This window comes from the organism of the source record quoted next, unplaced genomic scaffold, assembly GCF_019419815.1.
Source record: "Pyrus x bretschneideri cultivar Hongxiangsu unplaced genomic scaffold, Pyrus_bretschneideri_v1 Contig9, whole genome shotgun sequence".
NCBI classification, from domain to species: Eukaryota; Viridiplantae; Streptophyta; class Magnoliopsida; order Rosales; family Rosaceae; genus Pyrus; species Pyrus x bretschneideri.
Window position 1 is genome coordinate 2,529,241 of NW_025999831.1, and position 60,948 is coordinate 2,590,188.

Consider the following 60,948-nt stretch of genomic DNA (forward strand, 5'->3'; position numbering starts at 1 on the left):
GAAGAATCTGACTAGAAAATGATTTTTTTTTATGTTTTGATATTGATGCTTATTGCTTGCATTGAGCAGCCTCTTTGAGCTATATCATTATCATATTTTTGGATGACTTGACTTGGTGAACGAATGTAGGTAAATACTAAATAGATGGCGATCGAATTATGGTAAGTTTTATCCATTGACTATAGATAGTGATCGAATTATCAGAAATATCAGGTAGTATTCCACATGCTTTGACTAAGAAGTAGTGATCCACATTTTCTGATGAACAGTTTTAAGCATGCATTGGTTGAGTCAAATTGTTGAATAGTGCTTAAAGAAAGTTCATATATATGTTTTATATTTTTCTTTGGTCTTGTTTCTTTTGCCATTTTTTTTTAATTTGATCATTTTCCTTGTGCTCTGAAGCTTCTTTCTTGTGTGTCTGAGTTTAGAGGAAGACCAAAGAGAAAAACAAAACAAAATAAGATAACTAGGTCTTTCTTTCGTTCTTTATCACTAAATTGCAACCATAATTACAAACAATTTAAGTTCAACTTGAATGAACCACTTAATTCTTTAATTTCAACTAGTTGTGTGGAAATTCTAATGTTTCAATATATCGAAGGATGTTTGTATTCCTGTTTACCAGCGTAGCTTTAGATTATTTTAAGGGAGTTTGAACGAAAAGTTCACAGTACTGTCCACATTTTTACACTAAAAAGTCAATCTAGTACTATTCACTTTATCTTTTATTTTGTCCTTATCATTAAAATTCAAAGTTTTCAAACCCTTTTCATTAGTTTTCCTTTATTTTAAATCTGTTTTTACTTCCCCAACCAAAATTACAAAACTTGTATGTTTAACTTGAATAAACCACTTAGTCATTATTAATTTCAATTATTGGAAATCCTAATATCTGAGTATGGAAGTTGCATGCTTGTATTCTTTTTTTTTGGTTGTAGATTCGTTTAGCTTCAAAACGCCTTACATCCCATTGGAATATAATGATATGATGTTAGAAGTAGACATCGTAATTTTATTTATTTCAAAGAACCGTGAGTTGCACTGCTAATTCAAATTTTAAATTGGAAGGTAACAGAAAGGTATATAATTATTCAATGGTTTTTTTTTCGGCTTGGCTTTTGAGATCAAGGATAAATACTTTTTACATTCTAATGAGGATTCTTCTGCCTTGAATACAAACAATGGCAAATGACTCGATGCAAGGACGAAGCTTATTTTCTTTATTTCTTTTTCATTTTTTTTTAAAGTGCATTGTTAGGATGATCATAAATTTATGCCACATTGATGTACTATTACATTTAGCAATGATGCATACAATCAAAATTAAATGAGATAAATTGATTAATTAGCATAACATGTACACATCATTTATCATATTTGATGGTACAAAAAATGTGGTCTTCCAACTATTTAAAAAAAACAATTTGAAAATAAAAAAATTAAAGTGGGAGGTGGGGGTTACAATGTGGCAAGAATGTGATATGCGTGTGGCCTCAACCAGTACCAGACTACTGGTATTCGTTTGCTAACTAGATGATCATTGAATACAGGGACCTACCTCACGCTGACTCGATCTTTTTGACTGGATAATTGAGCTACTGGCTTTAGGAAATTTCGTGTGTTCTGCATGTAAGTCACTACATGCCATAATATTATCCATCACGAGAGATTCTTGTATTGGAATTTGGATCTTCTTGGATTCTTAGTGTCCGGAGTTTAAAAATCAGGAAATTCAAGCTTTTGGTTTGGATGAAAGAGAAATCTTAGCTCTTGGTTTGTGTGAGATAGGCTAGCTGAATGAGTTAAAGGGGATTCTGTGGTCTGAATTATCTAGTTCTTGGGTTCCAAACAGTGAGATTATGTGTCCCTCGTAGTATAGACACAAAAATTCGGTGTTATATATCTTCATATTATGTTATAAAATATAATATTAGTAACAAGCTTATATACACATAATGATCGGCTAACATGGTGTATATGATCATAATCTGTATGATTAGGGTTATATACATATCGGTATGTGAAGTTTAATAACTTTATTATGTATACGTTGATCATGAGGTGTACAAACCGATTGGAATGCGATCCTACACTACGGGAATTTTTATACAAGCCTTTTGTGATCAAGATTAACCTTTTAATCTATTTATTGGGGAATTTGCATAAATACTATCTAGACTTTTGTTGGTGTGCCAATCTACCACCTAAACTTTTAATTTTATTCTTTACCACCTAAACTTTATATTATATTGCAATGGACCACCTACCGTTAGAAATTTTGTTAGTTAACATGTACAACATAGGCTCAAAATTTTAGGTTGGGGAGATTTGATTCATTCTGAATTCTTTAATTATGAAAGGGTTCGCTTTGACCGTTAAGAGTAGATAATCCGTTCCTTGTGTTTTTGTTTCTATTGGATTCTATCTCATCGTATCACATTTTATTCTGCGATATTTGATGTGGATGCTATGTTGTAAACAAATATTTATTACTTAAAAATGTTATAAATGAATATAAAAATAAAAAAACCTATGATATTTTTCCTCATCAACCAGCAACACGTACGCTAGCCAACGTCTCCCCCCGCTACCACCCTGTTCTCCTACTATCTTTATATGAGACCAACAATTCTTAGTGGAATCACCTACAAACTTGATCCACGACTTCTAAATCTTCAACCTATACTCCACAAATTTGATGCAATGAGAGAGTGAGGGGGCAAATGATGTGGTTGAGTTAAAGGCGTATGCAGTGGGAAGCTAGTGGGGGAGATTAGGAGGGGGTGTAGACACAGGAGCTGCTACCGTTATTTGATTCCTTTTTTTTTTTTTCTTTTTTTTTTTTCCAAAATTAAGAAAATAAACTAATTTGTGTCCTAGTGGTGGAATGAGGATCCTCTTCGGATCTTTTTTGTGAGGATCCAGGAGATCTTTTAATCGTGTCTGTTTGTTGTAAATTGTGTGGCCAATTTTCATCAAGTATTATTTTTGTTCAATTTTAAATACAAAATTTAAAATGATTTCTGACCTCACGGTATACAATGAATGTACATGATTAGAAGAATTCCAGAATCCTCACAAAAAGAATTCGGAGAAGATCGTCATTCCTAGTGGTGCGCCAATGGGACCCATGTCAGCCAAGATGTAGTCTATGTGATCCACATCATCAATTAATAGGAATTTTAACGGTCATACATTGCAAGCAAATTCTAGGTGGTAAATAAAAATAAATAAAAGATCAGGTGATAAATATGCACACCAGCAAAAGTTTACATGGTATTTGTGTAAAAGTCTACCGATAATATTAGCGATACTAAATTTGTTGACCAAATTTACAAATTAAATGATATGCCACCAATAGTTATGAGTACGTTTATTAATACTTAAGTAGTAATTCAATCATCAATTTTTATGTCATTTGGTTTACAAAATTTTATCGATAAATTTAGTGTCTCCAGCATTACATTATTCTACAAGTTACTCTCTCTCTTCTGTTTTTACTGGGTCCCACCAAATTCAAATAAACCCAACATGCATAATTGTACCGATTCATGATTCCAGCCACAACCATCCTTCAATGCAACCCAGCCACCAGAACAAAAATATAAACGAATTTTGAATTCTCTGCTCTTTGCTTTGTTATTAAATTATTGGAACTTAAATTTAAAGATTATTCTTTGTGCAAACTTTGGCATTTGAGTTTAATCTAATAGAATCAGTCCCATTTCATTTCGATATAGGCGGCTAATACTAATTTAATAAGTGAAGTAGTCATCTAACCAATTGATTCGGACACTAGACCGTTCGTGCCCGCTCTTTCTGTCTTGTCTTAAATGGAATGGCTCTCTTAGTTATGCTGCGTCCCGACCCGGGTTCCCTTGTCCGCTCTTCACCGCTCGTGGCCCAAGAAGTTGGCTTTGCCAACACAACACTAGGAGACTCTCAAAAGTAGGATTCTGTTTGGATTCTTTGCTACCTCATAGTGTAATATTAATTCTCTTCTCAATATTATGAAACATTGTTCTAAAAACATGAAATGTCAACGAGTCTATAGGGAGTTCCATTTTTTTAAGTCTCTTTAACATTTCTCAAACAATAATCCAACCCAATTTGCTCTTCCTCATTTACCGGAACCTTGAATAGATTGATCTCCAATTTTAACTGGTCGTTCATGACCTTTCGGTCATAATCCCCCTCCTCCATAAAAATAAATAAATAAATAAATAAAATAAAAATAAAAATTACCGCCAATTGGGGTACACGGCCAATTAGGGTACAAGAGATCATAAGAGCATCCCCAATGAGGGCTCTATCCTCCATGAGACTATTACATTTCAAGCCTTAGCAAGAAATTTCATACCTAGTGAGCCGGAAAATGGGGCTAGATCCACCACTAGGGCTAACAACTTCCTTTCTTGAGTAGCATAAAATCAGGCTACATCTAGCCCTGAAAAACAGTGGGTCCCACAAAAAGTAGTAACCTATGTGAGCAAAATTCTATCACTCACACCCCACTTGCGAATACATTTATACTCTTATTTTATTTTATTTTTAAATGTTTTTTCTTATTTTTCTTGCAATTTGGCTAATTAAATGATTATTTTAAATTTCATAAGAATAAAATTTCAAATTGATTTAACGTTCATGTGCATTGGTGGGTGAAATTTTCAAATAAATTTTTTTTTTCAAAATTATATGATACTAATTTACCAATTGGTGCTAGGTAAATTGTTGTGTTATACATGAAAATCAAATAATTTCAGAGGGCAAAGTGAGAGTTTGTTTTTTTTCAACGGATGAGATTGAGATAAGAGAATATAATCAACGAACAATTAATAAGTGATGAAATCTAACTTTGTACAATTGAACTTTTAGGTTGAAAGGTTCATTAAAAAAAATTTAAGATAGTACGTCCAAAATTAACTTAAGAAAAGTCAAAAAATAAAAATAAAATAATCATCACTTAATCAAATTACTACATATATATAGCCCCATATACAGCCCGAAAGATATAGCCCCTCATTTGTTAGATCCCACATCGCCCAAGGGAGAGGATCCTCTATGCCTTATATGTACATGCCCACCTCTATAGAGCACGAGGCCTTTTGGGAGCTCACTTACTTCGGAGTTCATCGAAACTCCAAAGCTAAGCGAGATAGTGCGCGAGCAATCCCAGGATGGGTGACCCACTGGGAAGTTTTCGTGTGAGTTCCTAGAAACAAAATCGTGAGGGCATGGTTGGGGCCCAAAGCGGACAATATCGTGCTACGGCGAAATTGAGCTCGGGATGCGGTGGAGGCCGGGTCAGCATGTGACAATTTGGTATCAGAGCCAATCCCTGGCTGGAAGTGTGTCGACGAGGACATCGAGCCCCTAAGGGGGGTGGATTGTTAGATCCACATCGCCCATGGGAGAGATTCCTCTATGCCTTATATGTATGTGCCCACCTCCATATAGCACGAGGCATTTTGGGAGCTCACTGGTTTCGGAGTTCATCGGAACTCCAAAGTTAAGCGAGATCGCGTGAGAGCAATCCTAGGATAGGTGATCTACTGGGAAGTTCTCGTGTGAGTTCCCAGAAACAAATGTGAGGGCGTGGTCAGGGCCCAAAGCGGACAATATTGTGCTACGGCGGAGTCGAGCCCGGGTCAGGATGTGACATCATTAGAAAATATTATTTTATAAAGCCCTAAAGATTCTTCGAAGCTTTAAGGGCTGGTTTGGTATTGTTGTGTTTTGAAAAAAAAAAAAAACTGCTTCTAGTGTGCTGTGAGAATAAGCTTATTTTTGCTGCTTCACGTTTTCAGTTTTTTTTTTCGCCCAAAACTGTGAAAATAAGTTGTTTTAAGTGTTTACCAAACACCTTTTTGAACTCAGCTTTTTTTTATACCCACTTTTTATAAAAGCACCTCAGTACTAAAATGAGTCATATCTACTACTTTTCTAACTATATACCAACAAGCTAGATTAAGCAAAATGCGGAAAACATAAATGTAGAGACTCGGATCATTTCCGACTTCCCCATATGTATATTTGACATGGAATAAAAAAGGGTAAATTACATAATACCCCCTTAGGTTTGAGGTCTATTACAACCCCATACAACATCTTTAAAACATTTCACTTTTATACCTCACCTACTATTTTATTTTAATTTCATACATCCGTTAGAAAATCTGTTAAGTAAACCGTTAAGTGATGACATGGCAAATAAGGGGTCCCCATTTGTTCTAACGTGGCTGCCATATTTGTGCCACGTGACTAAACACTTAATAAAAAATTTAAAATATTAAAATAATTAACTAAAGAAAAGTTATTAAAAAAAAAAAAACAAACAAACAAACACAGAATTCATATTCCCCGACCCACCCCCTTCTCCTATCCATCATCACCCACCCCAAAATCCCACCCGACCCACCCCTTTCTCCCATCCCCCATCACCCCTCCCAAAAATCTCCCACAATCCACCCCCAAAAATCCCACCCAAGCCCACCCCCTCCGTCGGTGGGACCTAAACCTGACCGGTCGAAGTTCGAACTCGACTCCTCTGCCATCGTCTTCTGCGAAAAAACCATCGATGATGTTGATTTTCCCCAATACCTAAAGTTGGTGTAGAGGGACCCGTGAAACAGCCTCTTCCTCTTCAATTGCCGGAAAAACTGGGAAATTTTCCCAAGATGAATCTACCATAAAACCAGTCCAAAAATCATATACCATACCAAAAATTGATACTAAACGACGAGAGAAATTCACCCAAAGTATTTTTGAAACTCACCCACACTGAAAATCAAGAGATCCTGACCGAAAAATATGGAGGTCGTGGTCTGGGTTCGCGTTCGTAGTTCGAGGTCTAGGTTTTTGGGCTTGAAGGTTGGTAAACCTCGTCGAGGTGGCGAGATTAGGTGTTGGTGGTGTGATTCGAGGTCTTTGTGCAAAACCAAGAGAGTGAGAGTGAGGTGAGAGAGTTTGAGATGAGGAGGAGAGGAAGAGCAGGACAAGGTATGGTGGTTGAGTGGTTCTCCGCCATGAAAATGGCGATGGTGGTGATCTCGGTGTTTCTGGGTTTGCAGAGGAAGGAGATAATCTCGGGTGGGATTTTTGGGGGTGGGTGATGGGGGATTTTTGGGAGGGGTGATGGGAGATGGGAGAAAGGGGTGGCTCGGGTGGGATTTTGGGGTGGGTGATGATGGATGGGAGAAGGGGGTGGGTTGGGGAAGATGATTTCTGGGTTTTTTTTTTTCAGTTAATTATTTTAATATTTTAAATATTTTATTAAGTTTTTAGCCACGTGGCACAAATGTGGCAGTCACGTAAGCACAAATGGTTTACTTAGGGTTTCTAACGATTTACTTAACAGATTTTCTAACTGGTGTATGAAATTGAAATAAAATAGTAGGTGAGGTATGAAAGTGAAATGTTTTAAAGATGTTGTATAATAGACCTCAAACCTGAGGGGGGTATTATGTAATTTACCCTTTTTTTTTTCCATGTCAAATATACATATGCCACGTCATTACTTAACGGTTTACTTAACAAATTTCTAACGGATGTATCAAATTGAAATAAAATAGTAGGTGAGGTATGAAAGTGAAATGTTTTAAAGATGTTATATGAGGTTATAATACACCTCAAATCTGAAGGGCTGTTATGTAATTTAACCAATAAAAAAGGATCATGGCATTAAAGGGTCCCAATCCACTGTTCCCACCATTCCGTGTTCCTTTTAATGAGCCTCTGACCACAAATTTCTTCCTTTTGACCACTCAACACTGGCCTTGGAATGGACTTGTATTTACCTTCTAGCTAGAAGCCTAGAACAATTGTCCCAGTCACACTCCGTACATACACGCGCGCGCATATATATATATATATATATATATGTATGTATGTATATGTATATGTATGTCGACTTCATGAATAAAGAAACTACTCTCTCTCTCTCTTCAGCTTGGTCAAATATGTAGCCGCATACTCTTACGACCTCGCACAAGGACATATCTTCATCATTTAATCCAACTTCCAGCTTCTTAATTCTCATCCCCTCCATCAAATTTTATCATTTGTTAAACATACATCCACTTTTTTTCTCATGGATGACGTAGAAGTTCCCCAGTATTTCATCTGCCCAATATCTCTTCAGATCATGAAGGACCCTGTGACAGCCATTACAGGCATCACGTACGACCGGGAGAGCATCGAGCACTGGCTATTCCAGAGCAAGAACATCACATGTCCCGTCACCAAACAGCCACTCCAGAAAGACTCCGAACTAACGCCTAACCACACGTTGCACCGCTTAATTCGGGCATGGTGCACTGAGAATGCCTCCTACGGCATTGATCAAATACCAACTCCGAAAACACCTCTCAACAAAGCTCAAGTCCTCAAGCTCCTCAAGGACTTCTGGCACCCTCAGCTCCAGCTGAAGATTATCAGAAAGTTGGAGCTCCTCGCGGTGGAAAAAGAAGGGAATAGGAAGTACATGGTGGAAGCCGGCGTGGCTAATGCCATGTTATTATTCATTACAAACAGATGTTACAAGAACGACCAGGTGGATGGCCTAGAAGAAGCCCTTAGCATACTTCACTTTGTTCGGATTTCGTCTGAAGAATTAAACCGTCACTTTATGGAAAACAATCAGATCATCGATTCGTTGACATGGGTTTTTGGTTGCGAAATTGAGAATCAAATCACGGTGAGTACGTATGCGGTGTTGGTCCTAAAATATATCATCCAAAAGGCAAACTCAAGCGTGCTAGAAACCCTAAACCCTGATTTTTTTAAGAAACTTGTTGGGGTTTTGAGAAATGGGGTCACAGAACAAGGGATGAATGCAGCTCTACATGTCATGTTAGACGCTTGTCCTTGGGGAAGAAATCGAATCAAGATGGTCGAAGTTGGGGCTGTTCACGAGCTCATCGAGCTTGAATTTGGTGCACCGGAAAAGAGAACAACGGAGCTCATTTTTGGTATATTGTTTCATTTGTGTTCTTGTGCTGATGGGAGAGCTCAGTTTGTTAGTCATAAAGGAGGCATCTCTGTTGTGTCAAAGAGACTCCTTAGGGTTTCTCCAGCAGCTGATGACCGAGCAGTTTTGATCCTTTCTATGATATGCAAGTACTCAGGAACCAACTTGGTGCTTCAGGAGATGTTGGAAGTTGGAGCTGTTGCTAGGCTTTGCACTTTGATCCAAGTTGACCGTCCTCCATACTTGAAAGGCAAAGCAAGGGAAATCCTTAGATCACATTATGAGGAGTGGAAGAACTGTCGTTGTCTTGGTAATTCTCTGTATCCCAAATGACCAAATACAAAATGTGTTCATACGAATTAAATCTACCTACTGTTTATGATATGTTCAAAACTTGAGGGGGTTTTGTGAAAACACAAAAAACCTCAAGGGATGTATGTGTAATTAATTCCTGTTTTCACAACAATAATGTCAACCACCTTCATTCTCTGAAATCTACATTGCAGTTTTACAAATTCACTCTGCATTGCAATTTCTTTTTTATTACAGTCAAATTTGTCTCACCTTTTCTCATTTTCAACTAGAACATATTTCGAATCAAGTTAATCGCTTATGGCTTACGGTTTACATATCTAGTTTGGTAATCCACAATCCACAAATCACTAGAAAATCCTGAACCCAAACCAAATTTAAACGTATAAGGACTTGTTTGGAAGTGCTTTTAAAATGACTAAAATCGCTTTTAGTGGAACTGATTTTAAGTTCCAAAAGCATTTCAAGTGGTTTTTGGAAGAAGCACTAGATATGTAATTCTTGCAGCAATCGTTTCAATTGCTTTTCCAGAATCCACTTTACCAAGAATTGGTTTAAATTTTTTTCACCAAAAGCGCTTTCTGGTATTCTAAAAGCACTTCAAAACAAAGTCTAGTACTCATTCTAAAACTCCAACACCAGAAGCTAATATTAAATGTAACTAATTTGACTATAATAAAACGAAAACTATAATGTAAAGTCTGAATCTGCAAGCGAAACCCGCAATTGAGGAATTCTGTGTGTCATATTCCTTATGTCTAGTGTATTTATTTTTACTAACAAGGGAGAGAGAATCCTTTTTGCTCTCCAAGTATACAATTAGATATTTGTAGAATCCTATGTATAACCTACTAGGACTTCCACAATCACACTCCTAATGAAATTAGACTACAATTGAGATAGGATTTTTACTATCTGCAAAAGTAGAAATAAAACACTCAAAATACTTACAAGAGTACTGGATAGTTATAGTATGAATGCTCATGTAAGGTCATTCTTTGCAGAAATTATATAAAATAAGTTATGTTGAAACCAAATCTTAATTAATTATTTAAAACAAAGTTTAGAAAAATTGATTTTATAATTTAAAATAATAGAAAAAGAATTTCAGTAAAAACAATTAAACGAATCGGCAAGAAAGCAAATTTAAGAAACAAATTGTAAAAAACACGATTTTGAGCCAATGAAAAAAAGACACTAGGGTTCCGCAACCCCCTTAATAATACTATGTCGTTTTATCATTCACTTATGAATTACACATGGAACTCTAAAGGTTAGGTGTTCCTGATACATATTCTACTTGTGGCATTCAAGATAGAACGCATATTAAACATGCAATTCATTTGTGGCATTCAGATCAAATGTAAATATGCATGACTCATTATGCTTTGTGAAAACCTTTTGAAAAATCATGCGACCCTTAAGAGCATGACATTCGTCTTAAGTGAAATAACAATTATCAATCACAAGAAGCCCTACTCAATCTTCCGGTGATATTCTGATCGAATTGCATCTAATTACTCGTCTAAACATCCTAATGGTGGTCAATCATCAAGACATATAGATAATTTAAAAGTAGTAATTAATAATTCAAAGTATACATGCATAACATCATAAGCAATTTAATAAAGACTACATATTTATGTTAAGGCTCGTGGCGTCGTCCTAGCAAAAGGAATTAGTTACACATAATTATAATTAAAAACCAAAATATTATTATGAAAATGATAGAGAACACCTTGTAAAATGAAGTTGAATCGTAAAAGTTCTCTATGCATAGTTCTCCAAAGTAGTGCACATAGAACCCTAATGGCTAGTTGTGCCTTATTTAAACTAATACAAATCCTTCCTAGAAAATGTCTTTAAAAAACTAGGAAACAAAATAAATTAAGATAAACTAGAAAACAATCTCCTACACTAATGCAGACCATCAGCCCAACCACAAATATGCCATGTTTATGGGCCAAATTAGCTCCATAGTTGGCCCAAGAGGTCTCTTTAAAGTTTGAGCTGTCCTAAACATCTTTGTAGAAGGGCCCATCACCAGAAAATGTCATCTTAGACACCAAAAAGCCCAAATAAACCTGAAACATCACTTTGCCAGCTTTGCGCGTTGGTCCTTTATTAATTCGTCATAAATTAACAGCTCAACATAAAAATATGAAACTTTGACATGAACAAGTTGAAAGACTCACGGACACCCTCCGATTGGAATTGCTCCAAAATTCATCTATTTGATCACTTTTTACTCAAGAGAGATTCGTATGTCCTACATTAAAAATATAATTCAAAGTATCAAAATATCACCAAAATAAATACCAAAATATACTAAGAATAGGATGGAATATCACTACAAGAAAACAGGCTTTAGGTGACGGAATTATATGTGGCGCTAAAACTTTCATCACATTTAAATAAAATAAGTGAGGCTTTTGAAAAAGTGTCACATAAAGATTTTTTTTTTTTAACTTTTGTCTGTCACATAAGAATCTTAAATTCGTCACAAAATCAAGTGCGGGAAATTTTACCGCCCAATGAATTGTGAATAAGTGACAAAAATACATAATTCATCACATAATGTAAAAGAATTCAACATAAATATATGTCAAGATAAGCAATGAGCCACCCATTATATTAAAATTAGAAATAAAAAAAATGGGTACATTACATTTATCCTCTTAGGTTTCGATACAATTGCAACCTTATACAGCATCTTTAAAACATTTCAAAATTAATACATTTACTATTATTTTATTTTAGTTTCATACAATCATTACAAAGTCTGTTAAATTAACCGTTAAGTGATGACATGACAAATATGGGATCCTTATTTGTGCTGATGTAGCTGCAACATTTGTGCGACGTGGCTAAACACTTCATAAAAAATTTAGAATACTAAAATAATTAATTAAAGAAAAGTAAAATAATAAAATAAAAAATAAAACCAAAAATCACCTTCGTCGTCCCCACCTAAGCCCACCCCCCCTTCTCCCATCCCCATCACCCACCCCTTCCTTTATTAATTCTGCACCTCCATTTAACCCAAAATCCCAAATTCCCCTTCTTCTTCCCCACCCGAGCCCACCCCCTTCTCCCATCCCCCATCACCCACCCCATCCCCCATTAATTCTGAACTTCTCAAACCCAAAATTTGTAGAAAATTACTCACATAATGAAGACTTTCTTCAATTCGTGCATAGGTTAGCAGCGGGTTCGGATCTAGGTGGAACTGGACTTAGATTTGAGTTCTTCAAGTTGCGGGTCGGGCTGGAAGGTCCAAATCAAGCAACGGCGACATCGAGGTTCTACCGTGATGTCAATGCGAGACTTCTGTGCTCCACTTCCGTCAAATTCTTGAAGGTAGCTGAGAGTTCTGTGCACAGTGGAGCTCTCGTCAGTGTTCTGGTTCGTTCGACCATTGCACATTTATTCATCTAGGTCTCGTCAGGGTCCTAGTTTTTGTCGACAAAGGCGTCCACAAGAACCCTAGCGAGGAATTTGGAATTTTGGGTTAGATGGAGGTGTAGAATTAATGGGGGAAGGGGTGGGTGATGGGGATGGGAGAAGGGGGGGCTCGGGTGAGGTAGACGAAGGGGATTTTTGGTTTCTTTTCATTTTTTTTTTATTTTTTTATACTTTTCTTTAATTAATTATTTTAATTATTTTAATTTTTTTTAATCAAGTGTTTAGCCACGTGGTACAAATATGACAGTCACGTCAGCATAAATGAGGACCTCATATTTGTCATATCATCACTTAATTGTTAATTTAACAGACTTTGTAACAGTTGTATAAAATAGAAATAAAATAATAGTAAATGTATGAAATTGAAATGTTTTAAAGACGTTGTATGAGGTTGCAATTGCGCCGAAACCTAAGGAGTGGTATGTAATATACCCAAAAATAAAATAAAAAAACTGACCCCCAAATCTGAAATGAAAAAATCCCCATTGTTCTCCTCTCTCATGGTCTCCCCCCTTTCGTCTGTAGACTGTTCGGCTATCATATCGACTCCGACAACCAGCCAACTAATGGTTGGCCACTGGCGGCGACCACCACAACTTTCTAACCCTCTGCACCTTGCTTTTATTATCTGCTCTCTCTGACCTAACAAAAAGGAAAGAGGAATCTTCGATTATTCTGCTCTCTGTAACTTTCAAAGCTCCTTTTTAATTTCTAATTTGATCTTTGCTTCAGTATTGTTAAATGATTTGTGCTGAGGTGAGATTAACAAGTATTCTTGGACAAGGAGCTTTGAAAGTGAATGAGATCACGGTCTCAGGGAAGCAGAGCTCTTGGCATCTGTCAAACCTTGTTGATGCATCACAAGAGCTCTCCATTGTTCCTTAGAATGTCTCGCCTTTTGGCCTATACTTGCCTTTAGTTTCCCGATTTGGAGGTTCGTGACTAGTAATAGTTCAGATATATAGTTAATAAACTTTGCAAAATATATACTCGGCTAAAATACTACTCTAGTAATAGTTAATAAGATGGACCATCCACAAATAAAGAAACTCATATGGTAAAGAATCCCAAATGTTTAAGGGATGTGTTATCCACACATCATTTTTTACTTCTTACACATCCCTTGTTAATTTCTGTTTGTTGATCTTCTTCAATTCATCCGATCCGACGGCCGAAAACCAAAAAGGTGTAAGAGAAGTAAAAAGGGATGTGTGGATATCACACTCCATGTTTAAAATCTGCCGATCTGGATACAGTAATGAGCTATTTTGTACCCATCATCTTATGTGCTTTCTAGTTGATGGGTGTATGTAGCAAACATCAGACAAGACGAGGGTGGTCAATTTTGTGATCCTTCAGACTTTGAATCATCATCATCTCCAATTAGCCATTTCATACTTTAGTATTATCGTCAGATAAAATCACATTGGTTACCACCTTAATTATGAGTTTAATTAGGTCATTTGGGTAGTTAACTATACATCTCAACTATTACTAGAGTAATATTTTAGCCCAGTATCTATTTTGCAAGGTATGATTAATAAACTTTCTTTTTCTTTTCTCGACTTTTTCCTTGAGAATCATACCCTTTCCTTTTGTATGGGAACTATGTACAAGTTTAGTAAGCCTGGTAATAGCCACGATTAGCTGATGTTTGTCTATGTTGCACGGATACCCGGTCAACGTTCCGGACACGGTTAAGACACTGCGGGGGCTGTTTTGTAAATATTGATATTGAATTTGTGTTTCTGAGCTAATACGGAATTGAATTTCTGCTTCTGTGGGAAGATATGAAATTCCATAAATTGGAAACTGCAATTCAATTGCAAATCAGAAATTGAAAACTGGAAACTGCAATCGAATTTAGAGGTAGGTAGATGGAAGGATAGGTAAATTGATAGCAAAGCTCAATCGTTGAATATAATTTGGTTGAATGAATGGTAGATACCCCAGATTCTTCGTCAAGCAGGGAGAGTTAGAAAGAGAGAGAACAGAGGAGAGAGTAGTTTTCATTGGCTTCCTAGTTTACTTTGTTGATGTTCAGTATTTTCTTTTGGTAGGTTTTGTACTTGCACAGATTTAATCTCTCTCTCTCCGTTGGAGTATTGTTTTTAATATATGTATTTTGTAAAATAATGGCGATCTCTCTGTTATGTTGTTTGTTCTGTTTGAATTTTGTAGAAGCTGAAAGCTGGTTTGATTGTATGCTTATTAAAGATGTGCTTCCCATCTCTTCCCATGGAACTCTAGCCTTTGATAAGACCCAGGTAACTCTCTTTCACTGACATGAGATTAGGTCCTATTAACTTTTTAAGTATTGTAGTTTTCCCATATATAATAGTTGTCCTTAACTTGTTCCTATGAATAATTTGTGCTTTTGCTTTCAACGCAGCATGATTGTTGGGCTTTTGCTTGTTGAAGGTGATTTTGCTTGAACTTGGTTTCCTAGAAAACTTTTGAAAATTTACAAGGATTTGAGCAAAGGCTGAGCCATAAGTAATGTTTATATGAATTTGAGCTTGAGATTATTTAATAACAGTCTAAATAGTTGGGGTTGCAACTCCAACCCCACAATTAGCTTGAATGAATTTCTTCTTCTTCTTCTTCTTCTTTAATTTTTAGGTAATAGTTTACGGTTACAAGTTGATAGCTAGTTGGCTGACTTCTCTCCTTGTTATTTCAGTTACAGGTTTATTATTTACCATACTTACCTTGGCATCAAATTGAACTATAGCGAACTAGAATTTGTGCACTATGAGTATAGATTAATTGAGTTTGTTTGCTTTTTGTCGGTCAAGTTACTTGCGCTCTCCAACCAATGGTAGCAGCAGCGTAAGGGTCTTCATGGTCCAGTTGGGTTTCATGTAGTCTTATGATATTGGGAGTCATAGGTTGCTTAAGGTTTTTTTTTTTTTTCTTTGTGTAGGTTATTATTTCTAGGGAGTTTCTAAGCGACTTTTGCTCTCTTTGTACATGTTTAGTTTATCAAACATGTTAGTAATGTAAAAATTACTTCCATTGAATTATAAATTGTCATTATGATGTAGTTCATATTATTCATTTGCTTCTTCATTGAAATTAAAGTTTTAATTACTGATTATCACCCAAAATTATGAAAATAATTAATCGAGAAAAACAATATAAAATTATATTGAATTTAACACAGTATGTGACGAAACCATAAATCATCACACATTTCAAGACTAAGTGATGCCCAAAGCATCACATATTGGTTCAACTATGGAATTTGAGCTGAGAATGTGTGAGGAAAGTTGGGTCACATATAGAGATAATAAGTGACGAATGAAAAATTCGTCACATATAGTTTCAGTGACGCATCATAGGTGACACCCGTTGTGACATATGATATTTGTCATATATAGGTATATGTGATGAATTTCAGTGTATATGTGACGAAACCCGTTTCTCACAGAATCCATGTTTTCTTGTAGTATATATAATATCAAATCGACTCATCAAAATACATACGACATTACATGACACGATGGCGCAAAGTCAACACACACCTCAAGCGCCTAGTTTACGGTGCGTATTTATTTGAGGGGAACATGTTTTTTTGATCTCGGTAGTATGATTGTCGGGCCCTTTCCTCGTTCTCTCTGCTAGCCTATTGGGATGGTATAGCAATGAACATGAGGATGCTACTAGAAAATATGGTCCAAATGAATCACATATTAGTGTGATTTGGCTAGCGGAATCACCTGTATATATTTTATATTTTTTTTATTTGACGTTATCTTTTCGTAGTTTTACGTACATAAGGTAGTTTGCTTACTTAGCTCTTTCGTTGAGGACATTTGGATTTGAAGAAAATGTTAGGTAGATCAAAATTTTAAACCAAATGATCCAATCATCAATAACCACATCATTTGGTTTACCAAAATTTGATTTAAAAAAAAGCCTTCTCTTATGAGTGCTGATACTACCACCCCAGTGTCTTATTTCCCCACCCACCATTTAATAAAAATGTTAGTAACATATTTATCCTTTTATAAGAAGACTTTTAAACCCCTATTTATTAATTACTAAAATTTTGAAAAAACAAAAAATAATTTAAAATAATAAATAAATAATGGTGCGTGGGGTGTGATATCTGCGTCAAAAAGAGGATGTGAAAGATTCGGGCTACAATCAATAGAAAGGTTGGAGGAAGGTATGGGTGTGTGCTAGATGGAGGCGAGAAACTTCAACATAGGAGAAGGAGACTTGGTGGTGAGATCTGCAACTTTGTCAAAAAAGAAGAAAGAAGAGTGATTTGCGATCCGGAGTTTCTGCGGGGCTGCAATTGGTGTGACTAATGGGGTTTCTGGCGTGCAGCGGTGTTAGGTGGGTAGGGAATATTGGGCCGTAGAATATGGAATTTGGTGAAAATAGAGGGTGGGGATCTGGAAAAATCGGGGTGGCAAATTTGGGGTTAGTGGGAAGAGATTTTTAATGACATGCGTGGTTTGAAGGAGATGGTGAATGTCCAAATCTTGTATTTTCTTTCATTTTTATGTTTTAGATTATTTAAAGATATATTAGAGTTAATTAAAACAAATATTAGGGGTAATTTGGGAATAATGGTGGGTGGAGAAATAACATTTTACTATTTTAACTTTTTATATTGGGTGTGATTATCATGTGGGTAGGAAAATAAGACACTGGGGTGGGTCTAGTAGCACTCTCTCTTATTAGCCACGTAACGCAATCCATAAAATTGGCTTTTTTTTTTTTGAACAAATAATATTATCTATACTAAAGGAAAGGGATGGGCTTAGCCTCATAATGGCTTAACAACAATATGATTCAAATTTTTTCTTTGGCTAGAATTAAACCTAAGACCTCTCACTTGCAAATGAATAGGAATACAACTAAACTATAGTACTAAATGACTTGTTAAAAAAAATAAAAAATTAATAATAAAAAAAAGAGAAAAAAACAAAGCAGACTTTTCGTAGTCGGCGATGATTGTATTGAAATTCAAAGTCACATTTCTTGTGATATATGTATATATACTTACCGTCTAGTCGGAGAGAGTCAAGACTCAAAAAAACCATTTGGATCGAATACCTTACATGACTATCGGTGATAATAACGTATAGGCCGTTGACATTCAGGGAGATTCAAACACCTACCTTAGTTGACAAATCACCTCCACATTTAGAGAAAAAAAAAAAAAAAAAACCAAAGAATGAAAAATAAATAAGGGTGTGACCATAACCATCAACTAAAGAAATTTATTTATTTATTTTTGTTGCTCGCCTTGTAATTTGAATAATACGGGTATATCTTTCATTAAAAAGAGAGAGGGGAGGCGAACCACAGTTCTCCACTCTTTTTAGATTTGAAGGAGGTTAGTTGGGAATTATATATACTCTATTCGTGGCCACAATCTGTAAAACTTTGTTTGAATGACAATGAGATTACAAGTGGACTACTTGGGTGGCACTTAACTAGTTGTACTAGTTATGTGAAACACAAGGAGTCTGAGGGCCTTAGTATGATAAGAGTTGTGGAGTTTTATATATTGCAGCTGATCTATTTAAATCCTTATCGAATATATAATAGTATCATAAGAGTCGTGTGTCAATTGTACCATATAAAAATATATTATCTCCTTTTTCAAATTTTCTGAGTTTAATTTAATATATATATATATATAATTATATAGTCATATATATATATAATTATTAGAGTATTTTTAAGGGTATAAAATTGTTAAATTAATATTTTGCTTATCGTGTATCTGGTTACCCATGTGTATATCAGGACCAACCCGTTATCTTAACAGGTGCTTATCGGGTTACTCGATAACGACCCAATTCATTATCGTGTTGACCCGATAACCTGTTAATTTCGTGTCGTTTCATATCGAGTTAACAAGTTGTGTCAGAAATTGTCAAGTCTAACGTAACCCAACCACTCAACAATAAATGGTCTATGGCGACTAAATAAGAGTAGATATACACACATATGGGTTAGCAATGGTTGACAATTCAATTTTTTAACACACATTTTACAAGGTTTACTTTGTAACGCATCTCAACGATCTAATCATTTATTTTTTAGGTCTTACCTCAAAGATTATGTCTATAAAAATCACTCAAATCCGAAATCATATGACTCTTGGCTTAAATGAATGTAACTTTAATGTTTCTTTACATAATCGTATTCGTATATTTTTTTCATTACAAATGAATGTCTTAATGATTTTGGAATTGTCTCATCTTTTGTAAGGATCGATAAATAATAAATTGAGATATAGACGGTTCAAATCGCTAAAAAAATTACAGAATGAGTCCTACAAATTGTGTATTTAAAAATGAGATTCGTAGATGCTAACCCTATATATATATATAGAGAGAGAGAGAGAGTAATGCTAGGGACACTAAATTTCTAAACCAAATTTTGTAAATCAAATTATGTGAATGTTGGTTATTAATTATTATTTAAATGTTGATTAACGAATTTGCCTCTCTAACATTATCCAATATATATACACACGCGCGCGTATATATTTGGCAACGTGAGAGAAACATGAGATCATAGCTGACATCTTTTGGGAAAAGTCATTACTTGCACACGATAGCTTGTGGCTAGAATCATTGCCTGCCAATTATAAGATTGCATGGGTTCAAATTCAATTTGGACTCTTGTTGTAGTGGTTTCTTAGGTTTAGGTTTAGGTTGTAAGAGAGTGTCGTGTGAAGGAGGTTGGAAAGTGATTGAGCCATTATTGGGGCATGCATGCATAAAGATGGATAGCTAATTAGAAATGCTCACAAATTTATAAAATAAAAAAAAATAAAAAAAAATAAAAAAAAAAACTAATGATAACAGCTTGAAAACTTCAAGTTTTAATGATAAGGACAAAATAAAGGGTAAAATGAATAGTATCATGTTTGACTTTCTAGTGTTAAAATACGATTTTTCGTTAAAATGAATAGTACCGCAAGTTTTTTTGTTAAAACTTCCAATGTCATCACAAAAGGTTTTGAATAACGAGAAAGAATAATAATGTACGTACATATTAGGCGGATGATTATTGAGTTACCAAGTCTAAGTGGAAGATGATACATACTGAGATAGATGAAAACTGCAACTAAAATTAAAAAAAGAATAGGAAGTATGGTGGATGAGAAAGCTAGTAGATTTTAGGGAACTTCAATGAAAAACTTCTAGTACTGTTCACTTTAACGAATAATCACATTGTTACACTAAAAAGTCAATCATGGTATTATTCACTTTACCCTTTATTTTGTCCTTATTGTTAAAACTCAAAGTTTTCAAGCCTTTTTCATTAGTTTTCTTTAGATTTTAAGCTGCAGGGAAAATAAGCTACGTGGATTAAATTGCATCGTACTAATTAAACTAATTGTGTAAAAATGTAGATGACAATAGAGCAAAAGTCCAAGAATAGATGGCGAAAGATAAAATGCATGACAAGAGGAAGTTAAAGTATGTTCATTACCATTATGCTTAAGATAACTGTGAAAAGATAAATTGCTAGAAAATATAAGTACTAAGAACTACGGTATACTACTAGTTTATGAAGCGTAAATTATATTTTACAACAATTTAACATTTCCGTCAATTTTACCGTCTAACTAGACATTAAAAGGTAATGTGACGTATACTTGGCCCACTTTTAAGCACTTGTTAACCGTCAATTTCAATGTTTAGACTTTACTCCTTATTTTTTTAATCCTTTTATGAAATTGATAGTCAACTTATGCTTAAAATATGGTCCAAGTCTATGCCACATCATCACTTAACATCTAATTAGATGATGAAATTGACGAAGATGTTAAATTGGTACAATTTAAAAACCATGTGATGTAAAGTATATAAAAATTAAAACTCATGGTTCATTTTGCAAATGACACACAAACTTTGTGGTGTGAAATATGGTCAAGCCTTTATGAAATGACAAAAATTAGTAAAGCGACGTTTCGTCTGACTTTGTGTTTCTCCTTCTGCAATTCTAAAGTAATTTACTCAATTAAGCAAAAGTAATTTTCTTAATTAACCTCGGAAAGTGAAAGTAGCCTATAGTGGAAATACGGTAAATTTTCAAATCAGTATCTTAATTTTGAGGCATTAAGTTGATAAAAATTATGTGTTATGATTTCTTGATTAGATAATTGAATGACGTATATCATTTGATCGTGTTCAAAATGGACTGAGATGCCTTTCGGCTTTTCAAGCCTCATTGAGAATTAATCCCAACAATTCGAGGTGTGGAATACTCAGGTTTTGACCCAAGAAAAAAGGGAAAAAAGTAATATTCTTAATTAAGTAAGGCATGCATGCAACAAAATTACTTGCGTGTGAGTGCTGTTTGTTTACGTAGGACATGACACGATATTGTATTTTCTGACCTGATCATGTAGGATATTGTTCGAAATTTAAATCCAGTGTGTCGGTGGAGATTGAAAGAGACAAAATATGGATATCTGGCCAGCAAACACTTGTATAAGAAGACTATAATATATGATTTGTGTTGGTTGAGAAATAAAAAATACATTAGTACCTTGTTGATAAGTAGATTATTGATCAGAAAGAAAAGATGTTGGCTGCTGAAACAAATCCGCCCATGACCTAAGCAATTTATATAAATAAAATAGATAAAAATAAAAATAAAATAAAAACCCTTCTTAAGAAAACTTTGTAGCCATTGATATCACGCAATTGAACATAAAATCATGGGAGTTTTAACGAAAAGTCCGCGGTACTGTTCACTTTAACGAAAAGTCCACGGTACTGTTCACTTATCATGGTACTGTTTACTTTATCCTTTATTTTATCCTTATCGTTAAAACTCAAAGTTTTCAAGTCATTTTCATTAGTTTTCCTTAAAATCATTGCATCATACACTGGCTATTATCATATACACAATATTAATTTATAATTAATAGCATTGCTTGTCAAATGATGTGTTATAAATATTGTTGTTACAATTTTATTATGATGTTTTTATAATTTAGAGTATTATCATTAAGACTAGGACTCTCATACATGTGACATATTTTTGTTATTGAGAAGATATCAATATCAAATTCAAATAATAATAATAATAATCACATATTATACTTTTTTTCGGAGCTAGGACATATTACACTCAAAACGACAAAACCTAATCAAGTAAATTTATCTACACCCAGCACCAACCATTGTACACTATTAAAGCAATTAGTTGTGTGAACTTTCTATGATGTGAAGAGCATGTGTGAAACACAGATTTAAAATAAATAAATAAATATTGAATCGGGTAAATAAATCACCAGGAAAAACACCCGAGCAAAGAAAAAGAGCCTCACATGCTTAAAAATTGACACATCTCGACCCGGAATGTCCATTAGACATCTGGAAGGTAACGAAGCCATAAAATATAGTGATGCGGAAAATGTGAATAAATTTAAACATAAAAGTGCCTAAATATAAGAATGCGCTGTGAGCGGGAATGAACCTATTTCACACGTAATGTCAGAGCATAAGTACAGTACAGTAAGATAGGGTGAGAATTATACCATCGAAGGTAATCATCTACACCAAGATTTGCCAAGAATCCTCATCGATAAGAAAGCTCAGCTACTAAAACCTGAAGAGGCGAAAAATAAGGGTGAGTGAGCCTGAAAATAAAGTTTTAATAAAAAACTTTGAAAACATTATAACCCTTCGCCATAAAACATGTATAGTTTCCAAGATATACATACTACATATAGTATGGAAATACTCACCGTAGCCTGCAAAATATCAAGATATCAATACGGCACAATAGTTCATATATAAGTGCATGACGTCAATAATCGTATACTTTCGCATAAGCAAACATATCAAACCAAGTGCCCATCGACATATGCTGACACACGAGTTGATGCTAAGTTATTCTGACATGAACAGGACTGGGTATAATAATGATATACACTCTAGTGCTACAATCACATGAAGACTGGCGCTATTCGTGATCACATACGAGTCGGAGTTACTATTGCAACCTGTACGACAGGACTAGCACCTACTTGGATCCCAGGCGAGCATGCGGTGCGGATGTAAACATACACATGAAAGACTGGCCCTGGCCTTAGGCGAGCACTAACACCGGTGCAACAAACAATGAGCATAAAACATAAATATAGTCATGCCATAGTGGTTCGATAGTTCTAATCAACATAATATCATTCATAGCCATAGGTATAATCATGGCATCAATAAACATACGCATATATGTGCATCCCGTAGGATTTATGATCACTTCGTAATTTTCATTTATTTCACTAATTCTTATAAGCATTAGTCTAAGCTAGGCATACGTAGTAAATTTTCTTTCAATGTATAAATGGAAACTAACAAATATGTATATACTATATAAAAGAAAAGACTCACTCACCTAAAGTTCGCGCTATAACTCCCTAGCACAAATATCAAGGCATCACGAACAATCGTCGCCTAGAACACATATCAAATCACGTCTCAGAATTCTTATTGATAGAACATGTAACTTACATAAAACACATCCCCAAGGACATTCTAGAATGATTTGTAACCCATTAACCAAAAGTCAACCGTCGATCAAAGGTCGACTGTAGGGTCCACAACCCTACGTAACTTAATCCGGAAGATCCACACCTCAAATTTCGGATCCGTAACTTCCCAAGAGTTTCGATAAGCTTCTAGAACAACATCCTAAAGTTTTGGAACGATCCAATGGTCAGATCTCCGCCAATCGCTAAAACTAAATGGCGGCCGACATTTAGATTTACAAACTTAGAAAACCCATCCGGGAAGATCCGTACGTCAAATTCTCAATCCGTCATTCCTAATATCCTTAAATATTATGTACTATTACGTATTAAAGTTTGGTGACGATCCAATGGTCGGATCATCGAATCATATAATAACCAAGTGGCGGCCCTTAATGGAAATATAACCAAACAACGGAATTTTGTCAATCGGATGTCTAATATGAAATCGGGGCACCCATTTTAGCCTAGGGAGGTCAAGTGGTGTCTATGCCCACACGCTGCCTGGCCATTCCGACTCGTCGAAAAATTCAACTATTGTAAAAAATTCTCAAATTTTACAAGAATGAAGATCTCAATGAGAGGAACAACTTTAATACATGGGTTGAAGTCCAATTCGGGCGGGAAGTGGCCTAAAAATACCTTGATACGACATGAACCCTAGAAATGGGTGGGCTTCGATTCACCCTCTCCGATGCTCCGCCGTGCCAACCAAAGCTTGGGACTTGTTCCTGGGTTTAAGAGAAGTTGACCCATGGTGGTGGTCAACGGAGTTTGCTTCAGGAATGGTGGATCACCACCGTGGGTACCCTCGAAGCCAGTTAATCCAAACTCACGAACCCTAGGCCTAAAATCCACCAATTAATGGATGAAAATGGAAGAGGGGAGGTCGTGGGATGGTTTCCAGGTGGTGGCCATGATCAATTCGTTGGGAAAACTGACGGAAAACGCAGCAGGAAGTCACAATACGGGTTGGGTCGCACGAGAAGGAATCGGGTCAAGGTGATTCGGTACTCCCTTTCTCTCTCTCTCTCATTTCCCCTCCTTTCTCTCCTCTCCCATTGGTCATCTCCTCACCTCCTTCTTCTAGTTGGTCCATCCCCTTCCCTGTTCTCCTTTCCTGATTGGGCAACAACCCCCTCTTTCCTCTATTTTCTCTCTTCTTTCCCCTGTCCCTTCTTCTCCTTTCCCTCAACTAAAATTAAAATAATAATATAATAACAAAATAATCCTAAAATAATAATATAATAATTATGAGAAATATATAAAATAATAAAAAGTAATATTTACAGAAGTACTTTTCGGATTTGTAGTTCCGTAAAATTTTAACCGTAACTCCAAATTCGCTTCCGCTTACACCTACGCATCCATATTGTCGAGTACTTCAAGAATACGATAAAAAAATAGCCCATACGCTTCACGAATTGACGGTTAATGAAAGTCAACGATCTCGCCTCTAAGGGCATTTTTGTCAATTCGCTCATTTAAAATTTATAAAATCATAAAATTAGGGATGGGTTATCACAAAAATGGCAATCATCTATGACAAGGCCATAAGACCTCCCAAATCGAGAGACTCGATCCTACAAAATGTTATCATGCAATCCAATGTTGGACATTGTTGGCTTGATGGCAAAAGTATTGATATACTTTTCTCCTCTAAACTAGAAGTAGGGAATTTGAACTTAGGTGCGCAGAAGATGGAGCATACTACTCTAATCAACTTAATTATCCTCATGTCTGTAGTTGTCAATGTGTTTTATATTTAAACTAGTTTATGGAGTTGTATTCCACAATTTATCATAATCAATAAATTTTTATAGAACTTCCCTCTTTTCTGATGAATTTTTGTTTTCTTCCTGTTGTTTTAGTTTTAAAATTTAAAACAGAATCTAGCCGTTATTAGTTACTTAGTTCCGACCAAAAAAAAAAGTTACTTAGCTAACTTTAGCTTTTACCATTTGTAGGGATGTGGGCAAAATCATTGTGAATGCATGAATGAAACCCTCCTTTATTTACTTTCATCATGCAATGTAACGATAGATTGACTTTGACAACTCACGTACTTCACATACTTATCAAGCGGCCCAAGTTTCTTCCATGTGCCAAAATTTAAACAAAAAGAAAAAGACTATTTTGTTAGTCAAAACTGAAAAGATTTAGAGAAAAAAATAAAAAAAATAAAAAAAATAAAAAAATAAAAGTGTGGCAAGTCACAACAACCCAAAATTTGTCAAAGTAACCAAATGGAGTGCGGGCATTGGCTGCAGCAACCAAGAATAGGCGCCAACGCCATACGTCCCCACAACCATTACCTTCTGTCGGCAAGAAGACAACGCAGACTTTAAACACGCACGAGATATAAACCTCAAGATGGAGAAAATGATTATTCCAAAGTCAAAAGGGATATGCAATTTTCCCCAAATTTTGTATGTATTTGCATGTTCATTTCACCTTGTGCAACTTTAATGACCTGGTAAAGTTCGTCAATCTTGAGCCTTTCAATAACTTGGAAAAGTCTTCACCTTCTTCGGTTCTTCCTCTCTCTCTCTCTCTCTCTCTCTCTACTCTCTCTCAACGCTCATATTTCCCGTGTTTTGACTTTTTTTTATTTGAAAATCTCACTTTCCTCCCCAACTGTGTGTGTATATATATATATATAAAAACTCAACTCCTTTCTCATATATCCTCATAGCGTTTCAAAGTTCAAACCAATTCACAACTACATCAAAAACCTTCGTATCAATCATCAGCTCTCACTTTAATCAAAACTTTGTTGATCAACCAAAAGTATCCTTTGTTACTTCTCAATCTTCCCCAGGTTTTCTCATTTGGGTTTTGAATTTTTCGATTAGATGGACCAAGAAATCGACGTTCCCTCGTTTTTTCTCTGCCCCATTTCTCTAGAAATCATGAAGGATCCCGTCACAATCTCTACCGGGATCACATACGATCGGGAGAGCATAGAGAAATGGTTGTTCTCGAGCAAGAACAAGACTTGTCCCGTTACCAAACAAGTGGTTTCGGAGGATTCCGACATAACTCCAAACCACACTCTTCGCCGGTTGCTCCAAGCTTGGTGCACAATGAACGCTTCTCATGGCATCGAAAGGATCCCAACTCCAAAGCCGCCAGTCAACAAATCCCAGATCGCTAGGCTCCTCCGAGACGCCAAAAAGTCTCCAAACGGTCTGGCAAAATGCCTCCGCGAGCTTCGATCCATTTCGTCCGACAGCGAAGCCAACAAGAAAAGCATCGAAGCCGCCGGTGCAGTCGAGTTCCTTGCTTCAACGATAATCAACAACATCAAGAACGACAGAGAAAATGTTGAAAACGAAGACGCTTTGAGCATCCTCCATAACCTAAATCTCAGCGAAGATGTTCTCAAAACCCTAATAGGCAAAGAGGGTGAGTTTGTCGAGGCCTTGATCAAACTCATGCAACGCGGGAGCTACGAGTCTCGAGCGTACGCTGTGATGTTGTTGAGATCAATTTTTGAGGTTGCTGAGTCAACGAGGATGGCAAACGTAAAACCCGAATTTTTCGCCGAAGTTGTTCAGGTCTTAAATGATCAGATCTCACAACAGGCCTCAAAAGCCACATTGCAACTGTTGATCCAGCTCTGTCCGTGGGGACGTAACAGAATCAAAGCCGTTGAAGCAGGGGCGGTTATGGTCCTGATTGAACTTCTTTTGGATACTTCTTCCGATAGGAGAACCTTGGAAATGACACTCATGGTGCTTGACATGATATGTGGCTGCGCGGAAGGCCGCGCAGAACTGCTGACTCATGGCGCAGGGCTCGCTGTGGTGTCTAAGAAGATAATGAGGGTCTCAAAGGTGGCCAGCGAGAGGGCAGTAAGGATTTTGTTCTCCATTTGCAAGTTTTCAGCGACGTCGAGTGTTTTGCAGGAGATGATGCAATTGGGTGTTGTGGCGAAGCTGTGCTTAGTTCTTCAAGTGGATAGTGGCAGCAAGACCAAGGATAAGGCTAGAGAGGTCTTAAAATTGCATGGAAGGACATGGAAGAATTCTACTTGTATACCAAGCAATTTGGTTTCTTCTTATCCATCTTGAAAGAGAGAGTTGTGACTTTCTCTATTTTTAGTAATTTTCCATTTTTGTGTACATAATTGATTTGTGGTTGGTTTTACGACAAAGAGATACAGACTAATGGACTGGATTACAGTTCCATATATAAATGTTTGATTGCGTTCATATGAATTTCTTTTCTGGTTCTGCCTTTTTGGGAAATCAGAATATCATTAATTTTCTCAATACCTTTGGAACTTTAAGGATGACTATATCTAGATCAATTTCTTGTTTTCGAAATTTTATTTAAGTCGTTTTGGTAAAGAGACATCCAAAGATAATAATTAATCCCCCATACTTTTAGCTGTTCTGGGTCATCTTGTTCATGCAACTTGAAATTGATTGAGAACTGTTCCAGCGCCGGAACCAACTGAAAATGAAAGGAGTAAGTAAAATAAGGAGGTTCTAGACTCGCTCAAAAAAGCCACCCGGACAGAAAAAATAATCATATCTTCTTGCAAGTGCATTACACAATTAATTATTTGCCCATCTTTGTGGACTGATATACTCATACTTTAATTCTTTATTCTTTCATTGATACCTTTATCCTAATGAATTCTAAATCTAGACTTAGCTAAATTAGTTAGAGTAGCGTGCTCCTTTTTCTGCATTCACGTGAGATTATTTCTAGGGTAAAGTACAAAAAATTACCTCAACTATTGGTGTCACGACACTTTCATACCTTATCTTTTAAAATTGATAATGGCATACCTCATCTTTACAATTTGTGTCAATGTTATACCTTCCGTTAGTTCAGCCATTTATTTTCTCAGTTAAATGCTGACGTGACTTAATCCGGAACCTATTTTCTATTAAAAAATTAAAAATTAAAAAAATTATTATTAAAAACTAAAAAAAATCATTTAATTATTTTTAAATATTAAAATAATAAAGAAAAGTAAAAAATTAAAATTAAAAATTAAAAAAAAAAACCCTCACGTCCCCTTTCCCCACCCCCCCTTCTCTTTCTTCTCCCCCATCTTCATCTTCTTCCCTTTCCAGTGCCCTTCTTGCAACCCAGAAAAAAGAAGAAGAAAAAAAAAAAACCAATTTATCTTCACCCCCCGCCCCACCACTCGCGATTTTCCCCGACCCCCCTTCCTTTCTTCTCCCCTCCCATCTTCCCTAAGCCCGCACCCACTACCTACAACCCAAAAAAAAAAGCCCAAGAAAAAAGCCAGATCCCATTGAGGTGGAATCGGGAAACCTTCGGGTGGGAGTGGTGGATTTGGGGTTGGGTTTTTTTTTTTGAGGGGGGGGGAGGAACTAGGTTTGGTTTGGGTTTTTTTTTTTTTTTTTTTCCTCTTCCTCCTTCTTTCTGGGTTGCAAGCAAGCAGGGGGGAGGGGGGACGAACTACGTTTGGTTTGGTTTTTTTTTTTTTCCTTCTTCATGTTTGTCACATCCCGGCCCGGGACGGATCACTTCCCAGGCCCGCTCCACCACCGTAGCACGATATTGTCCGCTTTGGGCTTACCATTCCCTCACGGTTTTGTTTTTGGGAACTCACGAGCAACTTCTCAGTGGGTCACCCATCATGGGATTGCTCTAGCCCCCTTCTTGCTTAACTTCGGAGTTCCTACGGAACCCGAAGCCAGTGAGCTCCCAAAAGGCCTCGTGCTAAGTAGGGATGGGAATATACATTTAAGGATCACTCCCCTGAGCGATGTGGGATGTCACAATGTTCTTCTTCTTTCTGGGCGGTTTTTTTTTTTTTTTTTTTTTTGGTTCTTCTTCTTCTTCTTCGGGTGGGGGAGGGGGGGCAGGGTTGATGGGTTTTCAATTTTTTTTTTTCTTTGAAGATCAAGCAGGAAGATGAAGACGGGGGAGAAGAGAGAGGGGGGGGGGGAAGGGACGAAGTGAGGGCTTTTTTTTTTTTAACTTTTGTTTTAATATTTAAAAAATATTAAATTTTTTGTTTTTAGTTTTTAATAATATTTTATTAATTTTTTAGTAGAAAATGGGTCCCGAATCAAGCCACATCAGCATTTCACTGAGAAATAAATGGCCAAGCTAACGGAAGGTATAACATTGGCACAAATTCTAAAGATAAGGTATGAAAGTGTCGTAACACCAATAGTTGAGGTAGTTTTTTGTACTTTACCCTTTTTTCTATTTTGTTGTTTTCATTTCTTTCATTCTTTTGCAATAAGCGATAGCTATATTCTATTTTGTTTTTTAAAGGACACGGTAGAGTTTTATGGATACATATTCTTTAGTGACTAATTCTTCGATCCAGAGGTAATTTGCATAAACAAATATAAACATTTTTTTGTCAGAACACAAACGAACATATAAGTGGTAATCCCTGAACGGCTAACATGCACAGACACCATCGGTACAGCTTCCTTCTTAGCAAAACAAAGTACAACCCATCTTGTATTTGACTTTCCATTATAAATGAAACATCTTGTATTTGACTTTCCTTCTTAGCAAAACGTTACGTGTAAATAGACATATATATTATATATAATTTATAACGTGAATACTTGTAAACGTATAAGTTAAACCAACATATAATTTAGTTTGTACTTTTGAAAAAAAATATCCAACATATAAGTTAAATCTACCCTTTAAACACGTAACGTTTCTTGAAACCAAATTGTAGAACGCCAAATCACAAGTCAAACATTAATAGTATACATTAACATAACATTGTACGTTTTGCGTGTAATTAATCATATACAGTGTGGAATAGATATTGCTAAGACATTAGATGCATTTCTTTTTTCTTTTTGAAGAAGAAGTACGATAATTATTGATTGAAAGGGAATACGTACAAATAAGAGGATCATGCGCATACATGGGTCTCGATAAGAACCTTGCCGAGAATTTTAACCCAGTCGAAGGGACAAAAAGCATCCCACTCAAACAGCTTGAAAGGCTATCTATCCTCAATAACCAATTGGTTCACAAATTTTTCTAAAACTTAACTCAAGCAATTCTTCCATCTGGCAAAGTGCTTTCTTCAATCAACATATCCAATATAAGGTCAGGTGGCTCCCCTATCCAATATTAGATGCATTTCCTTTATCTGATAGATATGTACAAACCCTATGATTTTTCCATCAGCTTCCAAAGTATATATAAAAGAGAAACATAAGAAAGAGGAAACTTTACCTTCCATCCATCAAGCGGTTGAGACCTGCAGTCTACACGTCATGGGTGGTGCAATACACACGAACTTCCTTTTTATAATTTTTATTCGCTACTTTCCTTTGTCTTAATTTCTTACTTTCGGCATTGTATTTCTTAAAAAAAAATTCACTTTCCATGCATGATTCTTTTCTGCAACAAGCTTTCACATTAAGTAAGTCCCCTGCATCATGCATATACATACATACATACATACATACATACATACATATATATATATATATATATACGTATAGGTATCCAGTTGTTAATGGTCATTGGGGATTAATCGAATATCTAATCCAATTAATTTTGTTGGCCATTAAATTGTAGTTTGTAATCGAATCCAATGCCCCTTAATAATATGAGGATATTTGACTGCCCAGAAAAAAGTGTTTTGATTATACAATTTGCCGATTGTATCAAAGATTATAATTTCTATAATTTTAAATGCATATAAGATCAAAAGAATTATGAAACGATCCATAAAAAAAAGTATGAAACCAACGGCTTGAATTAGATAGGAATATTTTAAAACAAAACATATACTGAAAACTTAGATACAATGAGGATCCCTTTGTGTTGAGAATGAATTTCACATTGATGAGATGAATGACCTTATATGGGCTTATAAGTAAGTTGATCTACTCTCCATATTACCAATTGATTTTATGATGGAACCTTAACTTTCTTCATATTATCAGAGCAGATTGTTCGACGTGTAAATCTCAACAGCTATGCTCCTCGTCACCTGTTTGTATTGTCCATGTATTAGGCTTGAAATTTTGTCACACGTGAGGAAGCGTGTTGAGAACAAATCACACATTTCTCAAAGGCTACACTTGCTCCACGTCATCTATTGTATTGTCCATGTGTTAGGCTTGAAAATTCGTCACACATGAGGAAGCGTGTTGAAAATGAATCACACATTGATGGGAGTAAGAACTTTACATAAGCTTATGAGTAAGTTAAGTTATTTTCTATATTATCAATTAGTTTAAGGGTGAAATCTCAACTTATTTCACCTAAAGACACCTAACAGCCTCATATCAAACTTAACTTTGCAAGCCACAACAAAAGGGAGATGAGAAAAAGCAAATAAAAACATTACGCTTCACATGACCAAGGGTAGCTAATTCATCCACTACCAATATTGACCTCACGATAGACATGGTTGAAGCTTAACACCTGCAGATTAATTAAATTGGATTGTATGTAAGCACCAAGACATTTCCTTTTTACAAAACCTCAAGTATTATAGAAAACTGTTATAATTAAGAGTATAAATCTCACTATATATGAATAAAGAAAAAAAATTTTGCATGTGCTTATACATATTAGACTACTCCTTATATAGTTAATCAGTTTTATGATTAAACTTCAACTTTCTTTGAAAACAAAAGTGTAATTATGCTCGTAAATTATTTTATCCTTTCATTAGAATGAATGGCGGCCATATATTCAGTTCCATCATAGGTGGGATGTCTTTGACTAATATCATGAGATGTACTTGTGTTGGTATGGAAATCCTTTTTTTGGAATCCCGTGATCGTGACCGTTCATCGTATATCATGCGGTCATAAATCATTTTAATATACGATGAACGGTCACGATCACAGGATCCCCAAGAAAAGAATCCGGCGAGGATCCTTTTCCGTGTTGGGGTTGGTCTTATTGCCAACAGGGATCCTCTTTGGATCCTTTTGGTGAGAATCTTGGAGATCCGTGAATCGTGTCCGTTCATCATGCATCATACGATCAGTTTTTATTAGGTACTGTTTGTGTTTAATTTTAAATAAAAATATTTAAAATAATTTATGACCACACGATTTACGAATTTTTGGAATCCTCACAAAGAGAATCCGGATTTATCTTTTTGTAGGTTATGCTGAGTTGTAAAGCAAACATAGCTGAGGAAGACACGATCAGCTTTTTTTTGGTGCATCCATGTTTACGAGTGTTGTTATGTGTACTTCTTGTGATTTCTCCAATGCTTCATGATAGTGCATTCAGCTCAGGTTAAATTTTTATTTTTATTTATATATTGTCATAGTTAATTGTTTAGGGCATATAATTGATGAACCTTTAGAGTTATAGTTTTAGGTTTGAAGTATCCTAAAATCCAATATTTACAAATTTTGAAATTTAAGCTCAAAATAGTGATTATGCCTAGGAAATTTGATAAAGTGCTATTTTTTCGAGGCTCAAAAATAAATTTTCTTTTCAAAATTTTGAAAAAAAAAATTGTTTAAAAGATTTAAATATCCTTATAATTTTAATTGCATTATATTCAAGTCATTTGCCTATTTTTCATTTCTAGAGACCCTTTGAGAACATTTTGAGTGCTAGTCAAATCATCTCTTATCCCTAATATATATTTACTTGGTGCTAGGCGTCCAGATGAGCTCGAGTTGCTCTTGAGAGGATCTGAAAAATAGGAACTAGACAAAGTTTTCCAATGTAGTTAGGGTTAGTTAAGTGCTTTGACACGTAAAAAAGGAGAAAAAAATTGTAAGAGTTTGGAAAAAAGAGGGAAAAGGTCTTTTAACTGTTTTATAGACAACATTGTGGTTTGTCCATCCAATTCTTTTCAATTTGAGTGAATTGTTGCAGTGGTGAATATGCAAGTGGCATGTATCTCAGTTGTGCACTTAAGGTCCCGTGTACGAATTGCTTACCCCGCTCCACGCTTTCTCAATAAACTTCTAGGTGTATCTTGTCCGCCAACCTGCACTGTTTAGGGTCTGTCAGTTCAATTCTATCCAGAAGAGAAAGGGCATTATCATACGATATTTAGTCAATCAAGTGGAAGTTTTGTAGCACGGTTGGTAGCCATTCTGTCAATCAAGGAAGCAAGCCAATAGCAATCCTCTCTCCAGTCTGTGACAGTTATTTAAATAAACTTAGTGTAGATTATCTTATCGTTTTTATAAAATAAAAAATTCATAAAAAAATAGTTATGGAGTGATCCCACAGGTAGAGGTGAATCTGCTATTTCATATCAAGGGGACATTTCAGAAATATGAAGCTTTATTTTCTTAATTTCTAATATGCATCATGTAGATTGATCATATTTTTCTATTTTTTATAAAGTGATATATTTACACCGAGGGATAGGGATTTATGTGCTAATTTACATAATGAGCTAATAATAATAAATTGTTATCGAACTCATCAACCACATGAGTCAAATCTAAGACCTTCAATTTTTAAGTGAAGATAAATATTATAATTATTAGACTGTAATACTAAAAGTAAAATAAAGAGAAATTATAAGCTATAGAGTAAAATAAAGATGGTTAGAAGATAATATTACACACCGCAGTCACTACTCACTTAATTCGACTAAGAGTTGAGAGTAGAAATTAAGAAAATAGATGAGGAATGGTGGAGTAGAAGTTCAAACCAACAAAACAAAGATTTTTTATGAGAATCATTGTAAAATAACCAAACATGTAGACATTTACTTAATTTTTTTTTCAAAAAGAGATTGCATAAGGGACTTAGGATTACTCTGGTCCCCTAATGGCTTCACCACTACACATGGATGCGTAATTTTGTATAAATTACTAACTAGTTAGCACTTGAACATTCAGTTTAAATATGATCATACATCGTCTTTTTAAATTTTTTTTTTTTTAAATTTTCTAGGCCCATAATAACATATATGTGGATACATGAGTGATAACTTATTCCCATTGCTGAAAAATTATATGTATATAATTATTAGGATGATTTCCTTACCTTCACAGACACAAAAGAAAAAAGCGCATGAATTATATGACCAGTTTACACCTAATTAAGACGATCATTTCCTTACCTTTCCACAGACACAAAAGAAAAAGTGCATGAATTATATGACCAGTTTACACCTACCATGAATGCTGTTTGAACATTGTACGTAGAATAATGAACCCAGCATATTATGTGATGCAAATTAAATAGGAAAGTCAAATTCGTTACTTACTATGTTGCAAGTTCAATTCTAAAAAAAATTAACACCAACTCCTAGTCAACTAATAATATGTGATAATAATCTCATGCAAATCTTGAGCCTCTCACTCTCTGGGACCTAAAACAGCTTGCACATGGACTTTTGCAGATATCATGATGCGAGGATGTCATCCCAGCAAGTTCGATCGACCGACATTTTATGTGCCATGAATGTGATTAGACAAGTAGAACCATGCTGTCTACATGATTTTTCAAATTTCAATCCTCTACTTAATTATGATCAGGTCAGCATTTGCAACGTACAAATGCATCCATGGAAAAGTTGGAAATTAAACAAATTAATTTTCACGTCGTTCATCAAAGATTGTATGATTGATTAATCGATTGCGCGGTGGATGAGCAATCTATAAAATAACCTAGTACATTCCAACATGGCAACATAAGAGGCATAAAATATTAAATGAAAACATTGGTACTGGTTACCATGCATTTGACTAGGTGATGTTTTAATTTTCTCCATGAAATAATTTGTCAAATATATCTGTATTATTGGTTATTCGACTATTTGTTGAGGAGCTTTTTTTTTTGTTCATGGTGGCGAACATCCATTATATGAAGTCTAAACGGACGGATATCAAAATACGAAGCCCTAGAACCAACATATAGAAAGAAGACGTCACTTATGCAAATAAAACATGAGTAATAGTTCTTCACTGTTGCAATTACAAAATAGTACACTAAAGAAAAAACATAAAAGGGTTTCAACACAAAAAGAAAAACCCTCCATAGAGGCCCAAACAATAGAGACCTAAACGTGGCTAGTAGATAAAATCCTAGAAGCCTAGGTGAGAGATAACCCATTGCACCTGCCCGAAAGCTAGAATTAGCCAACAACCCACACTGCCAATTCCACACCACAAAATAATAGTTGTTCACCTTAACATCGTACCATATACAGACCTTCAAAAAGTCCTTGATAATCAACAAAACTAAACCACAAACAAACAACATCAAAATACCCAAAACAAAGTTGAATTTTATCACTAATTAACCTACAAACCGAAAGGAACAGCCAAACCTCACATCTATATCCACCGCCCAGAGACTAAAACACAGTTCCAATGCTGCCGAAGTAAGACATAAATTCATAAACAAAGAAGGAAGCCGGGCAGAGCTCCGCGCCGAAACCAATGACTTGGTATAACACACCTTCAATTAAATGAGCGACGTTTACGCTCAGAGTGGATAGCGGACACAAGAGCTCGGTCAAAGTTCAATTGAGGAGCTTCTACTTGCCCTGGAATCACTGATTAGTTACTTGTGGATCATGGACTACGAGGATGTATTTAATTGGATGATTTCATTTATATGGTTGTAACATCATAAGTTTTTGAGCTACAAGTATTACAATTTGAACTCATTTAGAAGTTCTTTACAATTTAACCAAGCGTGATCATGTTACTAATCCACTCAAATTATACATAACCAAATGAACGTCATGTTTGGCCACAAAAGGTAGTATTTGGAATTTAGGGTTTATTGTGATCATTTTGGAAGATTGATCCAGGATTCAGCGTGGAATTTTTTAACCACAAACCCACAAGAAGCATGGTGTTTGGGATTTGGAGTTTCTTGTGCTCAATTTGGAAAAATTGCTCAAGGTGGAGCTAGTGGACTCATTTACAATATTAATGTTCGGAGAGTTGCCAAGTTTAGATCAAGGTGGGGCTAGGGGACTCATCCATCCGAGTATAAGCATTTTTTATTATATATTGTTGAGATTGTCAATGAAGTAAAATCATATTTGAACGTGTACTTTTAATCATGATTTGATCAAACTTTGCAGGCACTTTATACTAGATGTTTGTCGGCTGTAAGATGGTTGTGGAATCGTTAAATTCTTGGATCATGGGAATTTTCTGGGATCATGTGTTGCACTAAATTTCATGAAATCCTCTATTTTCAAACTTGCGTATGCTGCATGGGTTTCATGTCTACCCACAACATGCTTTCAATAAATTTGAAAGTTTCATATCTTTTTAATTCGAAGGACAAGTATAAACGGCACAAGAGTGACTGTTTTCCTATCAAAAGAAGCAGAGACACCATTTGGAATATATCAACGTACAGTCCTGCAAGCATCTTGACCAAGTAATTTCCATTATTGTAGGGCTTTGACACTAATAATTTTCCTCGTTGAAAATTCAATGAGTAGAACTTTAGTGAGTAGGGGAACAAGTAAACAACAGTAGCCTGACTAATTAATATATGGAATAGATCATGAATGAATTTCCAGATTTTTTACATGAGCCCTAAGCTTAACTAACACAGAAGCTTCTGTGGGAGCTTTTAATTAATAATAGAAACGTGTATTTACTTACAAATTAAAGAAACTTCTATATAGGAGCTTCATTTGGGCAATGCATGAATTTTGGAAAAGATATCCTAGAGTAACTTAGAAACTAGATAGCTATAAATAATCCACTCTTAAACTGATAAAGATACATCGATCGAGAAATACCTTTCGGTAGTTTAATTGAATAATCTGCATTACATATGTGCTTCACACACTAAAATTGAAATGGAAATTGTTGGTTGGGTTTTAAATGAAGGGTTCTTGGCTGAAATGGTGAAAACACAAATTTCAATCGGTGGAATGATCGCTCTTTTAGATTTCGGTAATATGTTGTACGTCATTTGAACAATATATATATATATAGTCGTTATTTGATTTCGGCATTTGAAATATTAAAATCCTCTTATCATTTATTTTTCTTGAATGAAACGCGTACATAATTAGTATTACCACATTATTGTGAACAGAGTTTATAATTCAAAAAATTAAGTAAAAGGATCATATTTATATTTATAGATTATTCACGGTGTGATTCTTAATTTCTAATCTATTCTATACATAATTAATCATATCCATAGTATATTAAAACAAGGGTTATTATAAAAAATTGTCCCTGAGATTTGCATGATCAATAGAAATGGTCCCTAAGATTGAAAATCAATAGAAATGGTCCCTGAGATTGTCCACTATCCATGATTTTGGTCCTTCCGTCAAAAATAATTTTGGGCAATTTTCAAAACTTTGTAACTCGATCGTATCTTAACCAAATTCGACCCATAATATATCAAAATGAAGATAGGAAAGTGTAGAATAATATTATACCTATTTGGAAGCCCAATGTTTGCCTTAGATGGCCAAAAAATAGCCTGAAAGGTGACTGGTCCGAGGGAAAATTGGAAAAGTCGCCGGAAACTGGGTAAATTTTAAACCTTCATAACTTCTTCAATACCCAACCAAATCGAGTGATTTAAAAACGAAAATAATACTTATTGACGAGATGAAAAGAATAGTACCTTTTTCAAAGGCTAACTCGCCATGGTTTGGTCGGACAACGGCTCGAAAGTGGCTAACCATTTTCGAGTTAGCCATTTTCGAGCAGTTTTCCAGCCAAACCACGGCAATTTAGCAGTAAAAAAGATACCATTCTCTTTTTCTTGTTGAGAAGTATGATTTCAGTTTTTGAATCACTCAATTTCGTTGAGTATTGAAGAAGTTATGAACGTTTAAAGTTTACCCAGTTTCCGGTGAATTTTCCAGTTTTCCCGCAGACCAGTCACCTTTCAGGCTATTTTCCGGCTATCTACGGCAATCATTGGGCTTCCAAATAGGTATAATCTTGTTCTACACTTTCTTATCTTCATTTTGATATATTATGGGCCGAATCTGGTTAAGAAACGATTGAGTTACGAAGCTTTAAAAATTGCCCAAAGAGTTTTTAACGGAAGGACCAAAATCATGAATGGTGGACAATCTCAGGGACCATTTCAATTGATCATGCAAATCTTAGGGACCATTTTGTAAATAACCCTTAAAACAAAATGAACACAATGAACAACATTTCTTGTATAATAACCCTTAAAACAAAATGAACACAATGAACAACATTTCTTCTCTCGTCATGTACTCCTGGAGAAAGTTTCATTACATGGCAAGTCAAACGGGCTCCAACCACCCATTAACAAGTTTGGATCATGAGGTTCTGGTCCTAATAGCGATGTAGGAGCCTACATTGTATGACTACCACTATCCATCATTTGAGAAGTAGTAGACCACAATGCATTTTGGCCTGGCAATGGCGGCAACCCGAAATCGCTTGCATATTGTACTACTTCACTTGTATCTTGATGATGACGATGCTTCTCTGGATGATGAATTAATGGGTCTAATCCACCAAAGTACATGCAGTCATTGATGCTACAATTTTCAGTAGAAAAGTGATATTGAGATAGAGTAGTGTGACATCCAAGTGACCCAACAAGACCATTTTGATGATGAAGATCACCCATTAACTGAGTACTAGTGTTATCTGAACTTGCATTGTTCATGTTGAACGCCATGCTTGAAAAATCTACAGCTGCCGGGTTGAATTCGCTAGGCAATTCTGGTAGTTGACGATCAGATGTAGTAGTACTATCTGAATTATCTAGCTTCTGGTTCAAGAAATTTGCATAAATAAGTGCAAGATCAATATGTGACCCATCTTGAGTCATCGAGGAACTTGTGGAATCACCCAACACGTTGGTGCCATAGGAATTATGAGCACCCTCGTAAGTATTGGCACTACTCTTATTAGCGTTGTGTTGTGCGTGACCTTGTGTGGTGGTGGTGGTGATGGTGGATAGCCTTAAAGACTTGGACCTTCTTCTATTCTCACGGCAGCCGCCTTGGACAGGGACGTTCCTGAGGGATCCACCTTTGGTCCAGTACCTCCTATAGCCCTTGCAAAAGTACCTTGGCTGAGTTAAACTATAGTTGTTGTAGTAACAAAATTTGGTGTTAGAACAACCATACCTGGGACAATTGGGAGATATGTGATGATGATCATCGTTTAGTTTCCATCCTGCTCTCTCCATCACCAATAACCCAATTCTTCATAGGCTTCATCAAAATTTCCCACACACCCTCTTCCTTGCAGAGTTGGGGAGAGAGAGAGAGAGAGAGAGAGAGAGAGAGAGAAGGCTCAGTTGGGTTGCTTGTAAATCAAATAGTACAGTCTATACGCTTATATGGGATATAGTAATAATATAATTAAGAAAGCAATTGTGTAGATCACACAACCCCGTGCATATTGCACACTAATGTGTTGAGAGATTTTCTCACATTGATAATGTAAATTTTGATATTTCAACGTATAATTATGGTCTTAAACGATTGCTAATTGACTTTGGATCAGAAATATGTTCTAGTTCTATCAAAGTATCAAAATAGGCCTAATTTGTATTGTGTAATTATGTCATGTGGTTTAAGCCACGCCAAGTATGAGGATGTGTATTAATTGTCAAATGATTTTTTTTTCAGTAAAATGAGATTTGAATAGAATCCCCCTCTAATAAAATTAAGATCGACCATCGTCAATAAACCAAATATATAGTCAATAGCAAATTCCAATTAATTTTGAGTTAAATACTCTAAGGCAATTAGTATAAGGGTAATGTTAGAGAGACTAAATTTGTAAACAAAATTTTATAAATTAAATGACATGAAAGTTGATGATTGAATTATTACTTAAGTGTTGATTAACGTGCTTATTTCTTATTGCTGAAACATTATTTAGTTTGTAAATTTTACAAATTTAGTTTACCTAACACTACCCTCGGTATAAAGTAAAAGGGAAGTTTGTTATATAGAAATGTTGACTGTGGTATGCGCCCGTGCACATGAGATTTCGTTGGCATTAGAGCAACTCTAGCATTGAAAAGGCCCCCGAGGGCAACTCACTATTGAATCCCCCCAGTGAACAGTAACTACCTTTAATGAACAGTAACTGCCTTTTACATCTCCACCCCTAAACTAAATAGCTATGGCAATAGGCAATAAAATATTAGTATTTTTTATTTTATAAAATAATAAAAAAATAATTTTATTTCAAATTTCGGATATGATTTTTAATCGGTCTCGTTATACCACGTTTCATTAAATAAGGAATTACAACCCAAAGTATTTGAGAAAATATAAAATTATGGTGTAAGGTGGAAGATAATGATAAGATATTTACAGAAAAATTAAATATTTTTTTTAATTTTTAAAAAAATTTCGGATTTTTTTTTAATTGTTTGTTATTTTTTCATATTTTTTATTAATTTTATAATGTGGCCGACATCAGCCTTGCATCATATGGCCTTAGGCTCTCAGGCCACCAATTCGAGTCTGGCCTCTCACTCGGGCCTCCCCCGAACCTCATTGCCTGCATGGACTGGAGCAGATTGCTGGGGTTATTGGGTCATTTCTGTCGCTAGTTCATCGGGCTCCAGCTTCTGCTGGAGTTGCTCTTAAGGACGTAAAGGGAGTTAGGGATATGAGAGACTGTAACTATGTCACATGTCACATCACCGTAGGCTGATAGCGGGTGTCAGTCTTTGCCACACGTAGCACGAGGTTATTGGTGCCATGATCATGCATACTCGTGACTCACGAGTCGTGACAGAGATGAAGGAAGCAAAACCCTCGAAACGGGTAATGGTTAGTATCGTTTGGTATGCAGACGGGACGGGACGGAACGGAATGGGATGGGACGGGACGGGACGGGACGGGACAGGACGGAACAGAACAGAGCAGGAGCAAAGATGCCCTCGGATGGAAACAAGGAGGAAGAAGAAGGAGACGGAGAGGTTATAATTTTGTGTTCCACGCATGTGGAACGAGTCGTTCCAGGAGGGTGAGGTGGAACGAAAATTCACCCAAAACTTGTCCCGTGGAATAGCTCGTTCCACCCGTTTTAGGCGCACCAAACGTGGGATAGAACGCCTTGTCCCACTCTGTTCCGTCCCGTCTCACGTACCAAACGGTACCTTGAGGACCAGACGGCCTTCTATATTATATGTTTAATTATAACTAATAACTCCAACTTTACTACTAATTGAGAATTCTCAATTAATCTGCAGCTTATTAGTTAAAAATATCTATTTTTGCACTGAGTTTTGAGTTTGTTTCTTCTCTTTCCTATCTTCATTTGAAATTTTAAGTTCGAATTTCCTTTTTTTATTATCGCTTGTATCCTCCACAATCCATATCCATGCATCCATGCAACCATGCAAGTGAAACTAAAACCCCTTCTCGTTAAACGGTGACTCTTTCATCAGTTTAATATACACATCTTTATTGGTATATTTTGAAGTAGTTTTGTCTTCATTTTATTTCATTTATGATTTTCCGATTCAAACAAATTTGTTAAGTTTGTTGTCATCTCGCTCAAGTTTTTTGCCAGTATGATTAATTACGGAAAGGATAATGCTTGCATTCCTCTCTAGGGGGATGTACTTATTTTCTCACTTACAAATAAAATATCCTTATCACAGACTTTTATAATCGAAACCGTTTAATCTCTTAATCTCCATTTGAAAATCATGCCTACAAAAATCATTTAAATCGTTTTCATTCGTTGATATATCGACATTTTCATGAAGGAATTACACTAATATTACACCTCTTCTTATATTGTTGAATGACATTATCAAGGTGGGAAAATAATAATGTACAGTTTTATAGAACATTATCAATACAAAATTTCAGGGGACCAAAATTAAATGATTGATCAAAGGTTAACTCCTAGATGCTTTGGGGTTGCAAGACTTGGATCGTCACTTGATAACTCCTAGATGCTTTGGAGAGACTATACTGACTCTTTGGTCATTCCGTTATATCTGGCCCAACTTCTCCTGTTAATTCACATGAAATAAAACAAATCTAGAGCGTTAGAACGGCATAGTATCCGAGAAGAGAGAACAAACAAGAACTATGACATTCTCCAGGTAGAAACATACAAGGAGAGAGCAAATAAAGTAAACCGAAAACGCATACAGGGAAGAGTCTCGACTCGGTTATTAAAATTTAGAAGTATATGTTCGGGGCAAACAAGGACAAGACATCGTTTTTAAGCCATAAAAAGAAAATTCCAAACAAATCCAGAGGAAAGAAGCTCCATAACTGGGATCACAAAAACCAAAAATACACAAGATAAAAATGAGGGGGAAAACATGAGCATGTTAACTAAGGACTTATATGGGAGGAGAGAATTCAAGCATGGACATTTTGTTACGTATTTTAGATTACTCGAGGTTCGTTTGGAAATGCTTTTAAAATGACTGAAAGCGCTTTTAGCAAAAATGTTTTTGGGCTCCAAAAGCACTTTTAAGTGCTTTTCCAAAGATTCACTAGCATTTTTCCAAGGATTGGTACCATAAACATTTTCACCAAAAGCGTTTTCATCCATTTTGAAGGCACTTCCAAACAAGCCCTTAATCAGATTATCCATGCATACCAAAAGACTGAATTAGAAGACAATTTTCAAAACACGTGATTACAAGAATTCCTATACAGTTCATTCAAACCCATTCGTACAGTAGTTATTTCAAAGTATCTAATGTTGTATAGCTTTTTTTTTCTTTTCTTTTTTTTTTTTTTTTAATAACCATTTTAGCCTCAATTGTATAAACCCTACACATTTGGTGACTCAATACAGATTCCCCATTATTCCAGATTAAGAAAACAAATATTGATAAGTGGAAACATGAACTCGCAGGCTAATAGAGGAGGCCTAAGACAATAAGAAAAAATACCTGAAGCATCTGCATTAACTTTGGATGCTGCTCCAAAAGCTGGCAAAGTTTATCTCGGTCACTCAATAAAGACTGCCATAGAAGGAAAACGAATAATTAGAAGAGACCAAAGCTAAAGGCCACACTGTCAAACAAATCTAAAAGCTTTAGGCAGAAAGTATGCCCTCCCCCCACCCACCCAAGCACCCAAACAATTTAAAAAGATCTATTTGAAGAAGCTCCAAAACTGAAGTTCTTTGCAGAAAGATGCCACAAAAGGGTCTGAAGGAAAATTCAAAACTCATGAAATGGTCTTTTCACTCTGCAAGGATCCTAAGTAGCAAATACCTGAATAGCTTCTGGAGACTTGAAGTATTCATGTAATGACATTGCGGGATCTTCTTGTTGCAACGTAGCATCCCCTGATTGATGCATTGCTTGCTGTTGCGAATGGTCAACTTGCTGTTGCTGCTGTGCATGAGCAAATTCCTGCTGTTGGGGTTGATAGTAGGCATGCATAGGTGAAACATGTGGCTGTTGCAGAATCTGTAGTGAATGCATTTGAACTTGGTTCTGCATAGATACACCTTGCTCCAAATGTTGTGAAGCTTGCATAGGTGGCCTAAGATGTTGGGGTGGTTGTGGAGGGCGTGGAATCTGTGGTGGCTGCAACGGCTGCAACTGACCAAGGGAATGAATTACTTGAACGGAAGACTGAGCGATAGAGAGATTCTGCAATACAGTTGCATTGTCGCCTTGCAGCTGAGTTGGGATGCTTCCATAAAGACCCATAGAATTAGAACCAGGCCGGAAAACCATGTGTGGCGATGGCGAGTAGGTATTCACTCTGGCCCCTGAAGGTGTGGTAGAACTCTGAGGAAGTTCAGTTGTTCCCGCACTAGTCTGATTATACATTGAAGACTGGGTAATAGTTCTATTGGGTGTTAAATTATACGGACTAGATGAAAAAGGAGGTGGTGTAGGAGGAAGTGGTGGAGGTGGTCTGACAGCTCCACTAGGAGAAGAGATGGAATTTCTTGAAGATGTGGAACCATTATTGAATGCAGAAAGATAATCTGAACGAATCTGCAATGAAGCACAGCAAAGGGTTACATAAATGCAGAAAAACCAGCAAGAGACAGCTACATGAGACAGGTGAAGAAAAATGTCTATAGAACTTACCTGAAAGGGTGTTGGAAGTGGCTGCTGTACATCAGTCATAGAGTTCATAAAAGGGGATGATTGACTTGGAACAGAATCAGAAGTCTGCGATATCACAGCTGTTGAGGGAAGTGGCATGGGAGTTGAGGGAGGTGGCATGGGAGGTAAAGGAGGTTGATTTGGAAGAAATCTCTGGTCATAAAATCCTGGAGGCACATTGCTAGCATTGCCAGCACGCTGTGGACTATTCTTCGGAAAGAAATTCTGTGGAGTCATCCTAGAACCCACTGGTATCTGTATGGAAGATGCTGAAGAGTTATTATAAGCAAAGACAGGGAATCTAAGATTGTTTGCTGCTGTTGCAGAGTCAAAACTACTAGAGGCCTTGTGTAATGTAGCATTCATCGAGTCATCAGAATGCTCAAAGTACTTTTTATCTGAAGAAATACTTGGTTCACGGGTCAATGGAATTTCAGGACGCGAAACTGACATCCTAGAAGAAAATTCACTTTGTGTGTTCTCATCCATATTAGATGCTACTGGAGTCACCAAATCACTCTCTGTCTCTTCAACAATAGAGTGGGGAGAATTTTGCTCAAGAATGACAGGAGCGGGCTGTTGCAGGTTATCATCCGGCTGAGGAAAGGGCAATTGGTCATCAGGTTCAGACTCCTCACCGTCAAATACTATGTCAATGCCCTGAAGATCATCATCGAGATCTGCTTTCAATTGTTTAGGTTTGTTGAACTTCTCCGTAGCTGTGTCATTCAAAGGAGTTGAACTCTTCATTGGTACAGCCGCATCTGCAACTACCGGTGACACTAGATTCTGACGTTCCCTTTGCCTGGCCATAAATTCATCGACATGAATTGACGGAGGTCTCCCACTAGTAGATCCCACCCGCTGGACTGCTATTACATTAGAATTAGAAACACCATCATTCCTTTCTCTTGCAACATAGTCATCAACATGCATGGAAGGAGGCCGGCTGGTATTTGGTTTGCGCTGCCGAAAGGTATCCCTACGAGTAGGCCCCGATGACGCAATAGTTGAACCCAGTCCTCGTGAAAACACATTTTGATTTGTGGTCTCAGCCGTGGAGTTTTCTCCTCTCGCACGCCTATTTGGGCCATCAAGTGATGGTGGCTGTTTCCTCTTAAGATTTGATTCTGATGATTTATCGGGACAATCCCACTGAAACTTGTCTCCAAGTGATCCTTGGTAAAGATAATCGTCAGCCATTTCAGCACCACCATCTGGCATTATATGGATATTTGAAGAAACTAGAATATTTGGCGGCAGAGGAATGGAATCAGCAGAAAAGACATCATCCACCTTTAACAACGAACTAGGTTTCTGCAACAGCAATGTTAATGATTTCGCAGATTCTAGAACCTGTGTATGGATGAAGACGATGTCAGATATTAATACTATGCAAAAACAATTGGAGATTACAAAGAATTCTATGAAAGAATAAATCAAAACCAGTTATACCTCATACAAAGGGGTTTGAGTATCAGAGTCAGCAATATGGTCAGCCTCCATGGTCTTCAATAGAGAGGTCAATTCATAAATATAGCTCAAGTTTCCATCAGGCACACCATCTGCTTCGGCTATATCATCATCAGAAACTCCGAACAGGAGTTTTACCGCAACAACCATGTCTGGATTCAATCTAACAAAGAAGTAAGCCATAAGTCTAACCAGTGACGTGGATATTAAAAAAACCATTCAAAAGCTTAAAGAATGCAGATAACGAACAGAAGAAATCAAAACCAATAAATATAGCACATGTGCATAGAGACACCCCAAAATACATCAGAACTCAAGGACAGAAAGGTACAGCCGGTAGCACAAACCTTGTTCAAGTAAGGTCATACAATTGTAAAGCAAAGTTACTTCAGGTGATCAAATAGAATTCTAATATAATGGTTCTAAATAAAAAGCTAAGTTTACTTAAGAAATAATATTTTAGTGAAACCTAAAATAAATGCAAATTTGGCAACCAATGCCAAAATCACTATCCTCAAAATTGACTTGCAAGCATTTCAAAATCTGTTTAAGGATAGCCCCAGTACTTCCTAATTCTAGCCAATGTGCCTCGTTGTACAACAAAAGGCCCATTGGAAAAATAAAATATATGGCACCATCTTGGCCTCAGTGAGCAACAAAATCCCTACAAATGAAAAAAACACTAACTTTAAGGGAGTGTCATCTTTTATAGCTCTGAAGTTTGCCGAGTATGTGAAACAAAACAAGTAGAAGGAGAAAGAATATGGTTCAACAACACAATACTGTGAAACCTTGATGGTTTTTAGGCAAACAAATTGACAGTGTTAAACAACTCAAAACATACAACAATTAACAAGCCTACACTAAAAATGTGATTTTGTAAAATAGCCAATAAGGCAAGAGTAATCACCTTTCCCCATCAAGGCAGAAGCGGAAAGATCCCAGAGACAATGCATTGACAGTCTCAATTCCATAACTTGACAACCCTTCTTTCGAGTCAACTGATCTTAACAAGTTTTTACAGCAACATAACAATGGGGGACTCTTTCTCCATTCATGATCCTCAACAGAGAGAGCAGGATACAAAGTGGCTGCTAAAGCTTTTTTACCTTCACTACAAGCACCCAGTTCTTTAAAAGCAATAAGACAGGCAAGTAATTCTTTTCCAACTGGTAGAACCTGGAAAGCAAGGAGCATCAACGGATCAAATAAGAAGTTCCAAATCTTTTACTGGTTTCTTCCATTTGGCACAGGTTTTGGATATTACGGCTACATCTTTAGTTGTCTGATTCTGATGGACCCCTTGTCCATCATGCTTTATGCTTCTCTATCTCTCCCCAGTTACTTTCTTATAAGAGAGAGATAAAACTAAGAACTCTTTCCTCGTCTAGATATTAGTTATCTTATCTGAGTGAATATTTCACTATGTGAAGTTGATTTAGTCACTTGTCATATTAATAATTCCATAACGGCAATGTGAAGTTGATTTAGTCACTTGTCATATTAATAATTCCATAACAGCTCAAAATCATCATAAGCCCCAGAAAATTATTATCTCCAATACTCAATTTTCCCAAATATCTTCAGAATGCCGAGCATTTGCTTATTTTGTGTTCCAGCGCAATTCTTATTTACTCTTTCAGACCCGGTAGAAAACAAAAACTAGCTCCTGTAGGAACAGCACACTGACCAACATACACTAATCCAACTTCAGGTACAGAGGAAGAAGGGAGTTACCTGACAAAACCTGAGGAGATGCTTTAAAAAGATTTTGCAATCATCAGTAGTCAACTTTTCAAATTCATTCCTATTAAACCAGAAGTAGTTTAGCATACACAAGGTCAAATTGTATCATCCAATTAAAAAGAAAAGAAATAATGGTAATATAACTATGTATCTTATCTACTTACAAATCATTTTTCCCCGCATGGTGCAGGGATGCCTGAGAATTAAAAATCAATGAGAAGGACTTGAATACAGGGAGGCACCAACTGAGCAAACCGAATCCAAATGCAGCTGAACTTCTAACATCGAGATTCTGTATTCCACCTGTCTCAATGGCAATTAAACACCTATTCAACACTCTAGGTAGCAACTGAAATGCACCCTCCTTTAATAATAGTCCCTGCGAAAGGAAAAGCAGAGGTGAAAATCCAATGATTTTTTTATAGATAAAAGGAAGGTAACAAAATAAATCAACAATTAAAATGCAAACCTCGGCACGCGGATGCTCCAATAAGCTAGCAATGAAATCAAGATATCTGTAAACCTGGTGAGAGAGAGAGAGAGAGAGAAGAGGGGACACTTCAACATACAACAATACACAAACTATTAAACTTTTTATCAGTGGCAAGAAACTTGCCTTATAAGCATCCGTATCTGATGGCGAAGGCGAGTCATAAGCATGATCACGAATGCATGAGAATATGGGTCGTAAAAGTACGGGAAAACTTTCTGCTCTTTGGCAAGCAATACGAATAATAAAGACTCGAAGCATGTCTTGAATGACCACCAGTGCCTGTTTAAAGTGATCTCATTAGTCGTGCAAGATAACAAAAGCGGCAAGTATCCATTGAGAATGGGTCCACTGCCTACTCTTTTCTCTCAGAGGTATGAAAAAGAAAACAAAAAGTAAAATAACAGGCAACTTCACTGAAAGAAATCACATACAGAAATAGCATAATGTTGGATAATCTGGGCAACTTTGTCAAGATGTGGCGTCAATTGGCTGAGCAGCTTCTCCAGATGCTCATGATGCAAATACCAATTGACCTGTCTCTCTTTCTGAGGACCCAAAACAGTCCCAACAGACAAATTTCTAAGGGCACTCAACAAGGGCATCCCATTTTTCCAGAGCAAGACCCCTTCATCAGGCAATAAATCATTCTTGCATTCCCAGAAAGGAAGAAAACACAAGAGGAAACATGTTAAAAACACGTGTCACACATCATTTGGCAGTCCATTAAGGTGGAAATTATAACATATCTGATGGTTTAGGCAAAGTATGCCAGGTTTACCAACTCAATAAACAAAAATTTATCAGAAAAGAAAACTAGATGTGTCAATAATCGTTGATTATATCCAAATAACAATTTAGACTTAAACCCAACGAATTGAGTACAGTTCAAGTTACCGGCTAAGAAAAGAATGACTGCAAAATTTACAAAGTGAATAATCAGCATAACATGATGCTCTTTGGTGCATCAAGTGCACAATAAACAGAAACCAAGAATGGAGGAAGCACCACTAATTACAGATACATGAGGGTTATTAAAGAGCACATTGAACTAGGCATGCTAAACCACTGCTGTTTTAAATGATCCTGAGACTAGGAAAGGCTTAGACAGCTCTACGTCAAGCTCCATATGAAACATATCTTAAATTTTTCAGTAAATCGATTACAAAGAACATGATATTCCCACAATACAAAAGAAAGGGAACCAGAGAAGAAATGCATACCAGAAGACAAAGCAAACTACATGTTTCCTTTGGACCCAAGGCCAGCAAGGAAGGAACTTGAACATTTGCAAGGAGGGAGTGGAAAAGACCAGGAGTCCAGCCATACACTGGCCAACAAGCAAGTGCCGACACAAGAAGGTGACAGATAGCTCCAAAACCAAGCACAGAATCAGGATAAGAAGAGGATAAGTCCGCTGCACATGCGGCTAATTTTGGACTGCAATTGAATAAGTTCAGTCAAATTATATGAATAAAACTAAAATACCTAGGGAAGAGGAAAATGAGGATGACTCAGTTACCTTACTTCTCGGTGCAATCGTAGAAGGGCATTCAATAACTTGGTATTTCTGTGCTGCTCTTGTACTTCCTACAGATAGCAGTCCAAAGACCACATTTTAACAGACAACTAGTGAGAGCATACAGTGGTTAAGTCCCAAACAAACTCAAAATTAAAAGGTGGCAGCAAGTTCATGCAATCCCCAAATCTTAAAACAGAAGGATGGAACATCAAACATTTTCTCTTTACAGATCAGTAGGATGTAATGAAATTTCCATTTAACAGTTTGTTAATAGTGTGAGGTAGTGAAAGCTTCCTTTCTCAAAAATGAGATATATTCATGGACAAATTACTCTATCCAAACACAGCTATTCTCTGCCCTACATAGAAGGAAAAGTTTTCCCTCTCGTCTACAAGTCATGGGGTAAAATGAAATGAAAATTCCATTTAGTTAGATTCGTAGCCAATCAATGCTATGATATAACATGACCAAAACTACAGCTTCAAATGTCTACACAATACACATCTAAGAACCCTAGTCCGAGTATCCTTTCTCAAAATTTAGTTAGATTCTAGCCAATCAAAAATATGATATAACATGACCAAAACCGTAGCTGCTAACGTCAACACATCTACACTACACCCTAGATAAAAGGTTGTTCTACCCAATGAGATTACCAACATTTCAAATTCTCTAACATGAATCATGTAAGCATCCAGATTAGATAATAACCATTTTACAGACACAACTGTGCTTCAATATGAACTGCTGCTTCTCTCAATCAAACAAAAGTTCCCATATAGAAATCAATCATAAAGAAGCTAGAAACAAAATTTAGCAAACCTGCAATTTCTGCAACAAATTGATCAACAACACAATTGTAGGAATCAGAAGATCAACTAAACTCTGCTCACGATTACGTTCTGACAATAAATCTGATGTAGTATTGCACTCCTCATCAACAAGGTAATCTGTTCAAGGTGGCAAAATAAGAGCAAATTTTTCAAAAGTCCAACAAAATGGACCCATTAAAATATCAGAATATTGTATAATAGGAAGTGTCGGATTTGAGAAGAAGGTTCTAAAAGAAATGAAAGGAATCTGTAACTGCAACAAAGTTATAAGCAAGAGGAGGAAAAGTTGGGCAGCCAAATTGAAGACAGCACAGAACATAATAAACAGAGCAAGGACATAGAAATATACAGATAACTCTTAACACTGAAAAGTTGAAGTGGACATGAAATCACCTCTTCCCCCCAAGTCTATAGTGATTTTGATGGGACAAGTTTGGTTGCAAACCTTTTAGGGGAACAATTTTAGTGGTTATACATACAAATCAACTATTCCGATCAACATACCATAACTGTTCGAGGACCTCTCAAGCATACCCCTACAATTGACCACAACTGCATATATTATTGGTACAACACCTTCATCGTACAGAGTAGCAGCAACAGTCTACATCAACATGAGCAACATGAGCAACACAAAAAATTCACCATAATGGTAAATACAAAAGTAGAAAATCACATACTGAGTTCTCTGAAATGAACGCTAAAATGCGAAATGCTGTTGTCAACTGTGCTACGGAAGAGTCACGAAGATTAACACCATCAAAAGTCTTGTCAGATATAAACTTTCCAAGATTTTCCATAACATTAACATCAGAACCACCAGAGGTATCTCCAACAGCATTTTCTACATCAGCCAAATCTGACACCAGTGGGATGTTTGAAGTCAAGTGGGCATCTGCTCCAGAAGCCAACACAGCAGCGTACTGTATAAGACCTGTTGTCCCATTTTTATGATATACAACACCAGCATCTATCCATTCCAACAGCCGTGTGGGGGCATCTTTTCTATTTGACCCAGGAGAAGAGGAATGTAACGCCCTATGGAGCTCCATAACATGTCCAATCCATGATCCAAGAGAAGATGCAGTGGAATCAGAAACAATAACTTCAAAAATCTCAGCAGCTGAGTGAAATATGGCAATATTTAACGGCGGGGCTCCTGAATATCCAGAACACCAACTGTGTAAATGAATAACTAAAAGTACAATATTGTCAAACTTTCGGATTTAGTCTTTAGATGAAGGTCAAGTGCAGAACCACTATTTTTAGCAACTGGCTCTGGTTCCTTGGCAGAATGTAAAGCTTCAATCAAAATTTTAACAGCCTACAAAATGGATATGCATTCATTTGTCAATAAACTGAAATATGTATCTATAAAGAATAATCTAACAATAGGATTACCAAGAACAACAAACAGAACTATTGTTCAGACACCACAGATACTACCTTGTTAGATTTTGATATTTGTAAAGGCACCATACACATCCACATTTGTGATCAGAATTGTATACCAGAATAAAGTTGCATAATACTGCTTAAGTTAGTTGGTAAACCCTCTTTGGCTTGTATCTTATACCTAAGTTCAAACACTTTGTACCAGTCAAATAAAATAAAACAGAACTTCAAAGTTATAATATGTGATATAGATGAAAACTTTAGAATTCAATATAAGAAAATGAGTTACCAATAGTAGATCATTAATATATAAGAAATATTTCCAAAAGCCAAGATAAGTTCCACATAGATGATAGGGTTGCTAGTTTAAATTGGTTGGAAGAAGACTTTTGCGTTAGTTATTACTATATGGTTTCAGATCGCATATTCATCAGTACCTCCGGAAAATATCCCAGAGCCAATAATGCTTGGCGTCCACAGTCAGACCTGCAAATCATAACAGAAAAGTGGTTAAAGACCATGTATAAACAACCCACAATCAACAAGATGAATTCCATTCCACCTTGCAAGAGCACATAGTTCCCACAACACCCATAAAAATTCTTCAGAGTTTGGTGCTGCAGTAAGCAAACGGTCTACAGCAGTAACCTGCACCAAAGCATTAGAAAGTTGCTAATCTTAGCTGAAAGACCGTAATATTTTGAAACCAAAAGGAGCCAAAGGACTAACCACCCTCAAATGGACCCCAACAATAATTCCAACATCCTGTGGAGCACAAAAGAATCCTTTGGATAATGAAACAGATGCATATCGAAGAGGAAGACACGCATCCTTATTCACGTCATCAGCATCCCTTAGGGCATGTATTATTGTTGCAGAAAGTTCAGGGTGGTGCAGAAGAAAAATTAAGCCTGAGTAAGAAAACATGCAATGTCATAATTATCATTAACATGATCTGGATTTGATGGATAGGTGGCTTGAAAATAGGACAGCATTAGAGAGACCTGAGCGGCAAAAAAGAAAGGAAAGAATTATGGCCTCAACTGATGACACAACATCCACAAATATGTCCATCACACGTCCGACTTCTAAACGCAATATGGATGACGTCAATATTGCAACTGATAGAGGTAGAAATCCCTTGTCCTGCTACCAATGTATTTTAAACATTGCTTAGTAAAAAATTAATATGGTTGTATTGTATAAACATTGAGCAAAAAAGAAAAAAGTTAGAATATCAGTCACAAATTGCAACATAAATTCCAATACATAATCTTAACAAGAACAAATATCAAAATTTAAACTGTGTTGTGGAATAAAGAGAAAGTGAGAACGCACTGGAAAATGATACGAAAGTTGGAAAACAATTTATGGACTTGATTTCCAAACTTCATCTGATTAAGGGAGTGAGCAGATCAGAGAAATTTCAATTTAACTTGATTCTGGATAATGAAGTTAACAGTATTATAGTTAATTTGATCATGCAGTTGAATAAGCAATTTTAGTTTGAAGTGATTAGATAGACTGTCATCAACAATTTGGATATAGAATTGAGCTAATAAAATACTGAAACTCTACCCCTGTGTTAGTCAGGTCTATCCAAAAACTATATTTCTCCACCACATCCCTCCTACCACATACTTAGTTTCCTTGCAAATGCTACTTCTACTCTCTATTTGGTCTGCCAATGCTCTGAGGCGTATAGTTTTCAAATCTAGCAAAGTTGGTCCCAAGCCTAGACTTTCACTCCTTTAAAATCACTGACAAAAGGTAACAGGCCGTACAACATAGAGACTATACAAATAAACCATATAATTAACCATATCTCAGTTTTTGAGGAAGTAGCTGAAAGAGCAAATGGGGAAATTTACCTTGAGAAGAGCCAGCAAATGCATGTCGATATCCCAATTTGAGAAACAACAATTTGAAGAAGCAATTAAGTTGTTGGATGCTTTATATGACGACAAACCTTCTGTCTGACCAAGAATCAAGGATTTGGTGGCTCGGGCAACTGGAGAAGGATCTTCAATTGGACCACGTGAATTTATCAATTTCTGCATAAATACTTGTCAATAAGTATGAACAAAAAAACTGCAATGCAGGTTTCTGGGACATCAAAAGTTGAAAAAATATACTCAAAGGTTTTACATAGCTAAAACCAAAAGCAACAAAATGACAACTGACCAACAGCTTTTTAAGTAGTGACTTTGCACAGATAAGCATGTCCAAAGTACCACTTGTGACCCTACCAAAAGTAGATAGACCACCCAATACCGACAAAGCTGCACACTGAAAAGAATGGAATTACCATAAGAAACCACTTAAATTATAGTTCGCACAAACAGAAGTAAAACCACAAACAGGGTCACCAAAGTGGAAGTATACCTCAAATGTTGAAGCAACCTCATAAAATCTTAACCGATGAAGGACGTAAGTTGCACAAGAAGCAATATCATGACGCTGTTTTTGCAATAACAGATTTAACAATCTACTATAACCATCACTGGCACCAGATAGGATTTTTTCATCTTCACGTGGCCACCAACCTAAAAATCCTTCACAGCCAAAAGAATGCTGAGTAGCCTTCTCAACAACTCCTAGTAGCAGTAATGTAGTAGCAGCAGATTTCTGATTGCTACAACAAAAAGCATGTACAAGCTGCTCCATTCCCCCACCAGTAACAAAATGAAAGCAGCTTTCTCTTCCAGAGCACAAAAGAAAAGCCACACTCAACCCCAGCATGACATTTGTATTCTGAAAACAAATATACAACTTTAAAAAATCGATCACATTCAATGTGGGCACATGGGTGTAGAGAGAGAGAGAGAAAGAGAGAGCACATGCCTTTTCATCTGTTGTATATTGAAAATATGGAGTACAGAAATGAAAGAAGTTGTAATTTAATCACCTGTGGAAGTTGGTGATGTGCAACACTCAAGAAATCCCTACTAAACCGAAAGTACTGACTTAACACATCCACCAACTGTTTAGAATTTGCTAATTCAACCTCAAACTCAAAAAGCCCGTTGTCTTCAAGTGATTCAGCTAAATCATTCCCTGATTCGCCTTTAAAGACCTTATAGAGCTCCATAAGCTCTGTTCTGGCCTCACTAAGAACATTGCGCAACTCTTCACACTCACTGGATCTTCCCCAAGAAGAGGTGACATAAGAAGTGGCAGCTGATACTACAATGCCGACAATTTTATGCAATGCATCACCTAGATTGGGCAACTCACAGACCTTCAACATCAGTTGTAACAAATGCTTAGCTTCAACAGATACATCTGATGCCGCAACAGGTAGAGATAGAGTATTAAGAGTTGATATGGATTCCTCAATTTTCAGATTAGTTGAATGTAAAGCAAGAGGGAGGTCTTCAAGCTTTCCCTCAGTAGAGCTAACAAGATTAGTTATGGAGCTATCATCAAATTCAATGTTGAATTGCCCTAGATCTTCTGCCGTGTTTCCATATATGACTAAACTAAGACTGCGGTAGCTGCCCCTTACAACGAGATGATTAGTTACAACGGCCTGCAGATAAGCAATGACTCCTGTGAGAATAGTCAATAAAGAAAAACAACGATGTACCCATGAATGTTGCGTGTGTGAGAGAGAGGAGACAGTTCATCAATAATAACAACTAGGTTCACCTATAGCTAAGACAAGGAGAAGGGAACAGAAACAAAACAAACTGAAACCAAAATGTTCCCAACTCTTTTTTCTCTAAGTGCATTTGTCGACCTATTAAATTATGACTTTTTAGTATAATGTTAGGCTAGAAATTTATTTCCTCCATAAAGAAGTAATTACATAAGAAGTTTAAGATGACCTAAAATCATTACTTACGGAGGGAATTGGCACATTTTATAAAGCTAAAAAAATATATCTATAAACAGGAACATACTCATCAGCTCAACATTGACAGTCAACCATCAAAAGATAACAAATAAAAAAAAGAGTAGAACTTTGCAGAATACAGGATGTAACATTATCATGTGTCAATATGATAATTACCTCTACTTCTAGCACATTTGAAGAAGAAGGAGAATATAGGAAAGGCAGACAGAGGCGCCTGAACCTTGTCTCCCCCTCACACTGAACAAAGACCTCCAAAGCAAATGAAGGAGGTGAAGTAGCCCTGTAAACAACAATACCACTTCAGAACATATGCAATATCTATCAAGCATAATCTGGCATAACAAGAAAACCAAATTTCAGGGGAAAAAAGCCCAGAATTTCATTGATTTTTGGTATAAGAATGGAAACCCTTATTTTTAAAATTCAGAAAGAGAACAATATTTTAAAGAGAACAAATAAAGGTCAAGTATGGGTGAGCGGCTTCCAAGTTCCAATGGCTTGAGGCTAAGTGAGGAAGAAATAGACTACAAAGGGGACTAGAGATGCACTACATAATCATGACAAAGGCATGTAAGAGGGATTTGCTAGTGACTCCAAGTAGTTATTTGCAAATCCCTCTCACATTCCTTAATCAAGTAACTGTAGCTCCTCATAAGGCATGCAGAAGAACAAAGAAAGGGATATCTCTAAAAACTCTGCAGCTAAAACCTACAAGGAAGCCCAAAACCTGACTATGATCTATCCCCAAATTCTAACACCTCCTCCATCCTTTTTTCAAAACTTCCTATCATTCCAAGCAAAACAACAACAAAGCCCTTTCCCACTAAGTGGGGTCAGCTGTATGAATCCTAGAACTTCTTGTCATTCTAAGCCAAACAAATGAAAAAAAATGCCAATACACAACACTTCCTCCAAAAGTTTTCCAAAGTAACAATGCTTCTCCACAATAATGACCAGTATCCTCTGCTTCAAGTTTGCACATAATAGACCTTGAAAGTGAAAGAGATATATCAGACCCCCTACAGTCAACATTGTTGCACATGTTGACTGTCCCATGAGTAATTCTCCAAACAAGCACTTGTAACTCACTACATATCCTAGCATTCCAAATCATTCGGGTTGGGTCGGGTTGGGTTTTGAGAATAGGTAAACACAATTTATTAATCAACCAATTAAAACAAGATTTGTACGTCTTAGAAAATTCTAATTGAAAGCCCTCCCATCAACCTGGCCTAATAAAAGTAAACATTTTCAATCAATGAACTTTGATAAATTGATAATGGGGAAGAAAGCCTTCGTTAATTTCAATCACATTTAGGCTCCTTCAGAGGTTAAAGTTCCAACCCAATAGGTAAGAGGATGAGTGAAAAATTGTGAGTATAAGCCACCTATCCCCACCCTATTTATCTTCAGAAATTTAATCCTATCCCAAGGCAAAGATTTTGAGTAAAAGAATTAATTCCCTGTGAAATGTTTCTTCAAAGGTTCTACAAGAGCCTCTGAACACCACAGTGAAATGATAAACACAAAGGGAACCCCACCTGCTAGCACCATGGCAATACCTACTTCAGATGCCAACATGCTAATTGCTTCTCCACAATAAATGTGCATCCCTCTTAATCAAAACTTCAACACCTAAACGTCTTTTTCCTTAGATCTTGAAACGGATTACCCTTCACTGAAGAATTCACGTTTTATCCCTTATCCTTGGTTACCAGATAAAAGTCTCACTAAATTTCTGACACTGAATTTTTTAAGGGAGAGAAAAAGATTTAACTAAGTTACTAAACTTTGCAATAGCAACTGGACTAATGTTTTTCTTTTCTTTTCTAATAAGAAATAGAAATATTCATTAAAAAAACATGTGGAGCGGTACAAAATTAGTGAACAAGGAGTCCAGTTTAGAAGAACACTAAACATGTAACCTGCAGCAACAACTCATACCAAGGGGAGATACATCAAGATAAACAGAATTCCCAAAGACATAGAAAACCTATATGTTTTCACATCTGACAAAATAAAAAGAATTCCCAGAGAACGATAGCTCCCAAACCTCTGCAGCTGAAGATATGGTATTTGTAAGATAGGAAAAGAAAAAAAAAAATTCTTTGTCAGATGTGAAAGCATTTCAGGCCGGATCTAAGCTACGGTATTTGTAACAAGCTTAAGTGAATGCTGAATATCATGACCAGCATGTTCATGTTCAGGCTTAATCTAAAAGATCGAATCACAATATTCTGAAATACACAAACAAAGGTAAAGGCTGAAACAACTCCAAACAGTAAAGCCGCTTACCCGAGAAGTGTTACTGACTGAGATGCAAAAGACACGTTCTGTTCAAGGAACTCGCAGGCAGTGATGACAATGGGCTCAGCAAACAATACCTAAAACCCACAATTCGCTTTGAATGAGTAACATTTAAATAATGGAAAGAAAAAGCAAGCATAAATTCAAAAAAAAAAATTAGTACTTTATACACACGGTGCAGTAATGCATTGGCAATACAGATTTCATAGAAAGTAAGAGTAACTAACAAATCAAAATTCGTATGCTAATTGCAGAACAGGGACTAAATTAACCGAATGGCAGACAATTGAAAATTCAGAAATTGCGGCAGAGAGAGAGGAACCTCGTCGACGTATTCATCGAGATGGGGGTGGACGAAGGTCTGGGCGAACAACACACAAGGCTCGGGGCGACCCATTCTCTGTGATTTTCGAGTGCCTGTCAAGAAAACATGGAATTTGAGCCGTTGAATTTGAATTTCTAGGGTTTTGGAGGTTCTTCTCCGGAGGAAAAGGTGGGGGTTTGGACAGTAAGAAGGCAAGAGGCTTTTTTTTCAGGTTTGTCGCAGTGTCGCCGACCTGAATGAGAGAGAAAATACGCCTTGCCCAATAAATATAAAAGAAAGAAAAGTTTGGGAGATTTTAGAAAGAAAAGTTTGGGTGCAGTGGATTTGGATTTCACATGATTTTAATAGATTTTTTTTATAACAGATTTTAAAGGATTTTAAAATATTCTTAATTCTTTATGGATTTTGACAGATTTATATAAATTTTTATTATAAATTTCTATGTATTTGTATGGATTTCTTTCGTAGATTTCTTAGGATTTATTAGTTGAATCTTATAACATAAAATGAAATAATGAAAAAGAAACATAAACGTTTTGAATCAAAGGAGATCCATTAACAATAATTTTGAAGTGTTAGCAAGCACAATCATGAACTCAAATACACAGAATAATAATGTAATCGTTGTAACTAAGCAATCAAATGAAATTTCAAATTCCAAGTTTCAAACACAACCATAAAACCTTATATTAGTCAAAAATTCATCATTACAATTAATATTTTCTTCTTTCTTTTTTGCTTTCTCGAACACAACCACAAAACCTAACATTGCAAGAACATCATCAAAAATTCATCACTACCTCACTAGAATTATTTGTGACTCATTATCCTCCATTCGCATTGTTATCATTATGAGCATCTCTCCACATTTGCTCCACTTCCATTTCTTCTTCTTCTTCTTCAATTTGTTCTTCCACCATTTGCTCCACTTCCATTTCTTCATCTACTTCGTCCACTTCCATTTCTTCCCCACCTTCCGCTTCCATATTTGATTGAGACATTATATAAACTACCTAATGTGTGTGGGATCTGTCACATAACATTACAAGATTATAATTTGCTCATAAACACATGACATTAAGCATAAAACTCAACTCAATGCAAACAACTTAAGAAGAATAGTAGAGCAAGACGACTAAATCAAAAGAACCCAATTAAAAGCTCCTCAGAAACCACTCAGATTTGCAAAGGCACAATGCACATATACCTCATACTTCCAATACTATTCTATCAGCTTGTCCTCACAATGCTATTTGTATTGGTCTTGCCCAAGGCTCTTAAATAGTCAATTTTAGAAAGAAATTAATAGTCAATTTTAGCTGGGGCTGGGGAACGGGTAAAGGAAATGCAGGTCGAGGCGGCTAGACAAAGATTTGGGTCGGTTATCCTCTATTTTGTACGATTTCTTCCAAATAAATGAATATTTGTTGAAAACATTGACAATGTTGAAACCGTTGGCAGCTTAATGAATGCCCACATAGTTTTTTCAATATCCACACAAAGTGATGTAGACTCTGGAAATAAAGGTGATCGTATTTTCAAAGTCATGTGCTATAAATTTCAAAATGTAAGAATATGTTCGTATACAGTTGCTCTATAACTAGAGCACTTCGATTTCTATCAAAACACACAAAAAACAGAAAGGACAAATCATTAACATCAGTATTTATTTCTTCCTCTTTTATTTGTCATCCCCTTGAATTATAGTTACAGTGTGATATTTTACCCTTACTTCGCTTCTGTTACTAGTAAAGGTTATCTCTCTAACTTTTACCTATTTATAACACGTTATTAGCACGACTCTCTAAAATCTAACCATTTCTCATTTCTCTTCGCCAAACGAAAGAAAAAAAATAATTTCCTCTAAGGATTTTACTGTTCATCTTCTTCCTCTGCCTCAACTGTTGGATATACCTCGCGAAAAACTGTTTGCAGCATACTTGTTTTTAGTTCTCAACCTAACAGTTACATATATCTTTGATTTCTTGTTTGGTGTAGATCTTAATTACTAACCCAGTGTTTATTTATGTTAATTTTACTGCAATCCAAGATGATGCAGTACAATCGCCCATCTTGAACTGGAAATTTAATCTTATTGCAATCCAAGATGGTGCGGTATCATCGCCTATCTTGGACTGCAGATCTAATTTTATTGCAAATTTTACGTGGAGCAGTATAATCGCCTACCCTACCCTACATATTTAATTTGCCTATTATTTAATTTTATTGCCATTTTAGGTGGTGCGGTATAATCGCCCACCCTGCTTTACGTATTTAAATTTTCTTGATACTTGAGTGATGCGGAATAATCGTTCTTCCTATGTTATGTTATTTCATTGAGAATGATGCGGTACAATCGTCCTCCTCATTCATCATGTAAATCTCGAGCGTGAAGTTTCGAGTACTTATTATTTTGGCCTAAATATCAAAATAAAAACTTTGTAAGAACCAGAAGTTCTAACACTACATACCTCCAGAATACATATTATTCCAAGTTCTTACACATCTCATTTTTCTTTCAGAAAAATGGCAAACTTGGCAAAACTTGATTTTGTAGCCCTGGACATTACTGGGAAGAACTACCTTACCTGGGTAGTGGACACCAAGATCCATTTGGAGGTAGGGAATCTTGGAGAAACAATCAAGGAGGAGAACAGTGCATCTTCTCAAGATCGGGCGAAGGTCATGATCTTTATCCGTCACCACCTTGATGAAGCACTAAAAAGCGAGTACCTAA

At 36.2% G+C, this 60,948-nt stretch overlaps 4 protein-coding genes and 1 long non-coding RNA gene across 5 annotated transcripts; 3 read left to right on the forward strand and 2 right to left on the reverse strand.

The window, feature by feature from the left end:
- The first annotated feature begins 7,924 nt into the window (after window positions 1-7,924).
- LOC103940528 (E3 ubiquitin-protein ligase PUB24) lies at window positions 7,925-9,465 on the forward strand. Its single transcript, XM_009350672.3, has one exon. It carries the CDS (start codon window positions 8,093-8,095, stop codon window positions 9,302-9,304), a length of 1,212 nt encoding a protein of 403 aa, XP_009348947.1. The 5' UTR covers window positions 7,925-8,092; the 3' UTR covers window positions 9,305-9,465.
- A 4,554-nt stretch (window positions 9,466-14,019) lies between these two features.
- Window positions 14,020-15,806, forward strand: LOC125473580. The gene is made up of 2 exons (XR_007255432.1): window positions 14,020-15,015; window positions 15,141-15,806. It is a non-coding gene; the product is annotated as an uncharacterized LOC125473580 (long non-coding RNA).
- Window positions 15,807-25,939: 10,133 nt separating this feature from the next.
- Window positions 25,940-27,490, forward strand: LOC103940524 (E3 ubiquitin-protein ligase PUB23). Its single transcript, XM_009350659.3, has one exon. The coding sequence runs from the start codon at window positions 26,129-26,131 to the stop codon at window positions 27,347-27,349; it is 1,221 nt and encodes a 406-aa protein (XP_009348934.1). The 5' UTR covers window positions 25,940-26,128; the 3' UTR covers window positions 27,350-27,490.
- Window positions 27,491-38,531: 11,041 nt separating this feature from the next.
- Window positions 38,532-39,380, reverse strand: LOC103941466 (dof zinc finger protein DOF3.5-like). The gene has a single exon (XM_009351662.3). It carries the CDS (start codon window positions 39,378-39,380, stop codon window positions 38,532-38,534), a length of 849 nt encoding a protein of 282 aa, XP_009349937.2.
- A 2,428-nt stretch (window positions 39,381-41,808) lies between these two features.
- LOC103940519 (protein virilizer homolog) lies at window positions 41,809-58,477 on the reverse strand. Its single transcript, XM_048576540.1, has 28 exons — window positions 58,209-58,477; window positions 57,875-57,963; window positions 55,736-55,859; window positions 54,629-55,252; window positions 54,106-54,474; window positions 53,905-54,009; window positions 53,592-53,774; window positions 52,725-52,866; window positions 52,450-52,631; window positions 52,283-52,368; window positions 52,158-52,206; window positions 51,583-51,649; window positions 51,006-51,484; window positions 50,830-50,929; window positions 50,315-50,442; window positions 49,493-49,560; window positions 49,194-49,410; window positions 48,405-48,620; window positions 48,097-48,252; window positions 47,950-48,003; window positions 47,645-47,859; window positions 47,472-47,541; window positions 46,645-46,913; window positions 45,717-45,897; window positions 44,244-45,617; window positions 43,410-44,147; window positions 43,083-43,154; window positions 41,809-42,182 (listed from the first exon to the last, which is right to left on the reverse strand). Exons 1-28 carry the CDS (start codon window positions 58,281-58,283, stop codon window positions 42,162-42,164), a joined length of 6,453 nt encoding a protein of 2,150 aa, XP_048432497.1. The 5' UTR covers window positions 58,284-58,477; the 3' UTR covers window positions 41,809-42,161.
- Window positions 58,478-60,948: the final 2,471 nt, after the last annotated feature.

Excerpts from the sequence above, each read along its gene's own strand:
- LOC103940528 (XM_009350672.3), top strand. The coding sequence starts at position 8,093 with ATGGATGACGTAGAAGTTCCCCAGTATTTCATCTGCCCAATATCTCTT.
- LOC103940524 (XM_009350659.3), top strand. The coding sequence starts at position 26,129 with ATGGACCAAGAAATCGACGTTCCCTCGTTTTTTCTCTGCCCCATTTCT.
- LOC103941466 (XM_009351662.3), bottom strand. The coding sequence starts at position 39,380 with ATGGAGAGAGCAGGATGGAAACTAAACGATGATCATCATCACATATCT.
- LOC103940519 (XM_048576540.1), bottom strand. The coding sequence starts at position 58,283 with ATGGGTCGCCCCGAGCCTTGTGTGTTGTTCGCCCAGACCTTCGTCCAC. Across the intron at positions 51,485-51,582 it reads GCCAGTTGCTAAAAATAGTG|GAGCCCCGCCGTTAAATATT; the intron begins GTTCTGCACTTG and ends CTGGATATTCAG. Across the intron at positions 42,183-43,082 it reads AGTTAATGCAGATGCTTCAG|GAGAAGTTGGGCCAGATATA; the intron begins GTATTTTTTCTT and ends GTGAATTAACAG.